This window comes from Grampus griseus, assembly GCF_964374135.1.
Source record: "Grampus griseus genome assembly, chromosome: 1".
NCBI classification, from domain to species: Eukaryota; Metazoa; Chordata; class Mammalia; order Artiodactyla; family Delphinidae; genus Grampus; species Grampus griseus.
In genome coordinates, this window is record NC_139017.1 from 137,556,441 (window position 1) to 137,619,199 (window position 62,759).

General features: G+C 53.1%; 3 protein-coding genes and 1 pseudogene across 4 annotated transcripts in view; 3 read left to right on the forward strand and 1 right to left on the reverse strand.

Moving 5' to 3' along the window:
- CIMAP2 (ciliary microtubule associated protein 2) overlaps positions 1 to 14,787 on the reverse strand; it is a gene marked incomplete at both ends in the record, with an annotated part of 23,889 nt that extends 9,102 nt beyond the window's left edge. Inside the window, 10 exon segments of the mRNA XM_082649709.1 lie at positions 1,260 to 1,331; positions 1,333 to 1,391; positions 5,331 to 5,456; positions 6,529 to 6,690; positions 8,341 to 8,484; positions 8,619 to 8,756; positions 13,677 to 13,799; positions 14,004 to 14,168; positions 14,625 to 14,720; positions 14,722 to 14,787. Of these exon segments, the coding sequence (XP_082505835.1) occupies positions 1,260 to 1,331; positions 1,333 to 1,391; positions 5,331 to 5,456; positions 6,529 to 6,690; positions 8,341 to 8,484; positions 8,619 to 8,756; positions 13,677 to 13,799; positions 14,004 to 14,168; positions 14,625 to 14,720; positions 14,722 to 14,787 (1,151 nt within the window).
- On the forward strand, positions 2,286 to 3,130 carry LOC309829584 (charged multivesicular body protein 4b-like; annotated as a pseudogene). Its single transcript has one exon. The product of its transcript is annotated as a charged multivesicular body protein 4b-like (transcript).
- Positions 14,788 to 20,536: 5,749 nt separating the features above from the next.
- TTC22 (tetratricopeptide repeat domain 22) lies at positions 20,537 to 42,267 on the forward strand. The gene is made up of 7 exons (XM_082667069.1): positions 20,537 to 21,194; positions 34,612 to 34,667; positions 34,871 to 34,986; positions 35,614 to 35,732; positions 36,975 to 37,136; positions 40,330 to 40,482; positions 41,026 to 42,267. The coding sequence occupies exons 1-7, from the start codon at positions 20,628 to 20,630 to the stop codon at positions 41,563 to 41,565; spliced, it is 1,713 nt and encodes a 570-aa protein (XP_082523195.1). The 5' UTR covers positions 20,537 to 20,627; the 3' UTR covers positions 41,566 to 42,267.
- Positions 42,268 to 54,927: 12,660 nt separating this feature from the next.
- PARS2 (prolyl-tRNA synthetase 2, mitochondrial) lies at positions 54,928 to 60,646 on the forward strand. Its single transcript, XM_082677446.1, has 3 exons — positions 54,928 to 54,998; positions 57,643 to 57,702; positions 58,162 to 60,646. The coding sequence occupies exon 3, from the start codon at positions 58,443 to 58,445 to the stop codon at positions 59,868 to 59,870; it is 1,428 nt and encodes a 475-aa protein (XP_082533572.1). The 5' UTR covers positions 54,928 to 54,998; positions 57,643 to 57,702; positions 58,162 to 58,442; the 3' UTR covers positions 59,871 to 60,646.
- Positions 60,647 to 62,759: the final 2,113 nt, after the last annotated feature.

Below are 62,759 nucleotides of genomic sequence, written 5' to 3' on the forward strand. Positions count from 1 at the left end.
AGACGGAATTCGGCCAAGGCCTAGCAGCAGCTAAGGGCCCGGGAAGCCAGCACTTACAACATACCTACAAAACATCATCCACGGGGCAGGGTACATTTACATGCATTATGGCCTTCAGTCCTTAAAGCAGACTCTACAAGGTGGTTATTTTGTTTACTCTCACTTTTCAGATATAAGTCTGTCTCCAAGTAACATGTAGGTCGCACAGCTGAGTAGTAGACACAGAATTCTAAGCCAGTTTACAAGGGAAATCCTGTAGCACTCACGCAACGGGAGAGGCCACGGCAGTGAGAGGCCCACATACCGCAAAAGAAAAAAAAAAAAAAGAAGACACAGGTCTACTTTGATAAAAATATTTAAAAGCTGGGGGTTTTTTTGTTGTTTTTTTTTAACCTCTCACTGTTGTGGCCTCTCCCGTTGCGGAGCACAGGCTCCGGACGCGCAGGCTCAGCAGCCATGGCTCACGGCCCAGCCGCTCCGCGGCATGTGGGATCTTCCCGGACCGGGGCACGAACCCGTGTCGCCTGCATCGGCAGGCGGACTCTCAACCACTGCGCCACCAGGGAAGCCCTAAAAGCTGTTTTTAAATATTTAGATCTGGTCCCCCAGAATCTGGTCCTCATGCTCTCACCAGAATTTCCGATGACAGAATGACAGAATTTCCAATTCTAAAGTGCATGTTTATTCATATTTTAACATTTCTGAAGTTGAGATTATACGGCAATTGATGGTATCTTAGGTCAATAAGACACGGCGGCAGCTAACATTTGCAAGCTGTTTTACAGTTAGCCACAGTATTCCATGTGCTTTTTTCTTTAGGTTTCACAACAACTTCCTGAGGTGAGTTTTACCAGCCCCGTTTTCAACACCAAGAAGCAGATTCCATGTGGTGATGCCATGCAACGTAATCCTAGACCGTGTGGGTTGTGGGTGGAGGAGTTAGCCTCGATGGAGTTCCTTTTCTCCTTACCACCAACTTTAGACAGAATATTCCATTTGAGTCTCCACCGTCCCCTGCTCATTGACAGCTGAGGGAAGTGAGGCCCAGAGAGGTTAAGCGATGTGCCCCACCTCACATAGCCAGTAAGCATCAGAGCCAGGATCTGAACTCTTTCCACTGCCACAGCTGTTTGCCTGGCACTAGGGGCGGCAGCTGTGCTCCCATGGGAACCAAGCACAAGATGCTGGAGCCCCCAGCCCAGCCCAGAGTAAGCCCCTCTGTGCCCTTGCCCCTCTGCTGGAGCTCCAGTGGCACTCACTGCATGAGCCTGTCCCGGGCTGGGTCCGAGAGGTAGCGCTTGGATCCACCCATGAACAGGGACCGGTATCTGCCGATGGTCCTTTGTCTCCATCAGCTGGGTGTTGAGGTAGCGACCCACACCCACGGGGTTCTGCACCAGGGAGAAGAGGCAGGACATTAGCAAGCTGGATGCCTGGCTTGGAAACTTGATCTCAGGCCCCCTCCCCTCCCTCTAGGCTCCTCCTTACTCCATCTGTTACACAATGAATCGTGTTCCCCAAAGAGATGTGGAAGCCCTAATCCCCAGGACCTCAGAGTGTGAGCTTATTTGGAAATAGCTGCAGATGTAATCAATTAAGATGAGCTCATACCGGAGTAGGGTGGGTCCTTAATCCAATGTGACTAGTGTGCTCATAAGCAGAGACATACAGGGGGAAGATGGCCATACAACATGGAGGCAGAGGCTGGAGTGATGTATTTACAAGCCAAGGAGTTCCAAGGATCGCCAGCCACCACCAGCGGCTACAAAGAGGCCAGGAAGGATTCTCCCCTACAGGTTTCAGAGGAAATGCGGTTTTGTCGATACCTGGATTTCAGACTTCTGGCTCCCAGAACTGAGAGAGGATAAATTTCTGTTGTCTTAAGCCATCTAGTCTGTGATACTTTGTTATGGCAGCTTTAGGAAATGAATACACCATCCCACCCAGAAACCCGGGTTGTAGTACAAGAAGCGCCAGTGGAGAGGTTCAGAGAAGAGAGGTAGCCTGTCCAGAGTGACGAGTGAGGGCAGGAGAGTGGCAGGACAGGAATCTGCCACTTGTATAGAATCTGTCCCAAGGTCAGACTGGGTCCCCAAGCGAAGACTCTCTCCCCTTGGAGGAGGTGCAGGCTGGAGGTGAGAAAAGGAAGAATGTAGGGACCTGACCGTCTGGACCTCACAAGAACCGAGCAGGGCAGGGGGTATGGGCACACTGGGGGCCAAGGCATCGCTCGGGAGACAAGGAGGTGGAGTGGAAGAGGGAGAGCTGGGGTGTGGGCCTGCGGGATGGGGCAGGGGGAGCTTAGTAGGAAGGCAGGTTCCAAGCAAGATGTTCCCAGGGAAACCAGGAGAAAGCCACAGCTTAAAAATACACAGCTGTTCAGGAGGGCTGCGGCGGCAGCGGGTGGCAGGGCGGGGAGCGGGCAGCGCAGGCTGGCATGTCCAGCAGCAGCAGTGTCAGTGTTTGGGCAGCTGTTCGGGGCTGGAAGGGGTAAAGTCGGCAAGGGCGGCCCAACCCCCCCCAGGAGGCCATCCAGAGGCTTTGGAACACAGAGGAGATGCTAAGTAAGAAGAAAGAATTCCTGGAGAAGAAGATAGAGCAGGAGCTGATGGCCGCCAAGAAGCACGACACCAAAATCAAGCGTGCTGCCCTCTAGGCACTGAAGCGCAAAAAGAGGTATGGAAAGCAGTTGGTACAGATCAACAGCACGCTGTCAACCATCGAGTTCCAGCGAGAGGCCCTGGAGAATGCCAACACCAACACCAAGGTGCTCAAGAATGTGGGCTATGCCACCAAGGCCGTGAAGGCTGCCCACGACAACACGGACGTCGATAAAGCTGACGAGTTAACGCAGGACATTGCTGACCAGCAGGAACCTGCAGAAGAAACTTCAACAGCTATTTCAAAATCTGTAGGGTTTGGAGAAGAGTTTGACGAGGAGGAGCTCGTGACAGAATTAGAAGAACTAGAACAGGAGGAACTAGACAAGAATATGCTGGAAATCAGTGGACCGGAAACAGTCCCTCTACCAAATGTTCCCTCTATATCCCTACCAACAAAACCCACCAAGAAGAAGGAAGAGGAAGACGATGACGTGAAGGAATTGGAGACCCGGGCTGGATCCACTTAACCGGTCCAGTGTGGGCTGGGCCCAGTCTGATGGCCTGCGCGGCGGGCAGGCACGTGCGTGTGCAGGGCAGGCAGGTTCCATCACTCTCGAGTCTTCCTCCAAAGCAGTAGGGCAGCATCACTGCTCACTTTGCATAGCATGGTCTGCACCCAGCGGGACAGGCAAGGGGCGGGGGAGGTGCCTGCTGTTTATAATGTTGACTTTCTGTAAAATAAACTGTATTTGCAAATCCAACATTGAGCTTCTGGACTACACTGACTCCACTGCTGAACCTCAATGGATAGGGTCGACCGTTTGCAGTTGAAATGACCTGAAGATGTAGCCTCTGTCTTTTTAAGTCAGCTGACTTGTCACACATCTCTTCGTAAGACTTGTATGGTACTGGCAGGAGTTGTTTTGTATTTTTTAAATAAATTTATTTATTTTGTTTAATTATTTTTGGCTGTGTTGGGTCTTCATTGCTGCGCCCAGGCTTTCTCTAGTTGCGGCGAGCGGGGGCTACTCTTCGTTGCAGTGTGCGGGCTTCTCATTGCAGTGGTTTCTCTCGTTGTGGAGCATGGGCTCTAGGCACGCGGTCTTCAGTAGTTGTGGCACGCGGGCTCAGTAGTTGTGACACACGGGCTTAGTTGCTCCGCGGCATGTGGGATCTTTCCGGACCAGGAATCGAACCCGTGTCCCCTGCCTTGGCAGGCGGATTCTCAACTACTGCGCCACCAGGGAAGCCCAGGAGTTGTTTTTTAAAAGCCATAAGCTTTTCCTTGTCCTTAGCTGTAATAATGCATCTGATTTTGGTTTCCTTGAGAGCTGTATTTCTGTCCATCACCTGTGTACTGGCCCCTGTGTTTCCCACTCTGGCCCACTCCTCACTCCCACTCCCCTGGTCTTTTTGGAGTTTGTGACACTGATTTGAAATGGATGGTGTTCTCTTGAGAGCACGTGAGATTGTTAGAGTTAAGTCCCAGCTATACATTTTTCTAACGTAGCTCTAAGGTCCTTGTTGCTGTTTGTGATAACTGATAGATAACTCATACATTTATAATCAGATGAAACTATGGTTTGCACTGTGTATTAAATATCTCAATTAATTTAAAAAAAAAAACAGCTGTTCAAAACCAGGCAAAACTAACCTGCACTACTGGAAGCCAGGAGAGGAACCACCTGATGGGGAGGGAGGTTGGGGGGTGGCCCTGGGGTGCTGGAAACGTGCCCTTCAACCCTCTGGGGGGTGGTTACATGGTGAGTCCATTTTGTGACAATTCATGGAGCTCTTCGCTTAGGACTCATGCTCCCTTCTGTATGGTTATTAGACCCCAGTAAAAGGTGGGCTTAAAAAATGAAGGACAGGAAAAAAAAAAAAAAAAAAAATGAAGGACAGGAATGAGAAACGGAATGAGGCTGATGCCCAATGCCATCTGGTGCATGAAGAAGGCAGGCACACGAAGGCAAGAGCTTAGCTGTCTTACACGAACACCAACAAACCGAAGATTACGTCATATATGGGGGATGGCTGCCTCTGGGGAGGGGGAGGAGAGGGGAGGGGAGGGGGAGGAGAGGGGAGGGGAGGGGGAGGAGAGGGGAGGGGGAGGAGGGGGGAGGAGAGGGGAGGGGGAGGAGAGGGGAGGGGAGGAAAGGGGAGGGGGAGGAGAGGGGAGGGGAGGAGAGGGGAGGGGAGGGGAGGAGAGGGGAGGGGGAGGGGAGGGGAGGGGAGGGGAGGAGAGGGTCCTTGCTCAACCAGAGATGAGAAATGGGCCAACTCCCTGAGCTGCCCCTGAGGCCTCAAGACAAATATGAAGAGAATGGAGGGAGCATTTCCCTAGAAAATAAGAGAGTGGGATGGCTCTGGGTGATGTCCATTAGCACAGTGGTTCTCAAACTTGTCCCTGGAACACAGGATCAGCATCACCTGAGAACTCATTAGAAATGCAAGTTCCCAGGCCCCACCCCAGGCTTACTGAATCAGAAGGTCTGGCGTGGGGCAAGCCCTCCAGGTGAGGCTGATGCCCGCTCAAGTTTGAAAAAGCACTGCCTGAGAGAAATGAGACAGTGGGAGTGGGTGTTAGTCCCTGGTAGGAAAAAAAGAGGTGGGATGGGCTCCCTCAGAGCATCAGTTCCCAGGGGGAAGGAGAACTTGGGGCTGCCTGTAGAATTAGGAGAGTGTTCCCTGCTTCTCACTGTGTATCCCCTACCCAGACGCACTCACCCAGGTTCCCAGAATCATCGGGGAGGCCTTTATGCCTATCCGCTTGGGAGACAGCAGGAACGGTGGTTGGTTGATGTGTTTGCATTCCTTCTCTGGAGGAAGCCACATACCGGGACCAGACACGGCCTAGAGGTGAGGAACAAAGGCTGAAAGCTTGGCGAGGTCTGGCGGTGGTCAGCCTGGGGCCAGGCCTGATGAGGGCTCTGGGCAGCTGACCTCACCGCCCTGGCAGCCCTGAGACTTGAGCCAAGGATGGTAGGAGGTACCTGGCCACCTCCCAACTTACCAGGAGCCCATCCTCTGGGGGTGAAGGGGCCCTGCGGTACTCTCATGACCCCTGCCACCCACTCTATGCCCACCCATCAGCCTGAAACCTCTTTCCAGGTTCCCAAGGGCTCTCCCAGTCTGGCAGGGTCCAGAGAGGTGCTCCAGACCCCAGTCTGGGGAGCAGAAGCCACACGGACTTTGCAGCTAAATGAGTTGGGCTCCAATCTTGGCTCCTCCCCCTTGCTGGGAGCCTGGGCAAATCCCTTCCTATCTCTGGGCCTCAGTTTCCTTTCATGAAATGCAAAAGACAATCCCTCCCTCCAGGGGGCTGAAATGTGCCCTCCCCAGAGCAGGTGTTCAGGAAATGTTGGTACCCTTTTTCATTCCTCTGGACACGCCCACCTTCCCAAGCCCTTAGCAGTTCCCTCCCTGGGGGGCAGAACCTGCTTGGGGGTCGACTAATGTCCAGAGCCTACTCAAATGACTGGCTGCCAAGCCCCCAGAAAGGAGCCTACCGCTCCCCTAAACAGAACCGGTGTGCGGCCTTCTGTCGGGCAGACCCCTTATTCACACTTGGTCCCGCTCCAGTTTTCCCCTCATCCTCTCTGCAGGGGAGGGAGGGGCAGAGATCAATGCCCACTGGGCACTTCCCGGGTGCCAGGCTCCATGCTATAGGCTCTAGTACTAACCTCAATGAATTCTCACAGCCACCTGGTCATGCTCACGGGACAAGCATGTAAACCAAGGCTCAGAGAGTGACAGACACTGATCCAATGTGACTAGTAAGTACAATACCAGGATTGGGAACCAGGTAAGTCTGGTACCCAAGGGTGAGCTTTCGGCTGAAATAGCCACTTCCACCCCACCCTGCCCCCGCAGGAAAGCCCCCTTCCAAGAGAAGAAGGAAGGAAGGCCATAGGGGCACAGTGACTAGTTTTGGGGGACACTGGCTAAGTGTGGCCCAATAAATTCTTTCTGGAGGGGCTTCCGGGTTGCGGGGAACTTTCGAAAAAACTCCACGCTTCTTATTGTGACATGACTTAAGTTCTTCCACGAAGCTCTTGAAATTCATCAGTTCCCTGGGCCGTTTTTTCTGAGAAACAGAGGAGGAAAAAGAATATGTTATGTCAGGAAAAGCAAGAGCTGCGATGCTGGACCCTTACCACAGTCAGAGACAAGCAGTGATCCAATGAGGCATCACTCTCCCCCATGCCTGCCACTGTCCCATGGCCAGGCCAGTCCACCCTGACCTGGGCGACAGAGACGAAGCCCCCCAGCCAGGGGTGGGGTCAGTCTGATGGGGTCTCTAACAGCCCCTCCTCCGTGCGGTGCCCTGCAGCCCAGCTTGCCTTCATCCATTTCTTCTTTCTTTCACTTGTTTCGTGGACATTTACTGAGTCAGGCACTGTTCTAAGCAGGAGCGATAGTCCAAATATTTAAAAACCAGTGTGACGGGGGAACACTCAGGATTCTTAGGGCAGCAAAACTACTCTGTATGATACTATAATGGTGGATACATGTTATTATATATTTGTCCAAACCCATTGAATGTACAACACCGAGAGTGAGCCCTAATGTAAACCGTGGGCTTTCGGCGATAATAATGTGTCAGTGTCGATTCACTGATTGTAAGAAATGTTCCCCTCTGGTGCTGATTACTGATAGTGGGGGCCTGGGCATGTAGCGGGGACAGAGGGAACATGAGAACCCTGTACTTTCTGCTCAATTTTGCTGTGAACCTAAAACTGCTCTTTAAAATGTTTATTTTTTAGGTAACACAAAATAATATCCTGTGGCCTGGGCATTGGCTCTAGGGCCTACGGAGCGTCTGAGGCCCCTGCTCTGCTGACAGGACACCTTCGTAGCTGGTCATGGGGAGGCCTGGGAAGCCCCAGGGAGGAGCCAGGTTGCAGGGCTCATTCAGTGGCTGTTTACCAGCTGGTCCCAAAGAATTTCAACATTTCACCACCGCCACTTCCTAGCACTCCTGATGCCTTTACCATAGCACCCACTCCCTGCTAACATTCTATATTGTTTTCACTTGCGATAGTGTTTCTTTTTGCACGAGAAAGTAAGCACTTACTAGAAAGTAAGCACCACTGGGGCAGGTTCCCCTGCACTTAGACGATTACCTGGCCCAAGACACACATGAGTGAAGGCACAGTAGAGACAAAATAAACAGTTAGACAAATACTTAAGTCCAATTACTATGAAAGCAAAGCCCACAGTGCTAGGGATCACACAACAGGGATTTGACTGGTGCAGGAAACGGGGGCATCAAGCTAAAATTCGACCTCAGCTTCCCCTCCCAGCCCTCCAGTTTTCTGCCACTAACCCACTCAGCTTAGCTGGGTCTGAGATGGCTGGGAAGTGTCTCCCAAACAGCAGGACACTCAGGCCTGCACCATCTAGGTCCCTGCAGGCCTGGCAGCCTGTCTCCCATCCAGGCCTGGTACTGGGGCCCCCTGCACCTCCCCTGCAATTCGTGCTGGTACAGAGGAGAGGGGACTGGAGGTGAAACCAGACAGATGCCGTGGGGTTCAATCCCGGCTCTGCCCCTACCAGCTGCATGGCTAGCCTCAGTCTCCTCCTCTAACACAGGGCGCCTTACCCTGCCCTAGCTGGGAGCGGGGAGTGAGCAGGCTACGGGAAGAGTCCTGCGCAGAGCCTGGCACACACGGTGCCATGGATAGGTGAGGCCTGTTTTCCTGCCAGGGGAGGCATAGCCCGCCTGGGCACACACCCGCACAGAGTAATGTCCATAAGGCTGAAGCTTGCTTTGGTCACCCGAGAAAGTGTCATAGAGGCCGCGGGTGCCCATGGATCGTGCCAGGTACGCCTCGATGCCACTTTTGAAGGTGTAGGTGCCCAGTGCCAGACTGCTCCCCTGGAACAGAGCACAGAGGACAATCCCTGCAGGTCCATCACCCCTTGGGGCCTCAGTTTCCCCATCTGCCCTGGAGTCCCCCCTCCAGGTCTGCGCAGCGAGGTGGGTGAGGCCTGGCCAGAGTAGGGGGATACCTGATGAGCCAAGGGGGGCGGTTTGTTGGTCATCCTGCACATGAGGCCCTTGGAATGAGACCGGTTCCAGGCACTCTCCTCCAGCTTCGTGTACGGGTTGCCCTTCTCCCCATAATTTCCAGGGCCTGGATAGTAGTTCTGGGGGCGAGAGGGAGGGACATAAAGGCTGTTAGTCCCACGCCTTGTGCTGCTGAGCGCATCTGAGGAAGAGATGCCCTCCAGAGGGTAACGGGATTTTCAGAGTCCCTGTGTGTTAACTGCCCCCCAAAACACACAGCACTGTGGGCCTGGGAGCCTCTGCCACTGCTCAGACCTTCAGTTCCCAGTTCAGACTTCACTGGGGCCCCACTGGTCTGTCCAGCTTATCCCTCACTGTTCCCTTCCTACATCTGACGCTTCAGCCAAAGTGAGGTCCTTGCTGGTCCCCAAACCTATGCCATTCTGGCAACCTCCTCGCCTTTGCTTGCTTGTGCCATTACTGCCACCCAAAATGCCCTTCCCGCCTTCTTGGCCTTGGAAAGTTCTTCTAATCCTGCAAAACCAGCTCGAATGTCATCTCTCCTGGGAATGAAGGCTTTCTTCCCTGATCACCCCAGACAGCTGCTTGCCTTGGTGGTCTCGGAAATCCCAACCACTACACCCCTGTGTTATAGCCCTACGTTTACATGAATGGGTTTCCCACTGTGCTGTGAACAGCGCTGCGACCTGGAGGGATCTGGAGTCCTGGGTTCGAATCCTGACTCCACTGCTTCCTAGCTGACTGACCTTGGGCATATGCCACTTACTCCTTCTTAGCCCCATGGCCCACGTTTCAAGCACAGGGTTAGTAGAACTTTCTTCCAAGGTAATGAGGATGATATGAAATAACGTCTATAAAGCCTCTTGCACATGCCCAGTCCATAGTGGGTGCCAACACCTAATAAGTCAGGGTGGGGTGGCTGTCTTGGTGGGGCAGGGTAGGAGAGAAAGAGGTAGGAGAGGTTGAGAACTGTGGCTGGAATGAGGATCTGAAGCCTCGACTGCCAGGGTCGGAAATATGGCCTTTGTATGTGGAAAGAGAAGGGCCACCCTGCAGTACAGGTGGGTGAGTGGGTAGCCATCGTTGGGTCAAGACCCGGCAGGATGTTTTCTGCTGCTTTGCACCTTTTAGCCACACGGGATCGCTGCCACTCCACATATGGCTCAGCCCTGACTACCTCCAGTCCCTGGAACCTCCCAGGAAGCAGCCCAGAACCAGGCCTGGCAGAGAGGGTGGGTAGTCAGGCCGTGGCAGGCATCAGGTTCATTCACCCTCAGAGGAACCAGAATGCACATTGCCTCCTTCCAGGGCCCACGGTTTCCAGGTACGTTCAGGAGAAAAGCCCCAAAGGAGGAAGGTGGGTCTCAACATCATGTGCCGGCTACTCTACTAGGCTTAATATCTTGGTCCTAGAGACATCCTGATGAGATCAGATCAGTGCCACTTGCAATCAATAGATGGGGAAACTGAGTCTCAGAGAGGCAAACCTTGTGTCCAAGGTCCCACCTCCAGAAAGGGGCAGCACAAGGGTTCTAACTTCAAAATCCATGCATGATCCTCTGAGCTTCTACTGTTTCCCAGGCACTGTGCAGGCACCAGAGGTGGGAGAGAAATAAGCACCACGGTGTCTAGGGAGACCTCAGAAGCGAGGGTTATAACAAAGGGGTGGAGCTGCTGATCCCGGAGCTCACAGACCAGGAGGAGCCCAGTGCCGGCACTCTGTCGGCAAAGCCTCATCTCTCCCTTCAAACCTTCAGGTTCAGAGGTGCAGCAACACACCTGGGCTGATGTGAATACCCCTGACTTTAACTAGAATGTTATGTTTCAGGGCTTCTGGGACCAGGCAGGAGTGCTTAATTCTGGGGGAAGTGGGAATTGTCATTTACAAGATTTCCTTTTAGGTGGACCTTGAAGAAAGAGTCATCTTCCCAGAAGATGAAGGGGTGGGACAGGTGTCCCAGGTGGAGGGGGCCATAAGAGCACCTTTGAGGCAGTTGGGAGAGGTATACTGGGAAGAGAATGGGAAGGCCTTGAAGGCCAAGCGGGGCATCCAGACTTGATTCTGGGGCATGAGGACACTTAGGAAGGCAACTGGGGCAATAGTAGGTGACCAGGACATCAGTCCTGGGGGCGCCCCTGGGCAGGGGGAGTGTGGCTTGGGCTTGGGCAGAGGTCAAGGGGATGGAAGGAGGAGGATGGGAGACAGAAGCACAGACGCCCGTGACTACAGGAGAACAAGGTACCCGTGGGCCTCCGGCTCTGGCCGCTGGGCGGTGCCATTGCCCAGGAAGAGCAGGCCTGTGGGAGATGCTGACATCGCAGGAGCAGGGCATGCAGAGTTTGAGGAGCCTGGAGGACCCCGGGGTGGGGATCTGAAGCCATGTGCATGGAGCCTGGCTGCGCAAGAGAGAACACCCCACAGAGGGTGGTGGGGAGGGCAGGGCCTGGGAAAGAGAAGCCATGGAGGGAGGCTGGCAGAGGAGCTCCAAGGACACAGAGCCCAGTGTCCCCACAGCCAAGGGAGGGCAGAGTGTACTAGGAGGAGGATGGAGGCAGAGCCCAGTGCCAGCACAGGAGGCGCTGGCTTTGCAGGGGTGTGCTTCAACAGCCCATCCGCTCTGGGGAAGGATTTACAGGACCCAAAGAAGGCACCCACAGCTTTGGCACTGGCGCTGCGGAGGCCCCCATGGAGAAGTCAGCACCCTGCACAGGTGGCATTTGTAGGCCTGTCCCACCCACACTGGGGGGACAACTGGAGGGACCAGAGGCCAGAGGAGGCCATCAGGTTCCCAGCCCAGAGCAAGATGGTAGCTGAGAAAGTCAGGCCTTGGATGTGAGCTCTTCCCGGGGCTGCCTTCTGCCCACTGGGGCAGTGCCACCTCCTTGAACTTTCTGTCCAGCCCTGAGCCCAGGAGAGTGGCTCGGGGAAATCCCGCAGGGCCCAGTGAGGTTACTGCAGGAGCAGATATGGGGACCAGAGAGAAGAAGAGACAGCTGGAATGGAGGGACAGGCCGTGGGACCTTCACCCTTCTCAGCCAACCTCGCAGATGCTCCAGCGCTGGGGACCGGGCACAGGAGGAAACAGACAGCATCTGATTTGTTCCCCCAACTCCTCTGCCTTCAGTGGGGCTGGGCTCTGCCATTAGATCCTGTCCTCCACGGATGGTCAAGGAACAAACCAAGTGAGCCCAGCCTACGGGTCAAGTGCAGTTGTTACGTGTGGACACCTTGGACTCAATCCTGCCTCTGCCGCTTAGTAGCTCTGTGACCTTGGGCAGTCACTTAACCTCTCTGTGCTCGTTTTCTGTCTGTAAGTGGCGATGACAGTGCCTGCTTCACAGGGCTGTGGTGAGGACTACATTCATTAGTACACTCACGTGCTTAGAACAGTGCCTGGCACACGGCAAGTGCTGCATTAAGTGTCGGCTATTATTACTTTAGACTTGAAGGAAATCACTCATTTTTCAGTGCCTCCAGGCAGCCCCTCTCCCCACAGTGCAGTTACAGCTTCTGCACCTGAGGATGCATGTGCACGTCCCCTGAACGTGGCAAGGAGTAATTCCCAGGCTCCACAGAAGGCTTCACAGTGGTGAGGTGTGGAGGTGAGGCCCTGGCTTGGGGTTTGCCCATTTGGCCCACTGGGGCAAGATGTTTATCCTCTCTGAGCCTCCAGGGCCTCGTCTGGAGTGGTTATAAAAAATTAGAGTGTTTTGGAGAACCAGTACTTAGTAGGCAGGCATGGGTTTAGTCCACAAAGACTTATCACGTGCCAGGCGCTGCTAGGACCTGGGGATTCTGCAGCGAACCAACCGGGCAGATGTGGTCCACCCTCGGGGGCTGCTGTGCGCTGGGAGAGAGACACTGAGCCCACAGCCACAATCGGGGCTCCTGGGAAAGGGAGATGGCCCCTCATGGGGTCAGGTCAGACCTCGGAGCTGAGAGCTGAGGGATGAGCAGGGGGTCCTTAGGTGAAGGGGTCGCTGGTGGCGGAATGGTACTTCTGGTAGAGGGGAGAGCAGGGGCAAAGCACAGGGCGAATGCTTTGCCTCACTTTGAGGCGTGAGGAGGGCAAGGGTGTCCAGCCCAGGGAGCGTGAGGGGCAGGGGAGGAGGGGTGGCACTGGCAGCGTGGGTGTGACTCCCGCCTTTGCCCGCATGACCCTATGGAGCCTGAACCCCACTCATCCCGACCCACACCGATGCCACGGCAGCCCTCCCGCCACCCCCACCTCTCACCACAGTCACCTCCCCTCTGGATGCCTCCGATCCCCTCCCCCACAAGCATGTCACTCAGTACCCCCCACACACACAGCAAAACCCTCCTCCGCTGTCCTCCCACAGCACCTGGAATCAAACCCGAGGCCCTCACCTTGCCAGAAGGGCCTCATGTCCTGGTCCTCACCCCTCTGCTCTTGCCTCCTCCCCCCTCACTCACAGATTCCGTGAGTCTCCATTGCTCACCTACCACAGGTTTTGCTCGAACACCACCTCCTCCCAGAAGTCTTCCCTGACTACCCTATAAATGGCACCTCATCGTTCACCATCTCTCCCTGTCTCATTTTTCCCCATGGCCCTCATTATATGTGATTTGCTTCTCTGTACCGTTGTTTCTACCACTAGGACCACAGCTCCATGAGGGCAGGGACCTTGTCTTCATCACTGCTGGATCATTACGTGGCACTAGAGGGCGCTCAACCATTATTTACTGGATGGCTGGATGGCTATAGATATGGAGGAGTTTGTTGAGCACCTAATGTATGCCTGGCTCTGTGCCAGGGACTCAAAGATGAACCAGACCCATCTCTGCCGGCAGGGAGCTCCTGATCTGGTGGGGGAGATGCAGAAACCTACGACAGCCAGTGGGCTGAAAGCTGTGGAACTGGAAAGCAGAGGGGCTGTGGGGTCCCAGAGGGGAGCCTGGCCAAGTCTGGGAAGAAGAACGGTAGGAGAAAGGGCGCTTCCAGCCCCACCCAGGCTGCATGCTCTTCAGACAGAGCAGAGGGTAGGAGGGATCCCACTCCGTGTATGAGAACACCTACCCCAATGAGTCCTCGGAAGCGAATCTCCCCGGAGCTGAGCACCCCCCGGGTGCTGCCCGGTTTCTCCTGCAACTCTTCTAAGAAGTCTTTGGAGTTGTAGGAGCCAGGCCCCAGCTCTTCCTTCTGCCCCAAGAGAAGAGAGCAGAGTTGAAAACTTTACACTTGGGAGTGTCCACACGGGCAGGAGTCCAGGCGAGGATGTGTTCCTTAAAGGATGAGGTCTACCTGGGCCTGGGAGGACACTGCAGGCCACCCTGGGGGCAGGCAGGACCGGGCAGGAGGACCTGGCACCAGCAGTAGGGCAGGGTGGGGCCCCAGGGGCCTCACCTGCTGCCGCTTCTCTTTGAGGATGGCCCGGTACTGGAAGTGGGGCAGCTGCGTCAGCCAGGTGGCTTCCTGGGCCTTGGCGCAGCCTGTGCCCACCTCCTTCTTCAACTTCTTGATGCTGAAGCAGGTCTCCTTGCAACCATAGGTCCCAGGTCCTATGTGGGACTGAGTCAGAGCACAGTCAGAGCGAGGCCAGCCACACCCACGAGTCCACCCACAGAGCAAGTCCTCTCCAAGCTGTCACCCTGACCTGGGAGTGGACAGGCAATACCCCTCTGGGGGCCCCTCCCCCAGCCCCGAGCCTGGCCCTCAAGGTGCAACCATGACATCCTCTGTCACTGGCCCCCTTACACTTCAGAGAGAGCCCGCAGCCAGTCTGTGCAAGAGCTGCAAGTGGAACCCAGGTCTCTGTGGATCCGACCCATGCTGTTTTCATTACAGTCCTGCGTTTATCAAACACATTGAGGCCCCAGCTCTGATTCAAGCTCTGAGCTGTGGGCTGAGGGCACGGAGGGGTGTGAGGCATGCCCCTTACACAAATCAGCTCATCTGTCACAGGGAGGGACTCAGAGGGGCAGTGGCCAGACCATGTGGGAGACTCGGGAAGCTATGCAAACTCACCACATCCACAGAGTAAACCGTGGAGTACGGGGCCTCCCTGAAGGCGCTGAACTTCTTCTGGTTGGGATAGACAGCGGAGACGTCAAACCTGGGAGGGACAGATGCCCAGTGAGAGGCACCCAGCCCTGATGAGGGCAGTTCTGGGTGGTGGGAGAGTTGGCATCCCACGGGAGGTGACTTTGGAGCTGGCCCATGAAGGATGAGCAGGGCTGCTGCCTCCTCAGGGTCTTCGTCCTTCCAGGTTCCCTCTCCCTAGATTCCACCCTTGTCTGGTCCCCTAACCCCCTGCTGGGAACCTTTACTCAAAATCACCTTCTCAGTGCAACCACCAGCCGCACCATCCCCTGCACTCGCAGGTTCCCCCTCCCCACTTCCTTTTTCTCCATAGCCCTTATCACTAGCCAACATTTTATATCTTTTTCTTTTTTTGTTTATTATCCACTCCCACCACCCCTCCCATATGAAGGCAAGCTCATGAGCAAGGGCTTTGCTGTTTTGTTCACTATTTTATCCCCAGATGCTAGAACTGTGCCTGGAACATAGTAGGTGATATATATATATATATATCACCTATCACATATATATATGTGTGTGTGTGTATATATATATATATATATATATATATATACCACCTATGATATGATACATATATCATAGGTGGTATATATATATATGATATACACACGATATATGTCATACGTATGAATGCAGAAAGACACCCGGGTTGAAATCCAACCCATGACTTTTGGGCTGAGTGACCTACTATGGGCCAGGCCACTTGGCCTCTCTGAGCAGCACATAGTAGGTGCTTCTGAAATGATTTTAAATAACTTAATAACGGTGGTAAAAGACTCTGGGCCGGGAAGTGCGGCAGGCAGGAGAGGTATAGAAAGTCCCGCCCCCACCCCTCACTGCCAGCCCTACGCCCCCCCCGCCCCCCCCCCAAGGGAGCCCGTGAACCAGTTGGTGGCCATGGCGCTGGCCCGCCCGCCGCGGCGAGTTCCGCGCGCTCGCGGAACTCGACTGTGGGAGTTTTCCGCGCCCGCCGGCAGGCCAGACCGGCTTCTGCCACCGCCGCCACCGCTGCCACGGCAACCCAGGCCTTGCGATTTGTGATCGCCACAGACCTGTGCGCTGCGTGTTTGCCCGCGCTGCGCCCCTGCAGGCGCGCCCGCAGGGTCCCCGACTTTTCCATTCGGCTATGCACATTTTCATTGCTGCCTTGCCAGACATCCTTCCCCGAGCCCGGCAGATTTAATGGCCCCTCGCGGTGGTTACTATGGATGCCATTTGGTCGGGTTTTAGAGTCATTAGTTGAGGAACCGTTTCCGATTTCTTGCTTTATGGCAGAGCCCCGCGCAGGGCCTGGTGGAGCGCAAAGGCCTCTTGATGTTCACCTTATGCTGGTGGGACCAGTGAGACACACAGAAACGGCTCGCTTAGGCAAAGGGCATTCCATTCCTTCTCCACTCTGGGGAGGGGAGGAGGAGAAAGAGGGAACGGGCAAGGGGGGCCAGAGCGTGGAGGGCAGGAATAAGGTGGTCAGGAGAGAGGTAGGGTTGCAGGGATGGTGTCAGGACTCATTCCTCCCCCAGTTACCTGGACACCCACTCTGGGCAGACACTGTGCAGGGTGCCTGGGACCCAGATATGGTCCCTTCCTGGAAAGTCTAGTGGGGGAAACAATGACTACACAGTGTGACCAGGTCAGTGTGATAGGGAGGCCTCTGACCCAGACTGTGGGTGTGTAAGTCAGGGAAGGCTTCCTGGAGGAGGAGAATTCCAAACTCAACATTGAAGAGTGTGTGTGGCTTGCTAGGTAAAGAAAGGGGTTGAGGGTATGTGCCCCCAACAGGGCATGGTCAGCTCTCTCCTCTCATCCTCCCTTATCTCCCACCAGTGCCCCACAGTCATGCTACAGACCATCTAATATCATCTCCCACGATTGTCTTTGATCCCTCCAAGGGTTTTAGGCTAAGGTAGGGCAAAGGGCCATACGCCATTTGACGATGACAAGACTGAAACCAGAGAGAAACAGGACCTTCCTGGGGGTCCTGCCTCCAGCCTGTGGTGGAAATGGATTACCAGGACAGTGGGTCTTCTTCCAGGCCCCACCCAATATCCTTTTGACATCCCAATATAGCATTTAAGCCATGAGCTGGGCTCACGGGCCCCAGGCTGGCAGGCACGTGGTCGCGGTTGACAGAGCCTCCACCCTGCACTGCTGAGCTGAAGGTGAGAGGCATCAGGCCTCGGGAACACACACAGAACAGTCACCCCAGGTCATCCAAGCACGGACTTTGCCCCTTCCCAACCACGTGACCTTGGGCAAGTCACTTCCTTCTCCGATTCTCAAGTTTCTTACCCATAAAATAAATCCCGTAATCTCTTTATCTCCAGACTGCTGTGGAGATTAAATGAGCTAATTTAGGTATGCTCCTGGAACATAGCAGAAGCACAACAAGAGGTCATTCCTAGCCCTTGGAAAGGGACCTTACAGAAGGTCCAGGGGCAGAGATTGTGTGTCATTCACTCCTGGTGCAGTATGTGGCACATAGTATATGCTCAGCAAATATTTGTTGAATGACAAGTGAATGAATAAATGAATCTAACCCAGCTTCCCAGTAATGCATAAATCTTCAAAGAGAATCATGCTTGAATCCTAGCCCTGCTGCTTCCTAGCTGGTGGGCTTGGGCAAGTTACCCTCGCTAAGCTTCAATTTCCTTGTCTGTGACACGTGACTGCAGTCTCCTGGTGGAGCTGTTTTGAGGAGTGAGTGACATGTGACTGTGTCCACTACCACATCCTATGTGCTGGGGAGGCCCTGCAACCAGCCCCAGGGCTGCTCAGGTGTTCTCAGGTTCTCGCAGCATGAGAGCCTTGGCTCTGGGACTTATGGAGGAATAACCACAGGATATAGGCCAGGGTTCACTGGGCTGGGAGTTCCGGCTGCCAGGCAGCTCAGAACAGGCCAGAGTGAGTCAGCTCTGCAGCAAGGCAGCCTGCTCTAATCAGCCCAAAGCCTTCCCATCACAGCAACTTACTGATCACAGCAATTAACTCTCTCTTGTAGGTATGATTGCAATCCTCTCCAACCCCTATTATACAGAAGAGGAAACTAAGGATCAGACAGGGAGAGCAACTTGCCCTGGTCACATCTAGTGAGCATCACACAGCAGATACAAAACTCATAACTAAGTTTGCAAGAGTTTCTAACCCATCCTCTAGAGCCATCTATTATGTCAATAAAGTCAAATCAAGTTTCTTAGCCAGGATTCAGGCCTCTGTGATGGGGCTATGGCTGCTGCCTTATGTCCTCATCTGTGGTCATCTCTTCCCCATGCTCCGTAAGCTGCAGCCATATGGGGCTACTCTGTCCCTAGGCATACCCTGCCCTGGCAAATATCTAGCCTTTTCATGTGCCTTTCCTGCTGCTGAAATGCACCAGCAACCTAACCTCCCCATCCAACTCCTACTAATCTTTTCAGAGTCAGATCAAAAGCCAAAGCCACCCATTAGGATGGCCATTATAAAAACAAACAAACAAACAAAAACAGAAACAAATTACAAGTGTTGGTAAGGATATAGAAAAATTGGAACACTTGTGTATTGTTGGTGGGAATATAAAATGGTGCAGCTCCTGTGGAAAAAAAAGTATAGCAGTTTTTCAAAAAAATAAACATAGAATTACCATATGACCCAGCAATTCCACTTCTGGGCATACAGCTAAAAGAAGTGAAAGCAGGGACTCAAACAGATATTTGTACACCCATGTTCATAGCAGCATTGTTCCCAACAGCTAAAATGTGGAAACAACCCAAATGTCCACTGATGAATGAATGGATAAACAAAATGTGGTATATACATACAATGGAATATTATTTAACCTTAAAAAGGAAGGAAATTTTGACACAAGTTACTACATGGATGAACCTTGACATTATGCTAAGTGAAATAAGCCAGACACAAAAGAATAAGTATTGTATTATTATTCCACTCATATGAGATACATAAAGTAGTCAAATTCACAGAGATGGTTGCCAGGGCTAGGGGAAGGAGGGCATGGAGAGTTGTTCAATGGGTACAAAGTTTCAGTTTGGGAAGATGAGAAAGTTCTGGTGATGGATGGCAGTGATGGCTGCACAATGTGAATATACTTAATGCTACTGAACTGTATAGTTAAAATGGTAAATTTTATGTAAAGTATATGTTATGACAATAAAAAGGTGGGGGGGAAAGCCGAACTCCCTGGAAATCTGTCTCTGATCCTCCCAAGCAGGTCAAGAGCCCAAGTTTCATCTCATAATCACCAGCAATTTATAGTAACAATTTTTAATTAAAAGTTATTAAATTTCACATTTAAAATTACAGGTGAGGGATTTCCCTGGTGGTGCAGTGGTTAAGAATCCGCCTGCCGATGCAGGGGACACGGGTTCGATCCCTGGTCCAGGAAGATCCCACATGCCGTGGAGCAACTAAGCCCATGCACCACAACTACTGAGCCCACAAGCCACAACTACTGAAGCCCGCGCACCTAGAGCCCGTGCTCCACAACAAGAGAAGCCACTGCAATGAGCAGCCCGTGCACCGCAACGAAGAGTAGCCCCCGCTCCCCGCAACTAGAGAAAGCCCGCGCACAGCAAGGAAGACCCAATGCAGCCAAAAATTAATAAATAAATAGATAAATAAAATAAAATTACAAGTGAAAAATATCTCCAGAATGTTGTTTTAATTTACCTTTTTATTGCTCAAGTCAAATATTTTTTCCAAGTTTACAAACTGGCTCTATTTCCTCTTCTGAAAATGCTGGTGTGTTTTTCAAGAAGATAAAGCAACAGGGTCTCAGGACCCAGCCCCAGATGGAATGAGGTGTGGGAGGGACTTAGAAGTTCAGACCTGGGACTTCCTTGGTGGTCCAATGTGTAAGACTCTGTGCTCCCAATGCAGGGGGCCAAGGGTTCCATCGCTGGTGGGGGAACTAGATCCTGCATGCATGCTGCAACTAAGAAGTCCACATGCCGCAACTAAAAAAAAAAAAAAAAAATCCCACATGCTGCAACTAACACTGGCGCAGCCTAAATAAATAAATAAATATTTAAAAAAAGAAGCAGCTCAGACCTGCTACAAAATCCAAGTCCTGGAGGACTAGCAGCTTTGCGTCAGGGAGCACAGCCCAATCTTCTGGAGGATAGGGGACTGATGCCAGGCCTGGGGGAAGGCTGGCAAGAGCAAGACAATTGGGCCACAGGTGGAACGCAGACTGAGTGGGAGCTGCTAGTTACCCAGAGTGATTAGAACCAGCACCTGGAACCCCGTCCTTCCACTGGGGCCGACTGCAGGGCAGAGAGGAGGCAGAGAAATCTCAAGTGGGGAAGCCTGCTAAATAATGACCAAAGGAAGAGCTGCAGGAGGGGGCAGGCTCCATTCAGAGGAAGCAGAACACTGAGGGACTGTGGCGGGGATGGGAGAGCAGCAGGACTGAGGTGGCTTGGGTGCTGCGTTGGAAGGGCCAGGCCTGACTCTCCTGTTCAGTGAGCTCGCACAGGGTGGAGCAGTGCTCAAGGAGGAAGGGCCTGGCTTTTGGGGGTTCAGCAAACTGGGTTCCCAGGCCTGCTCGGGCACACCCAGTTCTGTGACCTGGGCAAGTCCTTTTCCTCGTCTGAGCTTCAGTTTCCTCATCTCCTGAGCAGAGAGAGTAAAAGCATGCCTTTTGCCATGCACCGGGGGTTACACGCCCCGCGTTTGGCACTGCACCTAACAGGCACACCTGGTTGTGCAATGCGGGCGTCTAAAAGCCGTTGAGCTGCGAAAGCGTAAACACCTACAGGGCGCTCCCGATCCGACGCTCTGACCCACCCACCGGCGGGCGGCGCCCCGGGATGGGAGGTGGCTGCGCCCCGGGCCTCTGCGCGCTGACCCTTGCCTCCCGCGCCGGGCTCGCTTGAGGGGCGCCCCCATCCACGGCGGCCTCCGGAGCAAGGCTCGGGGAGCCGCGGGGCAGCCATGGCGGAGCCCGAGGCCGCGACCGAGGAGGTGGACGCCCTCATCGACGACCTGGACTACCTCCCCGGCCACTTCCACCTGGAGATGCAGCTGAACTTCGAGCCGCGCTCGCCGGCCTCGCTCCACGCCCGGGACCTGAAGCTGCAGCGGGACGGCCTGCGGCAGGAGCTGGCGCTGACGGCTGCCACGCAGCGCCCCGCCGTGCGCCACCTCCTGGGCGCCTTCGCCTTCTACCTGGAGGAGCTGGATGAGGCCCGCGAGAGCTTCCTCGAGGTGGCCCGCGAGGACCCGGGCAACCTCAACGCCTGGGCCAATTTGGTGCACGTGTACGGGCGGCTGGGGCAGAAGGAAGAGGAGGAGGCGTGCGCCGAGCGGCTGGCCGGCCTCATGGGCCTGGCGGGGGACCGCGGGGCCACCGGGGACCCCCCGCTCCGCGCCGCGCGCTGCCTGGCCGAGCAGGGCTACGCGCACGGCTTCGACGTGGGCTGCGCCAGCCCAGAGGAGCGGGCGCGGGTGCTGGAGGCCGGCATCGAGCTCTATGACAAGGCGCTGGGCCACGCGCAGCAGGTGGGTGATCCCTCCCCAGGCTGGGAGGGCTGGGGTCGCGGCCCCTAAAGTCTGCAGGGATGCCCCCGGCCTCCAAATTCTCACCGAACCCTGGCCCTTTGGCTTCCGGAATACGGTTCCAGCGTGCCCCTCCCACCTTGGGTCCTAGACCAGGCTTGTAGCTTTTCTCTGTCGGACTAGGGCGTGGACCCACTTCCCAGCGGGTTAGCTTGCGTAAGTTTCTTTGCTGGCAGCACTGCAAACTCCACACACCAACTCATCCCTCTCACCTTGCTCTTCCCAGCAAGTACCTGTCCCTGCACCTGTCCACACCCACCTAAGTATAAGGCACAGCTCCACATCCCGCCAGAAACAGGCAGCATTCTTGCCTCCTCTCTCCCGCTCACGCACCATAGCCATCCACTCAGACCCCGGATCCTGTCCGCTCTGCCTCCTCATATCTCCAGGGTCTATCCACTCCTCTCCTGCCTCCCCTCGCCAGCCCAGCCTCCATCATTCCCTGCCTGGGTTCCTGCTCTCTGGCCTGACCCTTCGGCCTCCTCCTCCACCCTTGCTGCCAGTGTCATGTTGCTCAATCCTGCCGGCCATATCCGTCAGCTGCTTACAACCCCCAGTGACTCCCCACTGCCTGGCACGTAAGTCCCAGGCTCTCCGGTAGGCACTAGAGACCCTCCGTGACCTCGCTCTCTGCCTTCCCTCTGCCGTGTTCCCCCTTCCAACCAGGCTTTTGCCACCGTCTACATCCCCTTGTTCCCCGTGGGCCAGGTCTCCTTACAGCCCACCTTGCCACTCTTTCGGCCTCTTTCAGAGGTGCCCTTTGCTCTACCCTTGCCTGGAAGGTTGTCCTCTCTCTCAGGCATCCACTCCGCTGACTTTTCCAGGCTGGGTCAGGCATCTCCCCTGGGCTCCCACAGCACTGCTCACACTGTCCATGTACAAGTCTGTCTCCCCACCTCAATCTTGAGATCTTCAAGAGTGGGGACAACATCTGTCTGGTTTACCACTGTAAAGCCGACACCTGGCCAGTGGCTGGACACAGTGGCGCTCGGTAAATGCATCTTGAGTGAATGCATGTGTAGCACAGGGCCCGGAGCTACATAGACAAACGCTAGGCATATCAGTTACCCATTGTTGTATGACAAATAGCTCCTGAGACTTAGCAGCTTGAAACAATAAGCACCGATTGTCTCAGAGTTTGCGCTGAAGAACCCAGGCATGGTTTAGCTGGCTGCCTCTAGGCTGTGGTCTCATCTGAAGGCTTGCTCAGCTGGGGGCGGTGGGGTGGGGGTCTGCTTCCAAGCTCACACTCATGGCTACTGGGAGAATCAGTTCCTCACTTGCTGTTGGCCGGAGGCCTCCCTCAGGTCCTTGCCACGAGGACATCCCATCACTTTTGCTCTATTCTCTTCATTAGAAGCAAGTCACTAGGTCTAGCCTCCAGGCAGAGAGCGGGGGTTACACAAGAGCACAGATACCAGGCAGTGGGGATCACTGGGGGCCATCCCAAAGGCTGCCTGCATTGGATGACAGACAAGTGACGTAGAGGCATTGTCCTCTTGTTACAGAAGAGGAGATCACAGTTCAGAGAGGTACCCTGGCTTTTCCTTGAAGGCACTGCATAGGCAGTGTTGAGCTGATAATGATGACTGTTTGATAGTTAAACGACAACAAGCCTTCACACGTGGGTAGGATGGCTCCATTCACAAAGGCTCTGCACACCCCCTTGGAGGCTTTTCCACCAAAGCTTATGGCTCCCGCATGTGAGGAAACGTGGAGTCAAGACCTCAGGGAGTGCTGGGTGAGAGGCACGGACTTGACTTAGGGGAGCAGGGCAGGTGGAGGTTAAGACGGTAGACTCTGGGTCACACAGTCCAGGTCCGAATCCCAATTCCCCATGCTCTCACCTCCAACCGGTCCGTAGCATGACTGAGCTACCCTTTCTATGAAATGGGGATAATAATAGTGCTTTTGTCCTAGGATTCCTCATCCGTAAAATGAGGAACAGAGCCTGCACAGAAACAACAGGATCACAGACGACCTCTGCCTCTCCTGACCTGGGAGAGCCTCCTCCCCGCTAAACTGTGTGCAGCTGTGGCTGTCCCCTGGGGCCAAAAGGAACCCAGGTCTCCTGTTTTAGAGCCTGAGCACAAGGCCCTGAATGCCAGCCGCCCTCAGTGGAAGGCGTGGCCAGCTTGGTGTATGTTGAGTATGGTCACAGTCTCAGAGCAGGGCCTGAAAAGCCCTGGACTGGGAGCCAGGAGTCCTGGGTTCTCATCTCAGCTGCAACCACCCACGGTGGGGCCTTCTCCTGTCTGGGTGGTGGTTTCCCCATCTGTGAAAGTGAGGGAGGGGGGACTGGATGGTCTCTGAGGTCCCTTCCTGCTCTCAGGAGAAGGCTTCCTGGAGGAGGTGAGCAGGGAGGCAAAGTTTGGGGCATAGGGAAGGAATGGGGGCCGACTCCTCCCTCCCTGCTGCTGGTCTGCCCAGCCACAGTGGGGGCCGCACCGTCCCCTTCAGTGACCGCTCAGAGGAGAGAGTGTCAAGCAGGGCACTGCCCTGTGCTCTAGGGAGGGAGCTGACTGTCTCAGGTGGGAGGTGGCCTGTGCTGTGTCCTTGGGCCTGGCCCAGTGGCTGCTCCCCAGGTCTGCACAGAGTATCTGTGGTCAAAACCTCCCCCCAATCCCAGGAGAAAGTGGGTATTTGAACCCCCCCCCTTTTCATCATCTGAGGATTAGGAGAGATCATGCTTATAAAGTACCTGGCACAGGGTAGATGCTCAAGAAATAGTCGCAATCAGGATGACAGTGATGATTTTGTATAGTAAGAGCAGGAGGCTGGGTTCAAGCACCCAGGTCGCTTATTATTCTGCTGTGTGACTTTGTACAAGTCACTTGTCATCTCTGGCCTCAGTGTCTGCTTTATAAACATTAAACAATAGTGATTTCTGCCTCAGTTTACTATGATTATCCAATCAAATCATGGGGTAAAAGTGCCCATAAACTGGTAAATTCTGGGCATGTCTGAGACACACATGCTCAGCATCTTAACGTTTATTGAGCACCTACTGTGTGCCAGGCCCTATCATTAAGAACTCCTGCCTTTTAGAAGCTCATGGACAAAGGGAAGAGCAAACATTAGTTCCTTCAGTAACCAGCCTTCCCTGAGCCCCATCTCTGGTAGTGGGGGCCAAAGGGACGTGTCAGAGGTGTGCCTATGACTGGCTGAGGTCACAGGCATTCATTACATGGCCTGTGCCAGGTGACAATCATCTCTGAGTGCTGTACACCAGAGACCATAGTTTCTGAACCAAAAACAGGACCCCCCCAGAGGCTGACAAGGGAAGTGCACTTCGAGGACGTCAGGACCCGTGTTGGAGTCAGCAGGGACCTGGCAAGTCCAGGTCCTGGGGATAGAGTGACAGTAACTGAACTTCAGAGAGGACACACTTCCTTTCAGCACAAGTGACTGAGGGAGGCTTCTGGAAGAGCAGTAGTGTACTGGCAGGAATGAGAGGAGGGCAATCCTGGCAGGGGCGTGGTGTGTGCAAAGGTCCTGCGGTGGGGGCTTTAGTGACAACTGAACTGGATGAGACCTGGAAAGAGGGCAGCCAGAAGCTTCATGGGGAAGAAGAGCACGTGGTGGCCCTGAGGAACTGCTGATGTGGTCTCTGAGGTCTGGTTCCTGCCCTCCTCTGAGCCGCATTTCCTCTTACTTCCCTTGAACCTTACTTCCCAGGGACTCTAAACTTCTCCTACTTCTCCAGACATGCTGTGCTGTTTCACAGCTGCCTGTGCAGGAACTTTTCCCTCTGCCTAGAAAGCAAACTACATCCATCAAAACCCAGCTCAAATGTCACCTCCCCCTTGAAAACCTTCCTTCACACAATGCCCACCTTCACACAGTAATATTCATGAACGCTCTTCTCCAGGTGCCTTGTGGACTTCATCTTAGTCCTCACAAGAACACCCTGATCCCATTTTATAGATGTGGGAACTGAGGCAGGCGAGGCTAAGTAACCTGCCCAAGACCACGGAGCTAGTAAGTGGCAGTTGAGTTTATGCCACTCTGACTCCAAAGCCTTTGCTCTTTCTGGAGAGGTGGGAGAATTGGGGTGCAATAAGTGTGAAGCAGATGGCCGGCAGGATGGACAGGGGAGCCCCCCACACCGGCCACCTCCTGGAAATCTAGGGTGGAAGTGTGGAGAAGTAGAGAGAGGGTGGCCGTGTATAGGGAGTGGTGGGGGGATAGGAAGGACGAGGGCAGAGGCGAAGTCAGCCATGGGGTCAGGGAAGGAGGAGTGGGGAGAGTGGAGCAGCCGCTGAGGGACCTCCAGTTGAGAGGGTCGCCACCCACAGGAGCGCAGCTGGGGGTGGGCGGCCAGGAGTCCGACCCTAGCCGGTGCTGCAGCTCCAGGAGATTTTCCATCCTGAGGGGGCTGGGACTGTCCCAGGCAAGGAGGAGCCCCCGGAGCTCAAAGAATAAAGAGCAACCAAAGAACCAATGACGGCTGCTCATCTGCTAACTAAAATTACAAGAGGAAACATTACAAAGGTTAGTAATTCAGCCCATAATCCAAAAATAAGCCGCATGTCTGTGTACGAGTGGACGAGTGTCTGTGCCTTCCCTCTCAGCCCTTAGTTCCCTCCCTTTCCTCGTCCTCAAGTTACAAAAATATGATGAGGCAGATTGCTTTATCCGTCATTCCTCCGCACCCCCGTCACGTCTCCACACACACTCACAGACGGATTCTTGTTGGAGTCTCCAGGCTGAGTGGGTATTAGGAGCAAACACTTTGCAGTTAGACACACTCGGTTAAAATTCTGCCTCCATCTCCAGGTGGCTACGGACAAGTCACTTCACATCTCTGAGCCTCAGTTTCCTCATCTGCAAGGTGGGATTCTAACATCACCTCACAGGGTTGCTGTGAGGATTAAGTGAGAGACCGTGAAGGGCTCCAGGCAGAGTGTAGATCATGTTGGCGCCCAGCCCCTCACCTTGCCCACCCTCTGGCCGCCACAGCCCTCAGCTTTGCTCTGTAACAGTGGTTTCTGTCTTGCCCCCTAGAGGGTGAGCCCTCTGTCTTGGGCGACCCTCTATCTCTACCTACCACCCCGTGTCTGGAACGGGGTTGGACACCCAAGAGGGGTTTGTGACTGTTGCTAAATTTAATTTGTTTTTTTAGTCTTAAAATTCCCATTATTTTTCTAAAATAAAGTAACTCGAACTTATATTTCTCTAAAAAAGTAATATCTCTGTCCCAAGCTAACTCAATCATTTGAGTTTCTTCCCCTTTTCCTGGAATATTGTGTGGCTTCACACACACACACACGTACCTGCACACACACGCACAGGTGCACACACATGCAGATCCTTCACCCCTGCTGCTGGTCCAGAGCAGGCTCCGGGTGGTAACAGGAAACACCACCACAGTGGGCGCCATTGATCCAGCCTGTACACCAGGCACAGAGCTCAGAATGTTACGTTCATTAGCATATCCGATTTTTATTCAAACCTCACAGACACACTGCCACTGGTATTGTGATTCCCTGGTGCACAGAGGACAGAACAGGCTCAGGGAGGGGACTCGCCCCAGGTGACCGGGTGCACACAGGCCATCCAGGTTTCACCGGGCCTGCTGGGGCGGGCGGGGATGGACCCAGTGCTGGTAGGCCCAGCAGCCGGCCTCACAAACAAACGAAGGTGCAGGCATCCACACAGTCGCCAGGCAGGAAGGACCGACAGACACACACAGCTGTGCCACCATTGGGGAGGCCAGCCCCAGGACCTGGGAATTCCTCAAGGAGCTGCCCTCCCAACAGCTCTCCACCTCCCACATGCCCCCCTCTCTCCCCCAGCCTCCCTTTCTCCCTCACCTCTTCGTCCCACAGCTCCAAACCCTGACAACTCGGGCGCACGGTGCAGGCAGATGCGCTGCTGGGACTGAGGTCAGAGTGTTGGTGTGGGAATCTGCAGGCTGCAGGGACGCCCTGGGTGACCTGGGCTGGCTGTGTAACCTCTCTGAGGGTCCATGTCTCCCTCTGTGAAATGCGGACAGTGGTACCAGCCTGGCAGGGGTGCGGGAGGAGGAACGGGTCACGGAGGGAAGGCCCAGCCCCAGCGAGCTTTGATGGACGCGTCCTTCTCATCCTCATCCCCTGATGGGGCTGCCAGGACTCCTTCTAAGTGAGCCCCCGCCCTCTTTCTGCTTCCTCCCACTTCCTCCTGCCCCTTCCTGAGCTCGCCCTCAGCCCAGCCCAGCCCAGAGCCAACTTTAGGAAAAGAACAATGACATCGGGGAAGACCCCACTCGGAGCCAGGGGTCAGGATTTGGGTTCCTGCCTCAGCCCTGCCCCGACTGGCTGTGGGATAGTGGGCAAGTCCTCTGTGGACGGTGGACATTTCCTCCTCTGTCACTGGACTAAGGTGGTGGCCAGGGTGATTTCAGGGACAGGAAGGACTTTGATAATAGAGAAGTGGGGGAAGGAATGAACCTCCTGGCAGAAGAAAACACATAAACACACAGAGGGAGGTAGGAAACCACAGCTTGGGGAATGTCAGGCACGGCGTTTTGAGGACTTTAGAGTTGATCTCCAACTTTTGAGATCATGGGCAGGGTTTCTCCTCCCATGGTGCTTGCAAACACACACACAGAGCTCCACAAATCTGAGTGGTTTGGTTTGGATGACGCTGGACGATGAGCTAGGGACTGCGCACTTGTGATTTTTTCACGGATTATCTCACTTGCTCCTAGAAATGCTGGGGAATCAGAACTATTATTAACCCCATTCTACAGATGAGCAAACTGAGGCTCAGAGAGCCGTAACAACTTGCTCAAGGGCACACAGCCATGAGTGGCTGGCTGGAACTGAACTCAGTTCTCTCCGACATAAAGCCCAGGCTGAGGGACAGCTTTCCTGACACTCTAGCCCCAGCCTTCTGATGGCCTCGGTGCTGCTCGCATTTGCATAACAGCACCTTCTGAATTTGCTGCTGGCTTCTTTCCCTCCACACCTGGCAATTTTGGGAACTGGGTCTCCCCTCCTTATTGATACAGGACCCCAGAGCCAAAGTTGCCTGTAGCATCATCTGACCCAACTGCCTTCTTCACAGGAGGAAAGATAGAGTGTGTTAAGGGTGCACACAGCCCATACCCATGGGAGGGGCTGAGAAAATGCAGGACTTCTTCAGACGTACCCGGTGCCAGAGCTGGATTTGTACCCAGGACTGGACAGGGTCCCTTTTCTCTAGGGACCATGGAATAGAGAAGTGGCTCTACTCAGTCCTGCGAGTCTGTGGAACCAGTGCAAAGCAAAGCTGGCTCACAGAGTCTGCGTCTGCGTGACCGATCTAGGACCAGAAAGGGGATGACAATGGGGAGCTGCAGTCGATCTGCTCCACTCTTAAAATCCACAAAGACCATGCAGGGAACCCAGCGAGGGCTGAATAGGTGACTCACCTCCATGGCACAGCACCCAGTCACACTGATCACTCCCACCCATGTGCCTGTGACACAGGCAAACCCAGTCGATCATCCCTGCTTATAGATGTGGAAACTGAGGCCCAGGCTGGGCCAGCGGACTTTCAAGGAACCCTGGGGGAGGTAGAGGCAGGGGTGGGACTCCAATCTCAACCCTCTGTTTACTCCCCGCCCCCACCGAGGCAGGAGCTGCATGAGGAGAAACCGCTGCCCAGCCTTTCTGGGGCAGACCCCCAGGGGTGCCAGGCCAGCCAGGTGGGCTGGGGCCGGAGCTCCGCGTGCAGAGCCCGAGGCTGCTCTGTCATCACAGAGGACATTCCAGTTGAGCAGGAAGAGCATGGTCGCGAGACCTGCCACCTGGTGACTTTTATTTCTGCAGCGTCAGCCTTCACAGACAGGGTCAGCTTGATGAGGTGGAAAGAACAGGGGCACTGGAGGGAGGCAGATCTGAACTTGAATCCTGGCACCTCCCCCTGGGCTGTGGGGCTGGCCAGGCAGCTTTTCTCTTAGCCTCTGTTTCCTCACCTGTAAAAGGAGGAGGCTGCATGACACCTTCTCGGGCTGCTGTGCGGGTGGATTCAGTGCCACGATGCACGAAAGTGCCCAGTGGACAGTTGATGGTTGAGAAACGTTCATTCTCTTTCCTCCTTCTCATCCCCCCTCCCCTGAAAGAGAATCAGTCAGCTCTCAGGAACTGACTCTGAAACACAGAATACAACGTCCACAGGGGCAGAGTTCAAACTGCAAGGCAAACATTTTCCTTAAGAACCAATAAGGTCTCTGTAGAGCCTACGCAGACACATATAGATTCATAAACCATTAGCACATTGAGATCTTCTATTGAAATCCTCTAAAATAGCTAAGCCCTGCAACATCTCCTTCTGTGGGGACCACCTTTTGAAGTAAATGGAGTAGCCAGCTGAGACCCATCCTTCTATCTGCCAAGTTAACACAAACCTGCTCTGTAACGTCTAATCCTCATCCTGATATTCTCTGCAGGTACTGCCAGGTCACCCACCTTTGCCAGTTACCCACCCAGCTGTAGCAGCTTGGATCGTCAGGCTTCCAGAGGATCACAACTGCTGATCCTTTTGTTCATTTAAAAAGAGATGCACTGGTGCACTGGCCTGCCATTTGCACCTGGCTCTCTGCAGTGCTAGACTCTAGTGCAGTGGTTCTATCAGATTCCCAGGTGCTGCTGATGCTGGGCAGGGGACCCCACTTCGAGGACCACTCGTCTGCTGCTGGGTTCCCAGCTCTGCTACCTTCTAGCTATGCCGCTCTGGGCCACAGGTGCCTCTTCTGTAAAACTGGGATAATCGTAGTCCCTACCTCCTAGGTAACCCCGGAGTTAACACATGTAAATTATGTGCCTGGTGCATAGTAAGTGCTCAATAAAAGGCACTATTATTAGTATAGCTAAAAAAGCAGCATTTCCAGGTTTCAGTCCAGGATTTCACACTGGCTTTGTGTCTGTGAGGATGTCTTCTCACCTCAGTGTTCCCATCTGTACTAGGGGGGTGATGCTAACCCACTCTACATTCCACAAAGGGCTTTCTGAGGGTCATGTGGCATCTGTGTGAGTGCACTTTGTAAATGGTAAGCACTGTACAAACACTTGCAGCGAGGTGTTGTGGGAGTAAGGTGCATTTGAAGTCAGAGACCTGGCCTGAAATAGGTGAAGTAGGCACGTCTCTGCCTCTTTGAGCCTCGGTTTCCCCATCTCTATAATGAGGGAAATACCGGTGAGGGCCTCAGAGGAGCTGGGAGATGTCCTGAGAGCCCCTTGCCTGAAGTCGGTGCCTCACTCTCACCCTCACCTAGTACCAGAATCTAACCAGCTACTTAAGGGCAGTGCTGGTGCCTGGGCCTTGCCAGCTTGAAGCCTCAGCGGGCTCACGCTCTGGCCAGTGCCCCCTCATAGACCCCAGAACCCCCGGCTCACGGGGTCCTGATGAGGATGAACAAGAGAAAAGGTGGGGTGTCCTGCCAAAGCCCACACGGGGAGGCCCTCAGTCAATATTCCTCTCCTGGCAGAGGTGCTGTCAGCCCCTCCCAGGCTGCCTCCAAATATATTGCCTCTGGGAGCCATCAACTCTGGAAGTGAATTCCTTGCAGCCATAAGAGGTTTCACAGCAACTTCATTCTCCAGGAGAGAGGAGAGGAGGGGGCAGTCAGAGGCCTGTTTAATTTAATTTAGCATACGTGGCTTGCCAGGTTGCCCCTGGTAACAGCTTCAGCTGCTGCTTCAGTTACAACTAGAAGGATTTTTAAAGAGACAGCCCATTTTAAGACCAGAATTGCACAGCAAAATGAATGGACTCTCTCTACTAGCTCCATCACAGGGATGGAGGATTGGAACCCAAGCACAGTGAGGCTTCAAACGAGGTCTGTTTATACCATTAACTCCATTCCTGATTCGCGACCCCATAAGCCCTCCTGCAAATGTTACTTTTTTTTTTTTTTTTTTTTTTTTTGCGGTACGTGGACCTCTCACTGTCGTGGCCTCTCCCGCCACGGAGCACAGGCTCCGGACGCGCAGGCTCAGCGGCCATGGCTCATGGGCCCAGCCGCTCCACGGTACGTGGGAGCCTCCCAGACTGGGGCATGAACCCCTGTTCCCTGCATCGGCAGGCGGACTCTCAACCACTGTGCCACCAGGGAAACTCTGCAAATGTTACTCTTAAGTGGGATCTGAGGAGGGGCTACATTTGGGATTTGTCATAGAGATGTCACTCAGCTAGCTACTTCTCTGAAAATCAGTTTTAGTCTTCAAGTAGAAGGGGAGTTAACCTTTAGGAGTTGCCCCTGCAATTCAGGCACTCTGCCACCAGGTGGTAGTATTGCTTACTTAGTGCAAACCATAACCAGGCTTGACTTACTCAAGACTATCACAGTGGTGGTGAAACCACTGGGTTTTAAGTCCTGATACTAACCAGTGTGTGACCCTGAGCAAGCTGCTTCACCTCTGTGGTCTCACTGTTCTCAGAGACATAGTAAGGGGATTGATTGGATCAAGATAACTGAGTGCTGTGGACAGGCTTCGGGCTGGGACTAGGAAGGCATGAGTTTATGTCCCAACTCTGTCATGTACTAACTGTGTGATGTGGACACATAACTTAATTTCTTGCATCTTGAATACCAAACAAGAAAGTGGCTATGAACCAGGGAGAGCCCTGAGGACAACACACTGCTCTTCAACACTGGGGACCTGTGGACCCCACGGGGCATGTGAGGCCCTAGGAGCAGAGTGGTGGGGTAAAGAAGTGGAGAGTGGGGTGAGGCAGGATAGCCGCGGACTCCAGAGCCTGAGACTTCGATGCCCCACCTAGAACTGAAATAAGGCAAAGCAGCCTCCTAGACACGCCTAATTCTGCACGTTTCTAACCCAAACCAGGAGAAAGGGGGCGAACGTTTATGGAGATTTATGGGCACGGTCCCCAGGCTGGTCACTGCCTCCCAATGCCCCTTTGCAGGTAAGGACACAGCCTCTGAGGGGTAACACATCCACCCAGGGTCACCCCCCTCTTGTGGCCAGACGTGTTGGCCACCCGAGCCTCTGCTCTCTGCACTGTAGCCCTCCCTTAGTCTAGGATACCTGCTGTCACTTGTGGTCACATCTCCTTGTCAGGAGCCTGAAAGGGGGAGCAAGTTCTGTGTCTCCCCACCATGACTCAGTCTGGCCAACCTCAAAGCAGGCATGGGGCCAGAGGTCACGAGATCACAGCCACAGGCAACCAGGGAGACTGAGGCACACGTGCCTTTGGTCCTTCACACAGACAGGTGCTGACATTATGTCAAGGTCCTTGGCCAGCTTGGCCCACAGTAGGTGCCCCATGAATCTGAGTCCCCTTCCCATGTCCCAGGTCCCGTGCAGGTGCAGCAGGTAAGGTCATCTGGCAGCCCCTCCAGCTTTTTGCTTTGGCCAGTGTTCTCCATTGCGCTCTCAAGGATGCCCTTTAATCCTTGGGTCCCGCCCCTCTCCCCTCCAGACAGCCCTGTTCCCAGCCGAGCCCGCATACACGTATTCCAACCTAAGTAACAGGATAACTCCCCACTTCTAACCCCTTCTATGCCTCCCCACTGCCTTGCAGATGACTTCCAGGTCCTGAGCCTGACACTCAGGGGACCCTCCTGATGTTCCCCTGCTGGCTCATCCCCTCGCCCCTTACAACTGGGGTTCTAGCCGCTCTGGGCTGCATGCAGCCCCTGACACACCTGCTCGCTCATCTCTGAGGTTTTGCACATGATGTGCCCTCCATCTGACGCCCTCTCTCACTGTATCCACCTGGTTGGTTCCTACTTGTCCCTGAGAACCCTGCTCCAGCACGTCCTCCTCTAGAAGTCTTGGGGGTACCCCTGGATCATGTAGGAAACCTCCTCCCATAGCCCCTGGTGTTCCTTCTGCTCTAATTTTGTCTTTGGTCTGGCTTTCCTGCCAGACCTGGCTTGGGTCAGCATTCAAGACACTCCCCTATGGGCAATCACACTGTTCACTGAGATCAACTCACAGGTCCCCCTTCCTCTCTTCCTCCGAACCATCCAAGGCCACCTCAGAGCAGTCGCAGCCTAACTTGGCAACGTTAGCTCCCGCCACACCCCAGTCATACTCACCGTGCCCTATGCTCCCCAGCTGCCCACTCGTGTCCGTGCTGAACACCCCGTCTGGAATGCCCTTGTCCCCCACCTCACCCTCTCAAATACCACTGCTATTCAAGGCCCACCTTACAGCCCATCCTCTATGAGACCTTCTCAGAGTCTTCTGGCTGGAAGTGGCCTCTTCATCCTGCTGCATTTGTCTGCATCCCCCTCTCAGCCTTGACCAAACCCTGCTTCATATTATAGCTATTGGTAAGCCAGTGTAATGAGGGGAGCAAGGGCTTTGGAGACTAACAAATGGGGTTCAAATCCCAGCTCTGACACTTGCATGCTGTGTGACCTTGGGCAAGTCATTTTGCCTCTCTGAACTTCAGTATGTGCCTCTGTAAAATGGGATGACACCTACCTCATAGGTTGTTGTGAGATTGAGATGATGAGTGTCAGGATCCTGGCATGTGGCAGGCACTCCTTCAAACCCCATTATTTATGGTCTCCCCAACCGAGTTGTGAGCCCATGTGGGCCAGGGTGCAGGTCCCATTCAGTGCCACAGCTCCACAGCACCCAACACATCATAGTTGGGCCTCACACCACAGATGCCTCACACCATAGAAATGCTGGCTGGACTTAATGCTTCATCCTAGCTGCTGAGGGTGGGGTGGAGGGATAACAGGGGCCCTGAGCTGAGAAAGCCTCTGCGGATGGGCGGGTGGTGAGTGCAGAATGGAGCCTGGAGATCAACCACAGGAGATGAATGTGGAGGGAGGGGCTGGAGCCTGAGGCAGAGCTGCTGATATGCACTGGGGGTTTTATTGGTTTTCATTAAAATTCCTTCCCCAGGCAGGAGCAGCTACTCCCATAAATATTTTATCTGGTGCCCAAGTCAGTCTAAATGCACAGCAAAGTTGGCAAGAAAAACAGTTCAGGGTGGGGTCCTGGGCTTCAGCTGAACTCACTCGCATGCCCAAAGGGGCTTCCTCAGGAAGGTGGAAGCTGAGGGATGGCGCCAAAGGGGAGAAGCGGGGGGGGGGGGGGGGGGGGGGGGAAGGTGACTGGTGGAGTGTGGGCCCTGCGGTAGTGGGGAGGGAAGGAAATGGACGCCACGCCCGCTCTGTGATGGACACCTTGCTCGGGGCATTCACACAGGTCATCTTGTCAAATCCTCTGTGGTCACAGAAGTGAAGTGACTCGCCCAAGGTCACCCAGCCAGCCAGTGGCAGAGCCAGCGCTATGACCAAGAGTGTACTTGCTGCTTCTCAGGGTTCAGGGAAAGCATGGGAGTCTATGAACAATGTCCCAAGTGCTTCAAGAGCAGCAGCACAAGCCATTCTCTGCTTCCCTAGATCCCGAACGAGGAAAAAAGGGGCTGGTACTTCACCATGGCGACGCTCTTCATCAGGTCAGGCTATGGGTTGAGGATGGGATGGTGGGGAGGGACGGGGAGAGGTGGGGCCTGGAAACCAGGGGAGAAATGGCTGAGCCCATCTGCGTGGCAAGGGCTCCCCGAGTTCCTCTCCCTGCCCACTGGCCTGGGGAGGACTCGCGGCACCCTGGGGACGGCTGGAAGGGTGCTGACCAGCCGCGTCCCCTTCTCTGCCACAGGTTAGATGGCATCTTCCTGGAGCTGGGCAGCGAGGAGCAGAAGAGGTTGCCGGCCTTCAACCGCACGCTGGCCCTGCTCCGGCAAGTCCTCAAGTCGTCGGAACCCCACCACCAAGGCAGGACCCGTGGGGACGGGTGGGAGAGGAGCCTCTGCCCCGTCCTCCCTGCACCCGCCACCAGCCCTGCCAGTCTTGTCACTGTCCCCACCTCTAGCACTGTTTCGCTGTCCCTCACCCTCTGTCTCATCCACTCCCTTGTTCACCTCAGGGAGCTCGCACACCTCGCACAGGTGAACGGGCGCCTGCAGATCACTCCAGGTGCACGTGTCCAGGCCTGTCTGTGACCGAAAGTGTAAGAGACAGAGTTCTCACCACTGCAGCCTCTTATCCCCATTTTGTGGTGGGAGGAGGGAAGGCTGTTCTGGAGGGGAGTCGAGTCATTTTTCCACAGGGACCAGAGCTCCAGAGCTGGGGAGAGCTGGAGTCAGAGAGCAGGGTGTCCCGCGTGACACAGTAAACACAACAAGCACTGAAACTGTTCATCCCTCCACTCACACATCCCTCTCCCCACCCTTGTTTCTCTCGGTCCCTGGCTGGCCCACAGTGATTTCATGCCACTTCCCCTCCCTTTGTCTTCCTGGGGGCTGACGCCTGGGGTGGCACTGGCCCCCTGCCTCCTCGTGGCTCCCCTCCCTCTCTCCACCCCGCTGTTGCCTGAGACCCCTCTCCCGGCCTCACCCCCAGCTCTGGCCTGGTGCTACCTCGGGATGCTGCTGGAGAGGAAGGACACCTTCTCCATCACCCCCATGGGCATCCATGACTGCGGGTTTTCAGGGACCGACCCCCTGGACTGCTTTGGCAAGGTATGTGCCCCCGGCCACAGAAGCTCTCCGAACCCGGATTGAGACTGACACCTCAGCCTCCTCTCCTGGAACCCGCTGCTTCTCTGGGTGTCATCCCCACCTCCCTGCCTTACTCAGGGAGTGCCCTTACTCCAGACCTTTCTCTCCATCCCAAACAAAGCCAAAGTGCTCCCTTGTCCTCTTGGCCTATGAGTCAGATCCTCTCCACTTCTCTAGGCCTGTCTTCTAAGCTAGTCACGATTTCCCAGATATACCCTCAGGCCTTTCCCCTTCACACCCCCGGGAGCAAAGTGGAAAGAAGACGAGGTTAGCTGGGGTCTGGATGCCAGCTCTGCCCATAGGCCCTGTGACCCTAAAACAAGTCACTTCCATCTCTGAACCTCCTTATCTGTTAATTATGTGATCCGTCCACCATCTAGGATATTGAGAGACTGAAAGGAGGTAGTGGATGAAACCGTTCACTGTAAACCGTAAAGTGCTGTTCAAGCCTTATTCTTGGCACCTCGTTTCTGTGGCAGTTTCCACACTTAGCTCAGTTTTTGAAGACCTTCCTGGAGGCCAGGGACCCTGTGATTTTCGTTCCCCTTGCAGTCAGCACGACGCTCTGGCCGGGGCACGTTCCTAGCATTTGCTGCTCAGTAATGAGCAATTTCTTGGTGAGAGATCTTAGTGAGAGCAGAGCATAAACACTGGTTCACGTGTGTTCCGAGAGTTGTGTCCAATTTAACGCACTGCCTTTGCCCCTCCTTGGGAACCTACTCTGTGCGGGGCACAGAGGTGGACAGATGGGGCCCCTGCCCTGCAGTTCACCATCTCAGGGGCAGCAACAAACACAAGGCAGGCAGCTGTCAGTAACAATATTGGGGTGGTGGTGGGGGCAGTGCTGTGCCCAGCCAGAAACACTGTGTGAGTCTGGGGGAGGTGGAGGCTGATTCTGGCCCCTCCCCCGACCTGCCCCAGGAAAATGGGGGAGCACACAGCGACGTGTCTGAGGAAGAGGGGTCTGCCTGGGGTCTGGAGGGATTCACTGGACGTGTCCCGTGAACATGGCAGAGAGCATGTCAGCGAGTCGGGCTCTCAGGAGTTGAGTGCCAGTGAGCTGTGCCCAAAGTGTTGGGTCCCATGATGTGGTGGATATGAAGAATAAGATCTTTGGGGTAATATGGCTCTACTGAGAGAAGGGGTTCCAGTTCTGGCAAACAGCCAGACAAATGGTTTGTTCTTACCTCCTCCCTTACCCAGGCCATTGAGATTGCCAAGGACCAACCCCCAATCCTGAATCACCTGGCCAAAATCTTCCACTTCCTCGGAAAGCAGGATATGGCCATGGGTACCTGCAACATGGCCCTGGACACCCTACGAGATCCGGAGCTCAACTGGCAGGCGTACTGCACAAGGGCCAAGGTGAGTCTGCCCGCAGCTCCACCCCATCCTGCCATCCAGAATCAGAGAACGACGGCCAAGACCCTGTGGCCAGAGCCCGGAGGTCAGGGAGCCTTCACGGTGGAAGGGAGCGTAGGTGTCATCAAGGCTCACAGTTTGTGTTCTCTAAGATTGTTGAGTGAGAGAATGAAGGAGCTTCCCACCCACTGCTCATCCCTTCTGTAATGACCTGGCCAACAACCTGCCAGCCTCCTCTTTGATTAGAACCTTCGGCAGTCATACTGACCTGGGTGGAATTCGGGCCTCCCCACTCATCACTGTGGGACTTGGGGCAAGCCACTTACCCCTCCAAACCTCCATTCCCCAATCTGGAAGATACGGACAATAACATCTATCTTAAAAGGTGGTCAGAAGACTAAGTGAAATAACATCTAAAGCAGGTGCCTGGAGCATGGGAGGTGCTTGGGAAAGGCAGAGGGTATATTGGAGGAGGTCTGATGTCGTAGATCAGAGCTCTGGCTCTCAACGCCGCTGGCCTCGGTTCAAATCCCACAGCACCGCTTACACGCTACGGGACTGTAGACAGAATACTCTTGCCCAAAGTCTGAGCCCCAGTTTCTTCTTCTATAGACTGGAGGTGATTGTACCTGCCTCACAGAGTTGTTATGAGAATTAAATTAGACTCTTGTGTAAAACTCAGTACTGACCACATAGTAAGAGTTCATAAGTGGTTGAACAGTATTATTAGGTATATATATATATATTTTAAATTTATTTAGGGCTGTGTTGGGTCTTCGTTTCTGTGCGAGGGCTTTCTCTAGTTGTGGCAAGTGGGGGCCACTCCTCATTGCGGTGCGTGGGCCTCTCACTATTGCGGCCTCTCTCGTTGCGCAGCACAGGCTCCAGACGCACAGGCTCAGCAGTTCTGGCTCACGGGCCTAGTTGCTCCGTGGCATGTGGGATCTTCCCGGACCAGGGCTCGAACCCGTGTCCCCTGCATTAACAGGCAGATTCTCAACCACTGCGCCACCAGGGAAGCCCCTATTAGGTATATTTTTAACTGGCTCACTGTTGCTTGGGGCAGTCCACTATGGTCACTGAGCTCAGCAGATTACTCATTTAACTGAGAGCTGCCTGCCTCTGGCTTCCCCCTACTGGTCCCAGATCTGCCCTCTGGAGCCCCTACAGAACCCATCTGCTTGTGGGCAAAGAGGTGGAGCTCTGAGTTCGCTTTGCTCCAGGCTGGACAGCCTCCTCCACTACCTTTCATGGGACATGTCCTTTGATGGGACATGATGACTCCCTTGGTCTTGGTCTGTATGACATAATCATTTTGCCAGCAGGTACTAGACAGTCAGTTCCTTCATGGCAGTTGATGTGGTCATTATCAATAGTAGTGATATTACTCATGATTGATAGTAAATAATAACACCTTTCTATAACACTCTGCATTTCACCCAGCACTTTCATATTCATGGCCTGATTGAATTCTCGCAAGATCCTGTGAGAGGCCAAACGTGTGTCATTTTACTAATGAGGCAACAGAGAGGCAGTGACCTTCAAGGGGTCCTGCATTCCGTTAGGGGGAATCCAAACCTCACTCTCCTCACGCCATCACAGGTTGGCCTGTAGCATATGCTCGCTGTCTCCCTGTAGCTCCAAAGATCACACTTACTACTCAGATGACCAGACTGGCACCAGGCTGGAGGCAGGGCATAGTGAGGAGGAAGGAACAGAAGGGAAGGGAACTCATCTGTGTAAAAGCCTCAGGCCCTGCTGTGAGCCTAAGGCCCTACCTGGCCCATGACCTTGACCCACCCCGGCTCAGCTCCCTCCCTCCCAGCCACACTGGGGTCCTTGCAGCTCCTGAGGCATGATCTTGCCTCAGGGCCTCTGCCTAGAATGCTCTTCTCCCAAATATCCAGTTGGCTTCCTCCCTCACTTCCCAGAGGGCTTGAAGAAAAGGCGGAGCTGCTAGCAGCCGTCTTCTTGAAAATGTCAGCTTCTCACCAACACTTTGTGTCCTCCTGTCTTTGTTTGTTTTTCCTTTTTAGCACTTATCACTCCCTAGCACACTATTTGCTGATTTATCATGTTTACTGTCTCTCCCCCCAGCTGTAATACACACTCCACTGAGGGCAGGGAATTTTGTCATTTTGCTCTCTACTATATATCCTCAGCTCCTGGAACGTAGCAGGCTCTTGATGAATATTTGTTGAAAGAATGAATGAATGAACTGAGCACCTACCATGTGCTAGGTCCTGGCTAGAACATATTCTCTCCATTGTCATGGTAACTCTCCAAGGAAGATCTTAGTGTACTGATTTTTCAGATGTGGAAAATGAGCCTCACAGAGGTCATGCTAATAAAGAGGGGGAGGGGCTGGAATTCAGCCAAGTTCAATTGGCTCCAAAGGCAGAGCTTCCCACTCCCACCCCACCCCCACCTCATGAAGCTGTCTTAGAACCAGAGCCCACCAATGGCTATAAAGCATTAATACCTTCAACGACAATGACCCCCTTTTTCTTACTTCCTCCTTCTCCACCCCTTCCCTACCCCTCCTGAGCCTCTAGATTTTCTAAATGCTCCAGATAGATGTGGGGAAAAGGGAAGAAGTGGTGATGAAGGCAAGGGTCTGGAATCATTTGTAATTTGATGCTTGTAAGCTGGGCCACCTGCCATTCTTCCCACACTACTTGCTTACACAGACTCTCACATCCCATCTCAAACAACCCCCTCCCCTAGTCACCTCTATCCCATCACCCTGTTTATTTTTTCATACCACTTGTCACCACTTGAAGTGGTACCATGTACTTTTTTACGATCATCTCCCCTACTAGAATGTTCTGCCAGGGCAGGGACCTCCTCTCTTATCAGCACTGTACCCCAGTACCTAGCACAGGGCCTGGCATATGGTGGGCACTCAATACATATTTGTTGAATGAATGAGTGAATGAATGAATGGCTCTTACTCCATCCAACGCCCTTCATTGTACAGAGAGGGGTCAGTGTAGTAAGGCCCAGAAAGTGGAGTGGCTAGCCCAAGCTGGCCCAGGAGTAGGACCTCGGACTCCCGAGTCCAGTCACAGGGGCTTTCCACGGCACTACAGGACCTCCCTGAGCTGCTGTTAAGAAAAAAACCTTTATTTAGGATAGAAAAGAGGGCAAGGGTCCTTGCTTGAGCATCTTCCCTGAGCTGACTCTCTGTGGGCAGATCCACGTCAGAGCCTACCTGCATGACCTGGAGCGAAGCAAGATGGGGCTCGGGGGCATGCCTGACAGGAACCACCTGGCCTGCGCCAAGGCCGACCTCGAGGAGGTGGTCAAGGTGTGCCCAGGCCTCAAGACCTACCTGAACATCGGCCAGGTAAGGTAGCCTCTTGGCTAGGGTAGCCAATAGCTGACTAAAAACCTATTAACTCTCTGCCAGGCCAGGCCTGGGCACTGAGGACACAGGGAGGAACGCGGGGCATCCCCAGGCCTGATAACAGTACCTGCCTCCTACTGCATTGGTGAGGATGATAGGAGATGATGCACCTACAGCGTTCAGAACAGGGCCCAGTGCTTTCTAAGCACTCAGAAAGTGTGGGCCATTATTCTGTATCCTTCTGTGCCTTCCGTGAGCACGGAATGACTACCAGAGGTTACAATATCTTATATATGAGAACACTGAGGCCCAGAGATTGCCCCGCTCAAGGTTATATGGCCGAGAGCGCTGGGGCTGGAACTGGAATCAGAGTACTGTCTCCTTTGCCAGGAGAGGGGCACCAAAATTTGCGATGAATAATTGTCGAGGGAGGGAGGGTGGGAATGAATGCGTGGAATTTTTAAAACAGCAAGTGTGGGAATGCAATGAACGGGCAGCGGCGACGGCAGGGGAGAAAGGCTCACCCCGAAGCCCCCACCCCAGGTCTACTACTACATGGGCGTGGACGCTGTGCAGGAGCAGCTGGCGGTGGACGAGGCGGCGCTGAACCAGGCGCTGGTCTTCCTGGCCAAGGCCGGCGAGTCGGAGCTGGGCGCCACGCTGCCTGAGCTGCAGCTGTTGCGCGGCAAGTGCCTGCGCATCAAAGGCGAGGAGGCCAACGCGGCGGCCTGCTTCAAGCGCGCCGTGGAGCTGGACGACGCGGGCTCCAGCCACACCGAGGGCTTCGGCTGCCTGCTCGAGGCGCTGCTGGCGCAGTGGAGCCAGGCGCAGCTCAGCGACGGCGAGCTGGGCAGCGAGGTGGACGCGTGGCTGCGCTGCGCCCAGGACAAGTACCCGGCGGCGCGCCTGCGCCAGGAGCTGCAGCGCGTGTGGCGCGGCCACACGGGCGAGGTGCTGGGGTTGGCCCGGGCCTTAGTGGCGCAGGGACGGCCGGCGCTGGTGCGGCTCCTCTTCGAGACCATGCAGCGCGAGGGCATGGGCTCACGGAGGGTCCGCCGCGCGTTCTCCTTCGAAGGTCCCTGAGGCCCCGCCCCGTTGAGGCCCCGCCCCGTTGAGGCCCCGCCTATAAGTGATTGGACCTGGTCGGGGAGCTGCACACCGGCTTTCACTGCCGTAAGCTGGCGGGTTCGGGGAGCCTGTCAGATTCTCTTTCGGGAATTAGAATGGAAACGTAGGACCCTAGGACGGTTTGACGTGCCTACGGAGGCAAAAGGGCCTGATTCAGCTGGGGCAGACGCGAGGGGCCACTGGGAAACTGAATTGAAGGACCAAATTGTACAAATATGCAGAAAAAATAATATGGAGCCTCCCAAGAGATACAGAAGATAATTGCCTCCATTTTGGTGGCTTTCTAGTACCCAAGAGCCTGTCTTTGGATTCCGTGAGCCACGCTCTATCCTTATAATAAGGCCCCCTTTACTTAGGTTGACTGGAGTAGGTCTCAGGTCCTGCCTCCAGGGAAGCCGTGGCTAGAGAAGAGGGCACAGCTGCTAAGGAGCAAGTAAGGGAAGGGCGGTAGTCTACACCTGGCTGCTCAGGGCTCTTTCCTGCCTCTCTAGCAGCCTTGCAGCAGGCCTCATCCTTGGCCAGCTTGGTCTGAAAGGCCCTCAAACTCCCTGAAATAAAGCCCATCAGTAGTACCTTTGCTTGGCTTCTCTGTTCTTGGGGGAAAGTAGGGGCACCACCCGAGGAAGTGCCAACTGCCCCCAATCTCAAACCTTCTACAAAAGAGTGAAGAAAATCTTGGAATTTTGGAATCATAGTCATAGACTCTTAGACGTGGAATTTTATTGTCAAAGTACTTAGGCTCTGATTGCCAGCAGAACGTCCAAGCTGGATTCTTGTGGTCCTACTTACTTACAAGAGCTAATTTAACCTAAAATTCCAAATCAAGTTCTTTCCAGACTGCAAGAATGCTGGTTGTACGTAAATGCAATGGCAAGACCCCCTTCATGGTTTGTGATTTATTTTGCACTTTTCCCCTTTTAAAAAAAAAAGTTATACTCACTGCTTTGTTCATTTTCCTGATGCTCAGACTGTACACAGGATAGGCCAGCACCCCTGCATCGCTTCTCATGTCTCCAGTGACAGATGGAGAACAGACCGAAAAGTGCAATCCCTAGAGATCACGCGCCCGGATGTCTCACTGTGCACATGGGAAGACTGAGAGCCCTGGAAGGGAAGTAGCTTGCTCAGAGTCACACTTCCTAGCCTCCCCACCCCTGTCCCTCCAACTTACTCTCAGCATTTTTCAGGTTTGGAAAAATACTAATAAACTGGTAACACTAAAGCATTGTTTACGTGTTAAGGGTCTACGTGTCGCCTGTCACCTGGGGCACTCTGATATCCATTGGGATAATGCTGTTGTTCCAGGCACCTGTGAAATCCAGACAGTGAGGCCACCCTAAGGCCCTTGAATCCCACCTCAGGGCTCATCATGGCTCACCACTTCAGGTGGTGACTTTCTTTCCCTCCTTCCTTCCTCTCATCTCCATTGCAGGAGAGTCCAGGAGGTGACTGGACAGCAGGCAGCATACACAGCCCTGTCCACTTCTCCCCCATCCCTTCTCCACCCATGGCTGTGACCTGTGACCTTCCCTATGACAGGAACCCATCTCTTTCTTCTCCTGCTTCCCCAGACAGACAAACTGAATTCAAGGTGGTTTACTGGCGAAGTTGGGAAGTTGGTGAGGTTTGTCCCTTCCCCAGGCTTCCCAGTTTGTTTCCTTCCTCGCTTTTCCTGTCCTCAAGGTCATGCGTTTCTCCCTCCATTCCTGCCAGACCTTTTCAATAAGCTTCTTTCCGATAATCTCATTCACAGAATCATATAAATGACTAACAAACACCCACTAGGGCTTCTGTCAGGGGTACTGACAGAAGCCAACAGAGAAAGGAAACCCCATTTCTGGGACTGCCTCTTGTGTGCGATACACTTCATACATGTAAACTCATGCAGTTTTCTCACCAGCCTTGAAGAGTAGGCATCATGATCCTGGTTACAGATGAGGACATTGAGACACTGAACAAGGTCACACATAAGCATGGGAAGAACCAGACCTGCCCCGTGTGTGCTGTCTCCTGGGACACAGCCCTTCCTGGGAGATGTGTCATGGGTAGTCTAGAGTTGGGCCTGTGATCCCCAACGCAACCTGTCACTACCCTGCTCCCTCCCCACAGTGTACTAGTCTCCCTGCTCGAAAACTGCCTTACGTCTGTGCCTTTGTACATCCCGTTCCTCCACTGGCTTTTTTCCTGTAATTTCTATCCCAAGTGCTAGGCTCAAAGGTGCCTCCTCCAGGAAGTCTTGCCAAATCCTCCAGCTCTCATTAATCACTCCGTTTTGTGCACACTCTCAAGGTATTGTGTCCCTCTGCACTGCTTATATCCCCTTGTCCTTGCACCGTAATGATGTCACCATGTCTGTTGTCCCCATTCAACTCGGGCTCTTTACAGCAAGGACCACGTCTGATTCAGCCCCATGACCCAGCACTGAGCTTGGCACGTAAGACAGGCTCAGTTTTGGTTGTTGAACTGAGTAAACTCACAGTAGGGACGTGGCTACGTCAGTCCCAAACAGGCGACTCCATCACCAGGTCCACAAGGGCTGAGGTTGGGGCCAGGTCTGCCACCTAGGGAACTTTGCAGGCTAGAGCTCAACCGGAGAGTATGGGCTTTCTTTCCACCTCCTCTCCAGCTTTAGACCAAATCCCCAAATCTGCGGCTAGGAAACTGAGGCCCAGGTAGGGAAACTGAGGCAAGAGAGCAGGGACTTGCCCAAGGTCAAGCAATGAATCAGTGACAGATAGAAACTCGAACCCCACCTCCAGCCCCTTGGTCCAGTGTTCTCTGCCCTTGGGGCTGCCTCCTTTGCCAAGTTCACTTCTGTTAAGTCCAGGAAGACCACAGGCCTACCAGTCATTCACTCAGCATTTATCGAGCAACGGCGAAGTGCCAAGCATAATGCCAAGCTCTGGGGCTACTGTGCAGAACAGAATAGACCCTGCCTGGGCCTTCAGGGAGCTCACAGTCTGGAGCATGCAGAGCAGGTCATGCAGGACCTCGTGGGCCACAGTGGGGACTTTGGAAGACCAATGGGAAGCTCTCGGAGGTTTAAGGTGGCAGAGCTGGCTGCTCCGCCCTCCACGCTGTTCACACTCATTCTGTGTTAGCGGCCTTTCCCCAGCCCAGTGCGGAGGAGAGGATGGCTGTCCCTGGGGCTCAGGACGTGTCCTTGGCCACGCCTCTTCAGCAAGCCCCTGCTGAGGCCAGGCCTGGCAGTCCGCCAGGATCGTGGCTCTGGCTGGTTTGATCTTTATTCAATTACAGCTTTGAGTCCTGTGGAACACCCCTGCCTACTGGGCAGCTGGGAGGACAACTCTGTCACACAGCTGAAGCAGCGGGAGCTCCTTAGGGGAGCACTGCAGAGTAAAAGCCTTAATGACCCCATAATCGGAGTAATGAAGATGAATCGCACCTTGTGCTGCCTGCCCATTCCTTCCTCTGTGTCTAGCAGCCCACATCAGGTGCTAGAAACTCCTGTTTAGCCAGCATGAACTAGGCATGTTACAGATCATGAAAACAGGTAAGATTTTTCAGTTATAGGTTTTTAGAATCTCAGTATTGAAAAGAACCTTAACCATCACCTCTTCCAGCCTCTCCATCTAAATCAGAATTCTCTCAATAGTGAGTGTTCTGAAAGGAGTATCTAAGCCACTTGCATGCCTCTGGCAGACAGGCAGCTCACTACCTATTGATGGAATCAATCCATTTCTTAACAGTCTAAGTTTTCTGAGTTTGTCCTTTTATTGAGCCGAAACCTTCTTTTATGTAATTTCTATGTCTTGATTCAAGTTCACCTTTGCCACATAGAACACAGACCCTAATAAGCAAGGTGACCTTGATCAAGTCACTTTGCTCTGGCTCCCATTCTCACTTTATGTTGTGGCACCTATTACAGCGTTTGAATTGTTCAGAAGGTGGCTGGCTACTCTGCCCGCAGCCTGGCTGAGCTCTGGCCTGGCCTCTAGCTGCCAGTGCCCACCCTGGAGCCTGCACAGAGCGGGTGCCAGCAGCTGAAAGCAGAACAGAACAGGTCTTCTCCCATCTCTAATCAGGCCCCGAGGGAGCACCCTGTGTAGATGGTGGTGGCTGGATGCCAAATGAAGTGAAATATCTCCTTTTCTCAGGCTGTTAACGTTTTTTCTTGTTTAAGGAAGGGGAGGATAATGACATTTAGCACTTTACAACTCAGCAGTAAAATGAGCAGATGGAAACAGATCCCCAGCATCATGGGCATGCTTCCAGCAAGAAACCCTCCCCGGCTCTGGCTCTGGCGCCGCGGGGCTGAAGTTACTGGCAAGGTTTGCTGAGGGGGTGAGGGACACCACCTGCTCGCTCCTGCCCGGGCTCCTCCCCCAGGCAGCCTCACCAGGCTGCACATTGGTAGTAGTGGCCCCCACGTCCTGCTTCCCGCCTCTGCTCACCCTGTTCCACTTACCTGAAGGACCTTTCCTACCCCCGGGTCTGTTTGGACTCTGACCTCTCTAGTTTGGAGATGAGGACGAGAAGCAGAGGGGGGTGTTCTTGGAGAGAGTGGTGAGCAGAAACTCCTGTGGAGCTGTGGAAAAGCTCCAGCTGGCCTCTAGATGGCCACAGAAGAACAATTTGAGCAGTGACTATTCCCACAGGGAGGTTAAAAAAAAAAAAAATCATCATCATTATCATCATCAAAACTATTTACTGAGAACTTGCCATGGACCAGTCCCTGTGGCCCATGTTTCACACGCCTCACCTCGTTTAACCTTCACAAGCCCAGGAGCTATGTATCAGCATTGTCTCCATTTTACAGATGAGGAAACTGAGGCTCAGGGAGCTTCAATAACTTTCCTGAGTTCCTCCCACACTGCCTTGATTTTTAAAAAATATTTAATTTATTTTTGGCTGCGTCGGGTCTTAGTTGTGCAGGCTCTTTGTTGTGGCGTGCAGGCTTCTCTCTAGTTGCGGCGCATGGGCTCTCTAGTTGTGGCACGCAGTCTTAGTTGCCCCGTGGCATGTGGGATCTTAGTTCCCTGACCAGGGATCGAACCCACGTCCCCTGCATTGGAAAGTGAATTCTTAACCACTGGACCACCAGGGAAGTCCCCCCCCCCACACCCAACACACTGCCTTGAATGGCAGACAGGCTAAAGAGTACTAACGAATGGCTTTTTAACTATTTGGGGTTTAGATTAGTTTCTCTCCTAGCACATATGTTGATTTATAAACTGCACACTTAAAAAATCTGAATGCACTTTTCATATTTATGTTCCCAAACCAGTCTATAGCTCTATGCTGGGGCTTCTTCTATTTTGGCATGTAAATTTTTTCATTAAATTACAGCTCCTCTGTGAGTTTTATTTGTCATCCACAAAGTAAAAGAAACAAACCTAAGAACCCCTACTGTGGTGGAGAGCTACTGCTTCCATCTGCCCAGTGCCCCTCCCTGCTGGGAATAGAACCTCTCCTTCCTGGGCTACTAAGCACTCCTTCCCCTCTCTGAGTGGTGGCAGAGGGCTGCCAATCATAATACCCCACCCCCTGACTGCAAATGCAGACACGTGATCCAGGTTGGGCCAATCAGAGTCCTTCACAGAAAGTTTTCCAACCGGGTGCAAGGGACAGAAGATGCTCTCTGGGGACTTCCCTGGTGGCGCAGGTTAAGAATCCGCCTGCCAAAGCAGGGGATATGGGTTCGAGCTCTGGTCCGGGAAGATCCCACATGCCGTGGAGCAACTAAGCCTGTGCACCACAACTACTGAGTCTGAGCTCTAGAGCCTGCGAGCCACAACTACTGAGCCTGAGCGCCACAACTACTGAAGCCCGCGCACCTAGAGCCAGTGCTCCGCGACAAGAGAAGCCACCGCAATGAGAAGACTGCGCACCTCAACCAAGAGTAGCCCCCGCTCGCTGCAACTAGAGAAAGCCTGCGTGCAGCAGCAAAGACCCAACGCAGCCAAAGAAAGAAAGAAGGAAGAAAGAAGATGCTCTCTGTCTGTCTGTCTACTGCAACAGCTATTAGCGACTGTCCCTGTTAGGATTAGGCTTAGCTGTGGGCATCAAAGACCTGAAAACAGTATCTTAAACAAGATGGTGTTTGCAAGGCCAGCTCAAGTATCACCTCAGTGCCCGCCACGCCCCCTCTCTGCTCACCAACCTGGTACCCACTAATGTCATCCTACTGCAAGTTCCTGACACTCTCCACCTGGCTGGAAGCACTGGGTAGCTGACACCCCTGGGAGCAGCCTTCAACCAATGGGGAATGGAAACTGGATAAATACCTGAACCTTATAAACAGGGGTGGGTGGGGGGATAAGATAATTTGGAGGAATGTGGGACTGAGACCCAGTGGTCCATAGCTGTAAGCTGCCCGTTCGTTATCACACACTGTATTCATTTCTGGCCCTTCTTTCTCTCATTTCCCTACTCTCCCACCAGTGTTTCCTGAGATCACCTCCCAAAGAAACTGCCTGCCCTCGAATCCTTGACTCAGGGCCTGCTTCTAGGGGAGCCCAGCTTTCGACACCCTTGAAGTCCTCCCTCACCCCAAGAGAAGGACTCTGCCACCTCCCAGTACTTGCATGGCACCTTGCTTGTACCTCTAATACAGTACATCATGGCCTACCTTGTTGTATTTATTAAGTATAAAATAGGAAGGAATAAGCATTTATTGAGTACCAGTCCCTGTACCAGGTGTCTTGTGCTCATTCATTCACTTAGTCACTAATTAATTCATTCACCAAATCTTTATTGAGCATTTATAATGTGCCAGACAATGATTTAGGCCAGGCCTTGGCAAACTGTGGCCCACAAGCCAAATTAGGCCCACTGCCTGTTTTTGTAAATAAAGTTTTCTTGAAACACAGCTGCGCTCATTGTTTACATATTTTTATGGCTGCTTTCATGTTATAACAACAGAGTTGAGTAGTTGTGACAGAGATGACATGGGCTGCAAAGCATAAAATATTTCCCGTCTGGCCCTTTGCAGAAAAAGTTTGGTGCCCCTTGGAACAGGCACTGGGGCTCCTGCAGTGAACAAAACAAACAAAAATCCTGCCCACCTGGATGGAGCTTACATTCTAATTGGGGTGGAGTCAGGTGGTAGAGGGAGAATGTAACACAGTAAACCAAAACCTAGATATTTAGCATGTTAAATGATGATAAATGCTATGGAGAATAAAAGTAGGGAGAGAGAGAGTATCAGGAGTGCCGGGGAGCAGGGATGGGGATTAGGGTGTCAGGAAGTCCTGGCTGTGAATGTGACATTGGAGCAAAGACCTGAAGGAGGTGAAGGAGTGAGCCATGTGGACATGGTGGGGAAGAGCCGTCAGGTAGTGGAGCAGCAGACAGGAGGGCCGTACTGGAGTATTAACAATAGTTCATCCAATATTGAGCGCTATGTACCAGGTGCCCTTCAAGTGCTTTACATACATAATCTCATTTAATTACTTAAAAGTCATCATCTCATTACACATTTAATCTTACAAAAGAATGATCTGAATATATTCCTATTATTAATATTAATACAGAGCTTTCAGTTTACAAAGTTCTGTAATGTTTTTCACTTGCTCTTCATAGTATTTCAAGGAGGTTACTGACCCCATTGTAGTGCAGCCAAAGACCAGAAAGGTCAAGTCCTTTGCCCCAGGTCACACAGCCAGTAAATGCTGGCTCTGGAAAGCAAACCCCTCTGTTTGGATCCAGATGCTGCCTTCTTCTCTCTAAGCCACCAGCCTTGGAGGGCGTCAACTCTACCTGGTCCATTCACACCTAACTCAACTCTGCACCAAAGAGAAAAGGCAAAGCCTTGTTGGAAAGAACTCAATTCCCATCATCCTTCCAGATGAGGGTGACCAGGTGAACTGCTGGAGTCACACTCAGAACTCACAGACGTGATGATTCCCTCTGTCCTGGGGCATCTACATTGTGCCCCAGACTTCTGGCTATGCCAGTGCTCTGCAGCACTAACCCAAAGCAGGGGCTCAAAAGGGAGTTGTTGGTTGACAGATTAACTGTTGCTGAGAGTTTTGTTTCATTGCATTTTTAGCAAGCCTTTCTTATGAATTGAGGGAATTATTTAGAAAGACATTAATTCAGCAAATACGTACTGAGATTTACTATGTACAAAACTTTTCTACATAGTAAACAGATTTACTATGGCAGAGCTGGAGATGAACAGGACATGGGCCCTCCCCTCTGGGAGCTTGCAGTCTATGGGGGTGAGGAGATAAATGTTTTGCATGTGCTACATGCCCAACTCTGTGCCTGGCATTGTGCCAGCCAGGGCACTTTCACCATTAAAAATAATTGTAATAAGGGCTTCCCTAGTGGCACAGTGGTTAAGAATCCTCCTGCCAATGCAGGGGACACGGGTTCGAGCCCTGGTCCAGGAAGATCCCACATGCCGCAGAGGAGCTAAGCCCGTGCGCCACAACTACTGAAGTCCATGCGCCTAGAGCCTGTGCTCCACAACAAAAGAAGCCACCACAATGAGAAGCCCGCGCACCGCAACTAAAGAGCAGCCCCCGCTCGCCACAACTAGAGAAAGCCCGCGCACAGCAACGAAGACCCAAAACAGCCAAAAATAAAATAAATAAATTTATTTAAAAAAATAATTGTAATAATAGCAAACATTATTGAACCCTGGCTATGTGCCAGGCACTGTGCTAAGCGCTGTACCTGGGCTAACTCCTTGTATCTCACCACAACTCCATGGGGGAGAGGTCACTGCTATCTTCAGGATGAGGCATCTGAGCCTCAGGGAGGCTGAGTATCTCACCCACAGGCACACGGTAAGTGGGTGACAAAGTGAGGATTTGCACTCAGGTCTGTTTGCCCCACCGCATGTACACACTCATGTGACACACCTGAGAGAGAGAATGGGCCAGAGGAGAGACTCAGACAAAATGTCCAGGGGTCTCAAGAGAGGGGGAGGCCCTGCCAGAGGGGACTTCAAGGGAGGGTTCCTCAAGAGGATGCCATTGTGGTGGTCGCCAAAGAGTGGGCCTCCAGCAGAGGGGATCCAGTCAGACAGAAAGAGTCTGTCTGGGTGACTGCTCCCACAGCTTTGGATGTATGGTTGATACAAATAACATTGGAGGCTCTGAGTGGGGAGATCAGGCTGTGCATCAAACAGACCGGGAGATGAATCCTTTCTCTCCCTGTTACTAGTTGTCTCAACCATGCACAAGCTAACCCAACTTTCCAAGCCTTGGTTGCCTGATCTGTAAAATGGACACAACAGTGATATTTGTACTGCATGGGGTTTTATTGTAAGGACTTAATCAGACATGGGTGTAAGGTGTTTAATACAGCCCATGGTACATAGCAAGGGCTCTACAAATGTGAACGATGATGATAATGACGTTTGGTGCCACACTCTTCAATTCTGAAGAATCTTGATTTAAAAAATGAGGCCCCCTCCCCAGCCCACTTCTGAACTCTAATCATCCTAGACTTGGACAGCAAATAAATGAGCGAGGGGAATTCTGGGCCCAGGGGGAAGAGGCCCCCTGGAGAGAGAAGGACAATGGCATCCCGCACTGTAGCCAGAGAGGGGAGTCTGAAGGAAACAGAGGCGGCAGCAGAAGGATGGCTGTCTCCTTATGGTGGCCAAGGGCAGCCATAGGGTCCCCGGAGTTGGAATGGGCTGGAAGAATGAGCCAGTTGCTCTCAGTTACATCTCTCATGAACCCTTCACAACAGCCTTACGTGGTATTCTGTGTTACTGATGAAGAAACAAGGAAGCAAGTGGCCCAGGGTTGCACAGCTGGGAACTGGCTGGGCAGGATTCCCAGGCAAGGCCACCCTCCCACCTCCAGTCCAGTCTGTCTGGGCCAGGTTGGGCTAACAGGATAGGGGGTGGGCTCAGGAGTCCAACAGGTGGACTGTCCCAGTGGTTCTCTGGAGTCTGTCCTCTCCTCTCCCCCCACCACCCCAGTCTGGGCCATTACGGGAGTCTCCCATCCAGCCTCTCTCCCCATCCTCTTCCTCCAGTCTCAGTTCACACCTCACTCAGGCAAAGAAACACAACTGACCACGCCCTTCCCTGGTGTAAAACCCTGTCATTGCCCACAGAACTGCCTCTCACACTGGCCAGCGCCCTCGGCAGAGGAGGCAACCATCTTCCTGTAGTGACAATTACACTTGTTTTCCAAACATAACAAATATATGTTGTAGAGTGGAATGCAAAATGCCCAGGGATTTTTCTCAGAAGAGGAGCTGTTTTGGGTTAAGCCTCAAAACAGATGTGTGTATGTTGGCGGGGGTGGGGCAGAAGAAGTATCATTCTTCATACAAAAAGTTTCACTGGCCTCAAAGATGAGAAACTGGCAGTCTGGTCCAGCAGGCCCTGGCACAGTGGCGCCCACTGCCTTTCCAGTTGTGCTTCCCTGATGCCTGGGTGTGCTCTGTGCTCCAGCCAGAACTATCTTGAAGCCTTTTTCCTTACTTACTGTCCCTCTGACTAGAATGTCTTCCAATTCTTTTTAGCCTGGAAAGTTCCTAGTTATCATTTAAGGTCCAATTTCACGCCCCCTCCTCCGAGAAGCCCTCCCTGATCCCACCCCCTCTTTGCAACACTGCTCCCTCAGCATCTTGCTCTCCCCTCTTCATAATGTCTTACCACAGGCTGCCGGGACCACCACTTTGAGAGACAGTCTCTTCAGGAGGCTATGAGCAAGTTGAGGTCAGGGAGTTCACCGTGAACTCGGCCTTTGTTGTTCATTCAGCACACACTTGGAGCCTCTCTGTGCCAGGCCATGGGTTCGGTATGCAGGGACGACTCAACCTGTCCTCGGAGGAGCTCCGATCTGAGAGAGAGACAAACCATCCATTCATTTATTGATTGATATATTAAAACAAGCAAAAAGCAAAACCTTTTGCTGAGCCCTGACTGGGCCAGGCCCTGTGCTCAGGGCTGTGCCTGCCCCCAAGAGACTCCTAGTCTGGCCAGCAGCCGGTGGAAACCACTAACAGCATGGTGAGTCCCCAGGGCTGTGGGGCACCAAGGCAAGTGTGCGGTCCTTTGCTTTTGCTTTGTCGTAGATGACAACGAGTGAATGAATGAATTTTTCTTTCTCTTTTTTTCCGTTTTAGGGAACTTGTGGGTTTTAACCATGAATGGACTCTCTAAATCAAGGCACCCAATTAATGACTGATCAATTAATTGATTGAAACGTCACCCAGGAAGTTGCTAGCAGAGAAAGGGCTATATTCTGGTCTCCACCACCATGGACTTTCTCAATGGGGAGCAAATCTACTCTGACCAGGGCTGGCTGGAATGGACCCTGCAGCTCCCGGCTGCAGAGCCTCCTGTAAACTCCCGGTAAAAGGCAGCAGTTCTGGCCTGCCTCCCAAGAGGGTCATGAGCATTAATTAGTTACCATTGGTAAAGTGCTCTGAAGATGTGGGGATGTTTAAACACGGCGAGTCATTAGGCCTCTCCACACCACTATGCTCTACAGCCGGCAACTGCTAATTGAGAAATAATTAACACCTCAGGGTGCAGAGGATGGATGCCTGGCTTTTTCGGGGTTGGAAAGGATGTAATAAAGTACACGAGCAGCAGGAAGAAATATAAGGCTACTTTGGATCCTGAAATATACTGGAGATTATTCAACTTCTGCCCCCAGAGAAGCATGGGGACTGTTGCCCCAGTAAAACCTTTGGGACTGCATTCCTTGGGAAAGCCCCGAGCACAGTGCTGGGCTGCAGAGGCTGTGATGCTCTTAGAGCAAAAGAGCTCAGGTCCAGCCCAGGTCTGCCTGGCCTTCTAGCTGGTGAGCAGATGCCAGTTGTGGAACTCACCAAGCTGTATTTTCCTCAGCTGTTAAGACTGGGATGATGACATATGTCTACCATCCCCCCACCTGGCACCGGGTTGTCTGATGCCCTTCCTCTAGGTCAGCAGATCTAGCCCAGGCTTCACGTTAGGATCACTGGGGACTATAAAGTACCAGCATTGTGGGGCTGGGACTGGGGGCACAGGGTGATTCCCAGTTCAGTCAAAGTTGAGAACCACTGGTTTGGTTTGTGTATCAGGCACTGCGTTGGGAGCTGTGGGAAATAAAGTTGTAAACCCTACCACACCCCATGTTTCCCTCACACCAGCTCAGTATTTCCTGATTCTGTGCCTGTGAGTTGTCCTGGACATTTCACTCCACTCCCACTGCCATTCTTGTGCTGCTAAACCCCACTCATCCTTCAGGCTCAGCTTGAAGGCTTCCTCAGGGAAGCCATCCTTCCCTGTGCTGCCACAGGACTGTTCTCAGCCCCCATTACACCACTGATCGCACAGTGTTTTTCCTGGCAGATCCTGGCAGGCTGAGAGCTTCTTGGGGCCAATAGCAGAATCACCAATGTCTTGCACTGGGTCTGGTAGATTTTAGGTGCTGAATAAACTATAGCTGTAATCGGTTAGGTAAAGTTATATGATATGCAGCTCTCGCTCAGGACATTTGCACTTCTTCCCTGTGTGTGAAACATACTTCCCCCAGATATCTGCAAGGTTCTCTCAACTCCTTCAGGTCTTTGCTAAAATGTCACATTCTCCACCAGGCTTTCCCTGATCCTTCTATTTTAAATGGCAACCAGTCGACCTCCAACCCTTTCCCTTCCCTAATTAATTTTTCTCCATAGCATTTAACAACATCTGACTAACAGATCCTGTCATTATGTAAAATTTTGATAACTTGTTCACGATGTCAGTTTTTGGTTTTTTTAAAAAATTTAATTGCGTTAAAATACCACTTATCTTGAGTTCTTTGGCCTTCCCTTAAATTTCATTGTATTGGATTATTGACTAGAATGTAAGCTATACTGAATGCCGGGAACTTTGTCTATTTTGTTCACTATTCCCAGCTTCTACAAGCGGTTGGTACGTGGTAGCTGCTCAAAAAATATTTTGTGAAAGTTTGATTTAGTGTCTTAAAGATTAAATAAAGGTGTCTTATTCCAATTGTTTAAATTTTTAAAAATTTATTTAAATTGATACGCTGTAAAATCATAGGGTAGATTCGAAACCGCATGGCCTACTGTTGTCATCGTTACATTATAGCCGGCGGTTCTCCTATTCAGAGAGTGGGGCGGGCCCTGGCAGTGGGCGGGAACACCAGACTCAAAACCTAGACCCGAGGCCTTGATCATAGAGTTACACCTCCCTCAATCCTAGAGAGCACTTCCGGGACGGTGATTTACTTATTGCTGCGTAGGCCAACCTATGAGCCCATTCTCTCTCCTTGCCTAGGTTTCCGGCGAGCAATTCACTGGCGTCTAGAGTGGGGTGGGGCCAGTCCCCGTGAGCGCGGTTTTGTGATTAGCGGGACGGACAGGAGGCGGGGCTTCGTGCAGGAACGCCCCTGGCGCAGGCGCGGTGGCCCGGCGCGGCGGTCCCTGCGGGGTCGGCGTTCGCTGGGACTACGGTTGGTGATCGTGGGTGACAGTGAGGGCCGGGGGCTGAGGGACGGGCTGAGGGAGGGGCTGCGGAATGAAGAGAGGGCTCGGTTCTGGGCGCGGAGACCGAAGACCGTGGTGTCCGTTTTCCCACGTGCATCTCGTCATTGGATTGGGGCGGGCCACCATCACAAACTCTTGAATAATACTCGTCTCCTAGTCTGTTTCCTCCGTTGTGAAATCGCAGGACTTCCTTGTCTGCCTCGGGTCGTTGTGACTGGGAACTTGTTAGAAATACAGGTTCTCTGCCCACACCCCAGACTTATTGAATCAGAAACTCAGGGGATGAGGCCCCACCATCAGTGTTTTAACAAGCCCTCCAGGTGATTCTGATGCTTGCTTAAATTTCAGAACCACTGGGCTACCGTAATGTAGCAAGCTGTACTGAGGGCCTTCTCAACCCAAGCTGAGAAAGTAAGAGAAAGAAAGGAGGTGGACTTGAGAGAAGTCTTGGAGACAGACTCAGTTGCTTGAGGAGGAGTCAGGGGTGAAAGAGTTTCTGGCTTGGGCCACGGGCCTGAGGTGGGACCTTAAGTGATGGCTCCAGGTGTCAACCACGTGTGCCCTGCCTCCAGGCCTGCACTCTTCCGCGCAGTCACACTAGGGCTCTGTGGCCGTGCCTCCCGGCCGTTTTCAGGTCATAGGCCACATAGGAAATGATAATATTTGTACAGTGCCCAGGGGAAATGGATGAAGCTGCTTGAGGTTGGAGGAGACCGGCTGGAGGATTGAGGCTGCTGGAAGCTGGAGGGAACCACCTGGGGGGGATTTGAGCTTCCCAGAGCTGAGGGAAATTAGTAACCTGTTCTCAGCATACTGCAGAAGAGCTTTGTCCCATGGGATTTGCTGAAGATTAGGGGTGCTCACTAAATTTGGCAACATAAATCAAGAAGCTTGAAAGAGTTTATACCCTTTGACTCAGTAATTCCGTTCCTGAAGATCTCTCCCAAATATATAACAAAAGAAAAGAAAGCCTTCTGTTGTAGATTACATACAACAGAGAAAATTAACAACTCTCTGGAGAATCGTTTTTGATCTAGTCAGTCAATGAAATGTTGTACTGCCCTTAGGAATGTGTGAATATTTTGTAAAAATCATAAAGAAACCTACCGTGCTCGTTCATTAGACAATTGTCTAGTAAGCCCCTGCTCTGTGCTGAGTAGTGAGCGAGTTAGCTCCACAGAGCTGACTGCCTGGGGGAAGACCCAGCTGAAGGAGCAGTAACTCCAAAGAGTGATTGGTGTTTGATAGGGGATCAGGGGCTGCTGCAGGAGAAGCTGCTCTTTGGGGTATGGGGAGTGGGTCAGGAAAGGCATCCTAGAAGACAAGGTGGCACTCCTAAGGCCTGGAGGATGAGTAGATGTTGGTACGCAAAGGGGAGAGGAACATTCTACGCAAAGGGAACTGTGTTTTAATGAGTGTGCTGAAGCTGGAGCACAGAGAGGGCCCTGGTGAGAGGAGGCCAGAGGCGACCAGCGGCTTGCTCACATGGGGCCATGTGCACTGTGAAGGTGAGAAGGTTAGACCTGATTCTAAGGGTAACAGGAAGCTGTTGGAGGATTTTAAGCAAGAAAAGCTGTTGCTGTATGTGTCTTGGAAGTATCCCCTGTGGCTACAGCGTGGAGAATGGATTGGAGGAAGGTGGGCCTGGAAGCTGGGAGCCCAAGTGAAGAGGCTGTTGCAATAGCCCAGGTGAGAGATGATGGTGGCCTGGACCTGGGTGGAGGCTGTGGAGGTGGAGAGAAGGAACAGAATCAAAAGCAAGTGAAGCAGTAGGAATCACAGGGCCAGAGGGGTTGGTGAAGGTGGGGCACAGAGGGAGCTCAGAGTGGATGAACTGCGTTTCTGTTTTGGACAAAGGGTGGCTTGCACTACCATTCAGAGTGACAGGCAGCACTGGACGGGGAGCAGGCTTAGGGGGAAGATGCCAAGCTCCCTGTGGGGTGCTGAGTGTGAAGTACTCATGCAGTGTGTTCTCTAGGAGGCAGTGGGATGGGTAGGTGTGAAGCTTAAGAGGCACAACGTACAGAATGGAGATGTTGACTCGGAGCCATGACCGTGTGGCCTGACCAGGGACTGTGTGCTGTGAGGGGGGAAGAGACATTAAGGACATTGAAGGCATGGGTGGGGTGGGGGCTCGTGGGCAAAGACGGCTCGCAAAAGAGACAAGGGATTGTCAGTAGCGGTTGTCTCTGGGCTGAGAGATTATAGTTGATTTCCTTTCTTTTTTGTTTCTGTTTTTCTTAGCAAACTTAGATTCAGTTCATAGAATATACCAGATACTGTTCTAATAACTTCTTATAACTCTTCTCTAAATTCCCACAATAAACCTATATGGTGGGTCCCTTCATTTTACAGGTGAAGAAACTGAGCACAGAGGAGTTGAGTCACATGTCCTAAGCTACACAGGGTGCAGTTATTGGGAAGCTGGACTGGGATCCAAGCTGCCTGATTCCAGAGCCAATGCTGTCACCACGCATTGGTGTCTCCACAGTATGCTGTTGTATTTTTATAAATGGGAAAAAAAAAAAAAATATATATATATATATATATATTTTTTTTTTTTTTTTTCGGTACACGGGCCTCTCACTGTTGTGGCCTCTCCCATTGCAGAGCACAGGCTCCGGACGCGCAGGCTCAGTGGCCATGGCTCACGGGCCCAGCCACTCCGCGGTATGTGGGATCCTCCCGGACCGGGGCATGAACCCGTGTCCCCTGCATCGGCAGGCGGACTCTCAACCACTGTGCCACCAGGGAAGCCCCAATATATCTATATTTTTAAAATTTAATTTATTTTTTTAATTTTTGGCTGCGTTGGGTCTTCGTTGCTGCACGCGGGCTTTCTCTAGTTGCGACGAGCAGGGGCTAGTATTCGTTGTGGTGCACTGGCTTCTCATTGCGGTGGCTTCTCTTGTTGTGGAGCACGGGCTCTACGTGCACGGGCTTCAGTAGTTGCAACACGTGGGCTCAGTAGTTGCGGCACACAGGCCCTAGAGCGCATGGGCTTTAGTTGTTGTGGCTCATGGGCTCTAGAGTGTGGGCTCAGTAGTTGTGGCACATGGGCTTAGTTGCTCTGCGGCATGTGGGGTCTTCCCAGACCTGGGCTCGAACCTGTGTCTCCTGTATTGGCAGGCGGATCCTTAACCACTGCGCCACGAGGGAAGTCCCGTAAACAGGAAAATATTGATTTGTTTTTTAAACGGCAGTAAATGGTGAGAGAAGTACAATAGTACTTTGATCTGCAAGGATATTAGAAAAGAAAGGATTTGCATCCACAAGATCGGTGGTGGTTGTAGAAGTTTGTTGGCGAGCAGCCTGCGTTGACTACTGCAGGGTGTTGGATCACAGTTAACGCCTACTTCTGCTCGGCTCGTTTTTCTTCAGGCGCAAGTGCCTCCTTGCGCTGGGCTGTGATGGAAGGGCTGCTGACAAGATGCAGAGCGCTGCCTGCCTTGGCCACCTGCAGTCACCAGCTCTCGGGGTACGTTCCCCACAGGTTTCACCACCGTGCCCCAGGGAGAGGGAAGCGCTTGGTGCTGTCCCGCATGTTCCAGCCCCAGAACCTTCGGGAAGACCAGGTGCTCTCGCTAGAGGGCAGATCTGGCGAGCTGACCTGTAAGAGCCAGCGGCTGATGCTGCAGGTGGGCCTGATTCACCCAGCAAGCTCCGGCTGTTACCACCTCCTGCCTTATACTGTCCGTGCCATGGAGAAGCTTGTGCGGGTGATAGACCAGGAGATGCAGGCCATCGGGGGACAGAAGGTCAACATGCCCAGCCTCAGCCCAGCAGAGCTGTGGCGAGCCACCAGCCGGTGGGACTCGATGGGCAAGGAGCTGCTAAAACTTAGAGACAGACACGGCAAGGAGTACTGCTTAGGACCGACTCACGAGGAAGCCATCACAGCCCTGATTGCCTCCCAGCAGACACTGTCCTACAGGCAGCTCCCGCTCCTGCTGTACCAGGTGACGAGGAAGTTTCGGGATGAGCCCAGGCCCCGCTTTGGTCTTCTCCGAGGCCGAGAGTTCTACATGAAGGACATGTACACCTTCGACTCCTCCCCTGAGGCCGCCCAGCAGACCTACAGCCTGGTGTGTGATGCCTACAGCAGCCTGTTTGACAGGCTGGGGCTGCAGTGCGTCAAGGTCCAGGCGGACGTGGGCAGCATCGGGGGCACGATGTCTCACGAGTTCCAGCTGCCGGTGGACGTCGGAGAGGACCGGCTTGCAGTCTGTTCCGGCTGCGGCTTTTCGGCCAACATGGAGACTCTGGACTTGTCACCAACAAACTGCCCTGCTTGCCAGGGGCCACTGACCAAAACCAAAGGCATCGAGGTCGGGCACACGTTTTACCTGGGCACCAAGTACTCCTCCATTTTCAGTGCCCAGTTCACCAATGTCCACGGCAAGCCATCCCTGGCTGAAATGGGGTGCTATGGCTTGGGTGTGACGCGGATCTTGGCCGCTGTCATTGAAGCTCTCGCTACAGAAGACTGCATCCGCTGGCCCGGCCTCCTGGCGCCTTACCAAGTCTGCCTCATTTCCCCCAAGAAGGGCAGTAAGGAGGAGGCGGCCACAGAGCTCACGGGGCACCTGTATGACCACATCACAGAGGCAGTGCCGCAGCTCCGAGGGGAGGTCCTGCTGGATGACAGGACCCATCTGACCATTGGAAACAGACTGAAAGACGCCAACAAGTTCGGCTACCCCTTTGTGATCATCGCGGGCAAGAGGGCCCTGGACGACCCTGCACATTTTGAGGTTTGGTGCCAGAACACCGGAGAGGTGGTCTTCCTCACCAGAGAGGGAGTCCTGGAATTACTGAGCCAAGTGCAGGTTGTCTAAACGCCCCCGGACCCCTCCCACTGCATCTCACAGTCTCGGTGTTCATTCTAACGCTGCCTTTCTTATACTGCTTTCCAGAGCTGGTCTCCCCAGAAAGAGGGCAGCTCATGGAAGGTGAGACCATGTTAGGAAAACCAGTTGTTATCCAGTCATCTGTTCGGACTATTTGTATTTAAAGTCATTATCTTGATCCCTTTGTCTGGCTGGCCCTGCTGCCACATATCATTCCTTTTACATTCTGTTTGGAGGTAGTGGCTAGGAGGAGCCAACTTGTCATCTTGGCCCTCAGGAGAGTCACTTCCCTTCTCTCAGTGGAGTTTCCCATGTGTAGGATGGGGCCTCCCCAGTGGCCGAGGCCCTTCCAGCTCCAGCAGTCCAACCACGGGCCTCTTGCCGCATTCGGTCCAGAGAGGCAGCCCGCCTGTCTTCCTCCATTGAGAAGTTGGCCTGATGATCTGGGGAGAAGAATCAGGACACCTGACTGCCACTGACTCACTGGAGACTTGGACATGACCCCTCCCCTGCTGGTGCCTCAGTTTCCCCATCTGTGATGTGAGAAAATGGAACTAGATCTGTAAGGTCCTTACAGCTGTGACTGGCTGGTTCCCCGAGAGGTTCATGACAGGCAGATCAGATCTGATCTGTTCCTCGGATCCTCCATCGTCTAAGCTACCCAGAAGGTAAATACAATTAGCTAATTGCCCCCAAACCACCTCCAGAGACCTGGCCCTCCCTCTTGAGGTGGCTTAGCACTGAGATCATGTTACATTGATTGAATAAAGTCAAACTATTGGGATGAGCCTTGCATGTTAATTGGAAACAGTGCCAACACCTGCCATGTTAACAGTGCAGCAGCTTCCTGCCTGGAAACTTTCCTTTTTCTACTCTTTCTCCACTCAAAAAAGAAAATTGGGTGGCTGGGAAAATGTGTGTTAAACCATATCTTCCCACAGGTGTGAGGGGCAGCAGGCTTCAAGTGCCATGGTGACTTCGTCCTGCGTGCAGAGTTGCATCCTAGTGCCAGGCACGACAGCGGTGGATATTAAGGTCTCTGCCTGAGCCCTGGGGAGAACTGGCAGCAGGCTTGAGCTTTCATTGCTCCTGCTTCCAGGAGCAGAATCAGGTTCTCCATCCTCGGCCCCCAGGGTCATGGCTTGTCCAAACCTAACAAGAATCTCTCGGGGCCAAGCTCAAAGCCACCACCTCCTGAAACATGCTCGGCAGCTCCTGGCAGTGGTTCTGTCTTTGGCTCCCCCTATGCTCGCCTGCGCAGCACCGACGCCCTTCTTTTTCACTTGGCGGGCACAGCTCACTGTATGGCGGCCAGCCTCTCGTTGATGGTCAGCTCCCTGAGGCTGGAGTCCTAGGCTGATTCCTAGTGCACTGAAGTTCTTGTCTCAGCCTGTTGTTCTACTTGCCAAACAGCTTCCCTGCAGCTTGTGACCACTGTTCCTGCCAGAGTAACCTCACCCCCAGCACACACCATCAGGTTTCCTAATGACTCCCAGGCCTACCGCTGGGCTCTGGGCCAGCATTCAGGCCAGGAGACAGGGATTCTGAGAGCAAACCCAGAAGGGCTGGATTGTAAGGCAGGAATCTTACCCTTGGCTGCACAGTGGAATCCCCTGCCTCCCACCCCGAGGTTCTGTTCTGGGGTGTGGCCTGGGCACTGGCAGTTTTAAAACTCCCCAGTTGATTCTAATTCGTAAAGTCGGTGGAGTGCCTTCTGAGGCTACATTGCAAGGTGGAGTGTCTGAGTCATTTCGGTTGTGCGTTGTCAGATTGATGTGAGCTCTGCTTTCAGTGGTCTGGTCATTCATTTGTTGAGGGCCTGCATGTGCCACTGTGCTGTGAGGCCCTTTTATATGCCGTGTTCAGAACTTAAAACTGCAAGGTAGGTCCTGTGAAATCCTCATTTTACAGATGAGGAAACCTGAAACTCCATTTAAGCAACTTAATCAAGGATGCACAGCTATTACATATTAGAGCTAGAATCTGAGTACTGACCAAAACCTATGCCTGTCCCACTATACCGCATGGCCTCTGCCTGGTCAAAATGATTCCAATAAGTAAAAGATTATGTATGTCTGTCTGATCAAGTTAGCCTGAAGTAGAGAAATTAGAATTCGTGCAAATGGGTGCTTTATTGTTCTGAATCTTTTTTTTTTTTTTTTTTTGCGGTACGCGGGCCTCTCACTGTTGTGGCCTCTCCCGTTGTGGAGCACAGGGCTCCGGACGCGCAGGCTCAGCAGCCATGGCTCACGGGCCCAGCTGCTCCATGGCATGTGGGATCTTCCCGGACCAGGGCACGAACCCGTGTCCCCTGCATCAGCAGGCGGACTCTCAACCACTGCACCACCAGGGAAGCCCAAGAATAAGCACTTTTAAAAATCAGATTCAGACTTCCCTGGTGGTCCAGTGGTTAAGACTCCACCGTTCCACTGCAGGGGGCACGGGTTCAGTCCCTCGGGGAACTAAGATCCCACGTGCTGCGTGGTGCAACCAAAAATAAATAAATAAATATGCATTTGCCTCCTTATTAAAAAAATCAGACTCAGGGAATAGAGAACCAATTAATTTAAAATGCTCATAAATGTGTATGACACAGAACGATTTGAGGGTGATGTAGAATCATGGACCTTTAGAATGGGAGAACTTGGAGTGTGCCTGTCCAGCCCTTGTTTCAATGGGAGACAGGCCTGCAGTGGGAATTAACTTGCCACAACCCATCTTACTGGCAAACCGCCTGATTGCAGGCCAGGTGCTACGTCTCCTAAGTTAGGCTACCTTGGGTCCATCTTGTTGCAGGGAGTGATGTCTGGCTGAGTCAGCCTTTGAGCTACAGAAGTGCTGTAGGTTTGAAACAGGTACCCATGCTCTGTTTTCCAA

Bases quoted from the DNA above. Each gene is read 5' to 3' on its own strand.
- TTC22 (XM_082667069.1), top strand. From the start codon at position 20,628: ATGGCGGAGCCCGAGGCCGCGACCGAGGAGGTGGACGCCCTCATCGAC. The intron at 34,668-34,870 runs GTCAGGCTATGG...TCTCTGCCACAG, and splicing joins ATGGCGACGCTCTTCATCAG to GTTAGATGGCATCTTCCTGG. The intron at 37,137-40,329 runs GTGAGTCTGCCC...CTCTGTGGGCAG, and splicing joins CGTACTGCACAAGGGCCAAG to ATCCACGTCAGAGCCTACCT.
- PARS2 (XM_082677446.1), top strand. From the start codon at position 58,443: ATGGAAGGGCTGCTGACAAGATGCAGAGCGCTGCCTGCCTTGGCCACC.